This window comes from Nerophis ophidion, linkage group LG02 (assembly GCF_033978795.1).
Source record: "Nerophis ophidion isolate RoL-2023_Sa linkage group LG02, RoL_Noph_v1.0, whole genome shotgun sequence".
NCBI lineage: Eukaryota > Metazoa > Chordata > Actinopteri > Syngnathiformes > Syngnathidae > Nerophis > Nerophis ophidion.
Window position 1 is genome coordinate 56,331,135 of NC_084612.1, and position 72,089 is coordinate 56,403,223.

A 72,089-nucleotide genomic window follows, 5' to 3' on the forward strand; every position below is an offset into this window, starting at 1 on the left:
AGGTGAGATTTATTAAAAACTTTCTAAAAAATAGCAGCAATTCATAAATCTATTGAAATATATTTATTGAGTAATACTTCAATGAAATATGAATGTTAGCTCATAAACTTTGAAAAAAATAATATAACAATCCAACATTCAGTCTTGACAGCTCGACTTTTTATGGACATGTTCCATAAATATTGATGTAAAAGATTTCTTTTTTTTGTGAAAAAATTTTTAGAATAAAGTTGATGAATCCAGATGGATCTCTATTACAATCCCCAAAGAGGGAACTTTAAGTTGATGATTACTTCTATGTGTAGAAACCTTTATTTATAATTGAATCACTTGTTTATTTTTCAACAAGTTTTTTAGTTATTTTTATATCTTTTTTTCCAAATAGTTCAAGAAAGACCACTACAAATGAGCAATATATTGCACTGTTATACAATTGAATAAATCAGAAACTGATGACATAGTGCTGTATTTTACTTCTTTATCTCTTTTTTCCAACCAAAACTGCTTTGCTGTGAATAGGGGGTACTTGAAGTAAAAAAAATTTCACACGGGGTACATCACTGAAAAAAGGTTGAGAACCACTGTTGTAGAGGACGTTAAAGGCCGTGCAGTCACGGCAGCCATTGATAATTTTGACCAGGTGAAAATTGGGAAAAATTCGGGAGAATGGTTGCACCAGTAGATTGTCGGGAGGTGCACTGAAATTCAGGAGTCTCCCGGAAAAATCGGGAGAGTTGGCAAGTATGTTGCTTAGGGCGGGAAAGCCATTCATAGAAGGTGAATTCATTAAAAAGTGCATGTTAGATTTTTTAAGAAATCTTTTCCTGCGGCCCAGCCTCACCCAGGTTCTGCATCCAGTGGCCCCCAGGTAAATTGAGTTTGAGACCCCTGCTCTAAGACATCTTCAAAACCCTCCATCAATGTTTTGTATACACACTGCAAGTATTTATATCATGGACTAACATACACATTCATAACAATATGTTATATATACAAGATACACACTGCATATATATATATATATATATATATATATATATATATATATATATATATATATATATATATATATATATATATATATATACATGTATATATATATATATATATATATATATATATATATACATATATATAAATGTATGTATATAATGTAGTAAGAGACACCTTCATAACAATATGTAATATGTACAATATATATATATATATATATATATATATATATATATATATATATATACATTCCAAGATGGCGGCGCCCGGACGGGCTGCGTCCTCGAGGAGCTCTTGCTAAAGATGGAACATTTGGCAGAAATACCGGACAATTCCACAAACTTTATGGCTGGCTCACATCGTGGTCACTCCGTGATCACGTACAACCGCCAGACACTTCTGGATGTGGACATATCGGGCCGTTTTGGACTGATAGACACGTGCGTGCTAAACATGCTAACTAGCATGGGAATACTTCGGCGGCTACATCCAGCGGCCTGTGAAGCAGGGGAGTCTAGTAGCAGCGGGGGCCGTCTACGGAGCAGACGCCAGCGGTGTGATCGGAAACGCGGATGCCGAGCGGGGCTAAAAACAAAGCAGAAGGCTAATCCCCACAGAACACCACTTCCCTCCATCCTGAAGACGGATTTAAATGGAAAATGCGAGACTACTGGTCTGGGTAAGGAGTCAGTTAAATTAGAACAAGTTTTTTCTGCTTTGAGTGTTTCAGAGTTGGACATGTGTTTTACTGAGGTGGCTAAATATGATGCGTGCAGTTTATCAAAGCAACAAACAAACAATCGGAAAATCCCCGTTACTGAGGTGGCTAACCATGATGCGTGCAGTTTATCAAAGCAAGAAACAAACAATCGGAAAATTCCCGTTACTGAGGTGGCTAACCATGATGCGTGCAGTTTATCAAAGCAACAATCAAACAATCGGAAAATTCCTGTCGTATCAATTCCTAGATATGGTCGTAACTATACTAAATGCACTGGGCATAATAAACACAACATTATTAATATTGCTACTACGGATAATTTGATCAAAAACTCCCTAAAACAGCCCACTACCTATAATATAGGTTTTTTAAACATAATATCATTGTCTCCTAAAACGTTGTTAGTTAATGATATTATCAGAGACAACAATGTTAACGTCATCGGTCTCAGCGAAACCTGGCTTAAACCAAACGACTTTTTTGCGCTAAATGAGGCATGTCCTCCTAACTTTACACATGCGCATATTGCCCGTCCGCTTAAAAGGGGTGGGGGGGTCGCACTAATATACAACGAAAACTTTAACCTTAGTCCTAACATAAATAATAAATATAAATCGTTTGAGGTGCTTACTATGAGGTCTGTCACACCACTGCCTCTACACCTGGCTGTTATCTACCGCCCCCCAGGGCCCTATTCGGACTTTATCAATGAATTCTCAGAGTTCGTTGCTGATCTAGTGACACACGCCGATAATATAATCATAATGGGGGACTCTAATATCCATATGAATACCCCATCGGACCCACCGTGCGTAGCGCTCCAGACTGTAATTGATAGCTGTGGTCTCACACAAATAATAAATGAACCCACGCATCGCAACGGTAATACGATAGACCTAGTGCTTGTCAGGGGTATCACCGTTTCCAAAGTTACGATACTCCCGTATACTAAAGTATTGTCCGATCATTACCTTATAAAATTCGAGGTTCAGACGCATGTTCGTCAAACTAATAATAATAATAACTGCTATAGCAGCCGCAACATTAATACAGCCACAACGACAACTCTTGCTGACCTACTGCCCTCGGTAATGGCACCATTCCCAAAGTATGTGGGCTCTATTGATAACCTCACTAACAACTTTAACGACGCCCTGCGCGAAACCATTGATAACATAGCACCGCTAAAGTTAAAAAAGGCTCCAAAAAAGCGCACCCTGTGGTTTACAGAAGAATCTAGAGCTCAGAAATTATTATGTAGAAAGCTGGAACGCAAATGGCGCACGACTAAACTTGAGGTGCACCATCAAGCATGGAGTGATGGTTTAATAACTTATAAACGCATGCTTACCTTAGCTAAAGCTAAATATTACTCAAATCTCATCCACCGTAATAAAAACGATCCTAAATTTTTGTTTAGTACGGTAGCATCGCTAACCCAACAAGGGACCCCTTCCAGTACCTCAACCCACTCAGCTGATGACTTTATGCAATTCTTTAGTAAGAAAATTGAAGTCATTAGAAAGGAGATTAAAGACAATGCGTCCCAGCTACAACGGGGTTCTATTAACACTGACACGATTGTATATACGGCGGATACTGCCCTCCAAAATAGTTTCTCTCGTTTTGAGGAAATAACATTAGAGGAATTGTTACAACGTGTAAATGGAATAAAACAGACAACATGTTTACTTGACCCTCTTCCTGGGAAACTGATCAAGGAGCTCTTTGTATTATTAGGTCCATCAGTGCTAAATATTATAAACTTATCACTCTCCTCGGGCACTGTTCCCCTAGCATTCAAAAAAGCGGTTATTCATCCTCTTCTTAAAAGACCAAACCTCGATCCTGACCTCATGGTAAACTACCGACCGGTGTCTCACCTTCCCTTTATTTCAAAAATCTTTGAAAAAATTCTTGCGGAGCAGTTAAATGAACACTTAGCGTCTAACAATCTATGTGAAACCTTTCAATCCGGTTTCAGGGCAAATCACTCCGCGGAGACAGGCCTCGCAAAAATGACTAATGATCTATTGCTAACGATGGATTCTGATGCGTCATCTATGTTGCTGCTCCTCGATCTTAGCGCTGCTTTTGATACCGTCGATCATAATATTTTATTAGAACGTATCAAAACACGAATTGGTATGTCAGACTTAGCCCTGTCTTGGTTTAACTCTTATCTTACTGATAGGATGCAGTGTGTCTCCCATAACAATGTGACCTCGGACTACGTTAAGGTAACGTGTGGAGTTCCCCAGGGTTCGGTCCTTGGCCCTGCACTCTTCAGCATCTACATGCTGCCGCTAGGTGACATCATACACAAATACGGTATTAGCTTTCACTGTTATGCTGATGACACCCAACTCTACATGCCCCTAAAGCTGACCAACACGCCGGATTGTAGTCAGCTGGAGGCGTGTCTTAATGAAATTAAACAATGGATGTCCGCTAACTTTTTGCAACTCAACGCCAAAAAAACGGAATTGCTGATTATCGGTCCTGCTAGACACCGAACTCTATTTAATAATACAACTCTAACATTTGACAACCAAACAATTAAACAAGGCGACACGGTAAAGAATCTGGGTATTATCTTCGACCCAACTCTCTCCTTTGAGGCACACATTAAAAGCGTTACTAAAACGGCCTTCTTTCATCTCCGTAATATCGCTAAAATTCGCTCCATTCTGTCCACTAAAGACGCTGAGATCATTATCCATGCGTTTGTTACGTCTCGCCTCGACAACTGTAACGTATTATTTTTGGGTCTCCCCATGTCTAGCATTAAAAGATTACAGTTGGTACAAAATGCGGCTGCTAGACTTTTGACAAGAACAAGAAAGTTTGATCACATTACGCCTGTACTGGCTCACCTGCACTGGCTTCCTGTGCACTTAAGATGTGACTTTAAGGTTTTACTACTTACGTATAAAATACTACACGGTCTAGTTCCATCCTATCTTGCCGATTGTATTGTACCATATGTCCCGGCAAGAAATCTGCGTTCAAAGGACTCCGGCTTATTAGTGATTCCCAAAGCCCAAAAAAAGTCTGCGGGCTATAGAGCGTTTTCCGTTCGGGCTCCAGTACTCTGGAATACCCTCCCGGTAACAGTTCGCGATGCCACCTCAGTAGAAGCATTTAAGTCTCACCTTAAAACTCATTTGTAAACTCTAGCCTTTAAATAGACTCCCTTTTTAGACCAGTTGATCTGCCGTTTCTTTTCTTTTTCTTCTATGTCCCACTCTCCCTTGTGGAGGGGGTCCGGTCCGATCCGGTGGCCATGTACTGCTCGCCTGTGTATCGGCTGGGGACATCTCTGCGCTGCTGATCCGCCTCCGCTTGGGATGGTTTCCTGCTGGCTCCGCTGTGAACGGGACTCTCGCTGCTGTGTTGGATCCGCTTTGGACTGGACTCTCGCGACTGTGTTGGATCCATTGTGGATTGCACTTTCACAGTATCATGTTAGACCCGCTCGACATCCATTGCTTTCCTCCTCTCTAAGGTTCCCATAGTCATCATTGTCACCGACGTCCCACTGGGTCATTATTGTCACCGATGTCCCACTGGGTGTGAGTTTTCCTTTCCTTGCCCTTATGTGGGCCTACCGAGGATGTCGTGGTGGTCTGTGCAGCCCTTTGAGACACTAGTGATTTAGGGCTATATACGTAAACATTGATTGATTGATTGATATATATACATGTATATGTATATATATATATATATATATATATATATATATATATATGTATATATATATATACATATATATAAATGTATATATATAATGTAGTAAGAGACACCTTCATAACAATATGTAATATGTACAATGTACTCACTGCAAGTATATTTATAATGTAGTAACAGAAACTTTTATAACAATGTTTAAAGGCCTACTGAAACCCACTACTACCGACCACGCAGTCTGATAGTTCATATATCAATGATGAAATATTAACATTGTAACACATGCCAATACATCCTTTTTAGTTTACTAAATAGCAATTTTAAATTTCCCGCGGAGTTTCTTGTTGAAAACGTCGCGGAATAATGACGCGTACGCGTGACGTCTCGAGTTGGAGGGGACATATTAGCGCAGCACCACTAGCGTTTAAAAGTCGTCTCTTTTCATCGTGCAATTATACAGTATTCTGGACATCTGTGTTGCTGAATATTTTGCAATTTGTTCAATTAATAATGGAGAAGTCAAAGTAGAAAGATGGAGGTGTGAAGCTTTAGCCTTAAGCTTCACAAACACACGGTGTATCGTTGTTTGAAATTCCCGGAGTCGAAGCTATACTATGGATCAGAGCCATCAAGCGAACATGGATCCTGACCACTTGTCAACCGGCAGGTTTCGGTCAGAAAATTGTGGTAAAAAGTCGCCTCTTACCGTAGATCAGCAGAACTTCTGTCGTGCTGCTGCCGCCATGACTAATTCCCTCAGAGACTGGCGTCAAGACACCCCTGGACACACCCCTCCGACTATCAGGTACTATTTAATCTCAGTAAAACACTAGCAACACAATAGAAAGATAAGGGATTTCCCAGAATTATCCTAGTAAATGTGTCTAAAAACATCTGAAACACTCACAATGCAATCGCCTTTTTTTTTTTTAACTTAATTTTTTCATTTTATTTTTTTCTAGTCCTTCGCTATCAATATCCTCAAACACAAATCTTTCATCCTCGCTCAAATGAATGGGGAAATTGTCTTTTTCTCTGTCCGAATGGCTCTTTTTGTTGGAGGCTCCCATTATAAACAAAGTGAGGATGTAAGGAGCCCTCACACGGGTGACGTCATCGTCTGCGACTTCCGGTACAGGCAAGGCTTTTTTATTAGCTACAAAAACTTTATCGTCGATGTTATCTACTAAATCCTTTCAGCAAAAATATGGCAATATCGCGAAATGATCGAGTATGACACATGAAATGGACCTGCTATCCCTGTTAAAATAAGAAAATCTCATTTCAGTAGGCCTTTAATATGTACAATATAAACACTGCTAGTATATAAGCGGTAGAAATGGATGGATTATGGAAGTGTATATATAATATAGTAACAGACACCTTCATTACAATAGTCAATATGTACAATATTCATTTGATCATTTTAATCAATGCAATTCTTCCGTGCATTGATTACCGTTTCCATAGCAGCACATGTCCGACTTCTGGCAACAAATGTGTGTTCCTTCTTCCGGAAAATAAACGCTTAGGTGTGTTCTAATCATGTCAAACAAAGACGACTATTTTCGGACAAAATAGAATTCACAATAGGGTAGCCAATCGTCCCTTGAAAAACGTGATCGTCACGCATTTAATAACAAAACTATGCGTCCCTTATTAATCTGTAAAATATTAAAGTCTTTGAAATGTCAATTAAGTTATAAGGACACTTTTATATAGAATTTTACGGTAGAGCGGCAGCTCTTACCTGCTGCGGACAAATGAGCTGACAGCAAATTCACTAAAATTGAAGCATGTGTAAGGAAGTTATGACAGTTATACATTTTTACCACAAGGGGGCGATAAAAGCCATGCGGTATTCATCCTGTTAGGTCCCGTCCAACACCCCGACCCACCATAAAAAAAATTCCAGGAAGATCGGAGCATGAAGATGGAAGTTGTGACACTTGTAGTTTTTCACCACTAGAGGGCGACTAAGGTGCCGCTTACTTCTGCCTCCCACTCAACACCCCGACCCACCACTACAAATTTCTGGATGATCGGAGCATGTGTAAGGAAGTTATGCCTGTTATAGTTTTTCACCACAAGGGGGCGATATTTGCGCCCCAGTTGTTATGCAGTCACGTTGCACCCTACACTATAACCCACTGTCAAAAATTTCCGGAAAATCGGAGCACGTTGAAGGACGTTATGGCTGTTTTAACTTTCCACCACAAGGGGGCGATATTGGCAGCACTGCAGTAATCCTGCTGCAACCCACCCATTACTGTGAGCCACCAGCAAAAATGTGTGTAGTGTCTGTAATTTTATCCGCGACTCATTCGGTCAAAGTCCCTAAGAGGAATTCGTTAAAGTACGACCCTTTTTTGTAGCCGAAAAAATGGACGATGGAAACCAAGATGGCTGACTTCCTGTTCCTTTTCAGGTAGGGTTCTTGAGACTTTTATGTGCGACCCCAGCAATTCTCCTTTCAATATGTAAAACTGGTAGGAGGGGCTCTTTTTTTTTTTTTTCCATTTTAAAGGTGGCGCTAGATTGACAATTTTAAAATGTGATAGAAAAATGCTAAAAACTACTGAAATGATTTGATTTGACTTTATAAGACATCCTGAGTTGGGATTGGAAATAATACTTTTATTCTGCAAAAACAAGCATTTTTCAACATGCGGTTCTTAAATTAAGCATCATCCGGATGTTGCAGAATTTTTAAATTAGATATTAGGAAAAAAAATACGAAAAAATATTTTTGCCATAATAAATTAAAAAGGCAGTAGTGCTCTGCAGGTCACCTGCACTGTTTGCTCCGCTGCTTTTCGATGTAGGACCAAACTTCATGGGACAAAGTCAAGGTAACACACCTACAAGTACAAGTAAAACATGTGTTACAGTCAATCTACTCTGTCACGCACAATTTATAAAGAGAGAGAGAGGGAGGACGAGAGAGAAAGAGAGAGAGAGAGAGAGGGAGAAAAAGAGATGTATAAGTGCACGCATGTGTGTGTGTTTGTACGTGTGTGTGCGTATGTTTTTACGAGTGTGTGTGTTTGTACGCGTGTGTTTGTACATGTGTGTGTATGAACATATGTGTTTTTGTATGTGTGTGTGTTTGTACGCATGTTTCTACATGTGTGTGTCTGAACGTACGGTACGTGTTTTTGTATGTGTGTGTGTTTGTACGTGTGCGTTTTTGTACACGTGTGTATTTGTACATGTGTGTGTTTGTACATGTGTGTTTGTACATATGTGTTTGTACGTGTGTGTCTTTGTACGAATGTGTTTGTACATGTGCGTGTTTGTATGTGTGTTTTTACATGTGTGTATGTACATATGTGTTTGTACGTGTGTGTGTGTACGAATGTGTTTGTACATGTGCGTGTTTGTAAATGTGTTTTTGTACGTGTGTGTTTGTACGAATATGTTTGTACGAATGTGTTTGTACATGTGCGTGTTTGTATGTGTGTTTTTACATGTGTGTATGTACATATGTGTTTGTACGTGTGTGTGTGTGTGTGTGTACGAATGTGTTTGTACATGTGCGTGTTTGTACATGTGTGTTTATACGTGTGTGTTTGTATGAATATGTTTGTACATGTGTGTATTTGTACATGTGTGTGTTTGTACATGTGTGTGTTTGTACATGTGTGTGTTTGTATATATATGAGTGTACATGTGTGTGTTTGTACATGTGTGTGTTTGTACATTTGTGTATTTGTACATGTGTGTGTTTGTACATGTGTGTGTTTGTACGTGTGTGTGTTTGTACATGTGTGTTTGTACATATGTGTTTGTACGTGTGTGTGTTTGTACAAATGTGTCTGTACATGTGTGTGTTTGTACATGTGTGTTTTTGTACATGTGTGTATTTGTACATGTGTGTGTTTGTACATGTGTGATTGCAGATGTGTGATTGTACATGTGCGTCTTTGTACATGTGTGTATTTGTACATGTGTGTGTTTGTACATGTGTGTGTTTGTACATTTGTGTTTGTACGTTTGTGTGTTTGTACGAATGTGTTTGTACATGTGCGTGTTTGTACATGTGTGTTTGTACATGTGTGTGTTTGTACATGTGTGTATTTGTACACGTGTGTGTTTGTACATGTGTGATTGTACATGTGCGTCTTTGTACATGTGTGTGTTTGTACATGTGTGTGTTTGTACATGTGTGTGTTTGTACATTTGTGTATTTGTACATGTGTGTGTTTGTACATGTGTGTGTTTGTACGTGTGTGTGTTTGTACAAGTGTGTTTGTACATGTGTGTTTGTACGTTTGTGTGTTTGTACGAATGTGTTTGTACATGTGCGTGTTTGTACATGTGTGTGTTTGTACGTGTGTGTGTTTGTACAAGTGTGTTTGTACATGTGTGATTGTACATGTGTGTCTTTTTACATGTGTGTATTTGTACATGTGTGTGTTTGTACATGTGTGTGTTTGTACATGTGTGTGTTTGTACGAATGTGTGTTTGTACATTTTTTTTAATGTTGATGTTCCAGGCAATCTAATTTTCAGTGAAGGTATAAGATAGGCAAATATAAGCTGTGTTGTTTGTACGTATGTGTTTTTGTATGTGAGTGTGTTTGTACATGTGTGTGTTTGTACATGTGTGTTTGTAAATGTGTGTTGGTACATGTGCGTGTTTGTATGTATGTGTTTTGTACGTGTGTGTATTTGTACATACGTGTGTTTGCACATGTGTTTATTTGTACATGTGTGTGTTTGTACGAGTGTGAGTTTGTACACATGTGTTTGTACATGTGCATGTTTGTACATGTGTGTATTTGTACATATGTATGTTTGTACATGTGTGTGTTTGTACATGTGTGTGTTTGTACACGTGTGTTTGTACATGAGCGTTTGTACATGTGTGATTGTACATGTACATGTTTGTACATGCGTGTATTTGTACATGTGTGTGTTGGTACATCTGTGTGTTTGTACAAATATGTGTTTGTACAAATATGTGTTTGTACATGTGTGTGTTTGCACATGTGTATTTGTACATGTGTGTGTTTGTACGAATGTGTGTTTGTACACATGTGTTTGTACATTTGTGTGTTTGTATATGTGCATGTTTGTACGTGAGTGTGTTTGTACGTGTGTGTTTGTACGCGTTTCTGTTTGTACGTGTGTGTGTTTGTTTGTACATGTGTGTCTTTGTACATGTATGTGTTTGTACGTGTGTCTGTGTGTTTGTACGAGTGTCTGTTTGTACATGTGTGTGTTTGTTTGTACATACGTGTGTTTGTACATGTGTGTGTTTGTACATGTGTGTTTGTACGTGTGTTTGTACTTGTGTATTTGTACATGTGTGTGTTTTTACGAATGTGTGTTTGTACACGTGTGTTTGTACATGTGTGTGTTTGTATATGTGCATGTTTGTAGTGTGTGTGTTTGTACGTATGTGTTTGTATGTGTGTCTGTTTGTACGTGTGTGTGTTTGTTTGTACATGTGTGTCTTTGTACATATATGTGTTTGTACGCGTGTTTGTACTTGTGTATTCGTACATGTGTGTGTTTTTACGAATGTGTGTTTGTACACGTGTGTTTGTACATGTGTGTGTTTGTATATGTGCATGTTTGTACGTGTGTGTGTTTGTACGTATGTGTTTGTACGTGTGTCTCTTTGTACATGTGTGTGTTTGTTTGTACATGTGTCTGTGTCTACTTGTGTGTTTGTACGTGTGTTTGTACATGTGTGTCTTGGTACATTTGTGTATTTGTACGAATGTGTGTTTGTACATGTGTGTGTTTGTATATGTGCGTGTTTGTACGTGAGTGTGTTTGTACATGAGTGTGTTTGTATGTGGGTCTTTGTGTTTGTACGTGTGTCTGTTTGTACATGTGTGTGTTTGTACGTGTGTCTGTGTGTTTGTACGTGTGTCTGTGTGTTTGTACGTGTGTCTGTTTGTACATGTGTGTGCTTGTTTGTACATGTGTGTCTTTGTACATGTATGTGTTGGTACGTGTGTCTGTTTGTACATGTGTGTGTCTGTTTGTACATACGTGTGTTTGTACATGTGTGTGTTTGTACATGTGTGTGTTTGTACGAATATGTGTTTGTACACGTGTGTTTGTACATGTGTGTGTGTCTACATGTGTGTTTGTACGTGTGTTTGTACATGTGTATTTGTACATGTGTGTTTGTACGAATGTCTGTTTGTACATGTGTGTGTTTGTTTGTACATACGTGTGTTTGTACATGTGTGTGTTTGTACATGTGTGTGTTTGTACAAATATGTGTTTGTACATGTGTGTTTGTACGTGTGTGTGTCTTCATGTGTGTTTGTACGTGTGTTTGTACATGTGTATTTGTACATGTGTGTGTTTGTACGAATGTCTGTTTGTACATGTGTGTGTTTGTTTGTACATACGTGTGTTTGTACATGTGTGTCTTGGTACATTTGTGTATTTGTACGAATGTGTGTTTGTACATGTGTGTGTTTGTATATGTGCGTGTTTGTACGTGAGTGTGTTTGTACATGAGTGTGTTTGTATGTGGGTCTTTGTGTTTGTACGTGTGTCTGTTTGTACATGTGTGTGTTTGTAAGTGTGTCTGTGTGTTTGTACGTGTGTCTGTGTGTTTGTACGTGTGTCTTTTTGTACATGTGTGTGCTTGTTTGTACATGTGTGTCTTTGTACATGTATGTGTTGGTACGTGTGTCTGTTTGTACATGTGTGTGTCTGTTTGTACATGTGTGTGTTTGTACATGTGTGTGTTTGTACGAATATGTGTTTGTACACATGTGTTTGTACATGTGTGTGTCTACATGTGTGTTTGTACGTGTGTTTGTACATGTGTATTTGTACATGTGTGTGTTTGTACGAATGTCTGTTTGTACATGTGTGTGTTTGTTTGTACATACGTGTGTTTGTACATGTGTGTGTTTGTACATGTGTGTGTTTGTACGAAAATGTGTTTATACATGTGTGTTTGTACGTGTGTGTGTCTTCATGTGTGTTTGTGCGTGTGTTTGTACATGTGTATTTGTACATGTGTGTGTTTGTATGTGGGTCTTTGTGTTTTTACGTGTGTCTGTTTGTACATGTGTGTGTTTGTACGTGTGTCTGTGTGTTTGTACGTGTGTCTGTTTGTACATGTGTGTGTTTCTATATGTGCATGTTTGTACATGTGTGTCTTTGTACATGTATGTGTTTGTACGTGTGTCTGTGTGTTTGTACATGTGTGTGTCTACATATGTGTTTGAACATGTGTTTGTACATGTGTATTTGTACATGTGTGTTTGTACGAATGTGTGTTTGTACGTGTGTCTGTGTGTTTGTACGTGTGTGTGTTTGTACTTATGTGTTTCCGTGCGTGTGTGTATGCGTGCCTGCGTGCGTGTGTGTGTGTGTGTGTGCGTGCGTGCGTGCGTGCGTGCGTGCGTGCGTGCGTGCGTGCGTGCGTGCGTGCGTGTGTGTGTGTGTGTGTGTGTGTGTGTGTGTGTGTGTGTGTGTGTGTGACGGAGTCAATAAATGATGGAGCTGAGAGGCTCTTTAAAGGACTTGTCTCCGTTTAGTTCTCATGAAAGTTTAATGCTGTGGGACATGACTTCGAGTCTCACTGGGACCGACTGCTTAGAGCAGAACACGCACACACACACACACACAGACACACACAGACATTGACACTACTACTGCCAATACTTACTGTTGATCTTTAAACTTGACCTGGCAGAGCACTGAGTAAAAGCAGCAGGTGCATTCATACAAAGGCAGTAAGACTAACAGTTGCATCATTAATTGCTAATTAATTATCATTTTACTTCAAAAATAACTTACATCTGGTCAAAGCATCTTTGTGCTGGGGAAATGTAAGTGAATTGACGTGTTAGTTTTGTGAAGCATTTCCAATTACCTGCAGATAGCAGCATTGAACATTTATTATTGAAGAAAAAGAAAAAGTATTAGGAGTGATTAAAAACTGAGTAAAAACTCAGAGGCTATCTAATCCCTACAAGCCTCTTTCGCAGGTTTCCCCCTTTATTGTTTATAAAATCCCTAGATTTTAAAACCTAACAATTCGATCCAATTCCGATTCCTAAGGTGACGATTCGATTCAGAAACATTTTCAAAACATGTTTTTTACATACAGAATATATACAATAGGTCAGGAAAAAACTCCGAGGATATATCATCCCTACAAGCCTGTTTTGCAGGTTTCCTTGTTTATTATATATAAAATACTTAGATTTTAAAACCAATTAATTCGATCCAATTCTTAGGGTGACGATTCGATTCAGAAACATTTTCAAAACATGTTATTAATACACATCCCCTGGAGTGCAGGGAAACCTGCGAAAAAGGCTTGTAGGGATGAGACAGCCTCTGAAATCCTGAAGTCCTAAAATCTTTCTACGATCTATTAATGATGCAAAGGTGATACTGTCCCTAAAAGTCTGCAAAATTTTGGGATGGTTTGGTGGAAATTCAAAAATAGCCAATTCTGCACAAGGCGTCAATTTAAAAATTAGTGCATCTGCAAGATGTCAAAAAATATTAATCCAGTAGGCTTCCAAATTCATTCCATTAAACTTTCGACAAAAGGAATATTATTATCACTTGAATTATAACTACAAGAGGCAATTCCTGAAAGAATTGGCTTCAGGTAAGCGCTTGAATGAATCCCGACAAGCCTGTTTCGCAGGGTTCCCCGTTTATTATTTATAAAATCCCCTGATGAGCAGAGAAACCTGTGAAACCTGTGAAACAGGCTTGTAGGGATGATACAGCCTGAGTTTTTTTTTCCTGACTTAACTTATATTCTGTATTGAGCACTGTATAACGGATAAACCACAGAAAAAAAATATATATATATATAAACATACACACACACATACAATCGCGATCAAAAGTTTACATAAACTTGTAAAGAACATCATGTCATTTATGTCTTGAGTTTCCAATCATTTCCGACAACTCCTATATTTTTGTGATAGTGTGATTGGAGCACAAACTTGTTGGTCACAAAAATCATTCATGAAGTTTGCTTCTTTTATGAATTTATTATGGGTCTACTGAAAATGTGAGCAAATCTGCAGGGTCAAAAGTATACATACAGCAATGTTGATACATGTCCCTTGGCAAGTTTCACTACAATAAGGCGCTTTTGGTAGCCATCCACAAGCTTCTGGTTGAATTTTTGACCACTCCTCTTGAAAAAAGTGCTGCAGTTCAGCTAAATAGGTTGGTTTTCTGACATGGACTTGTTTCTTTAGTATTGTCCACACGTTTAAGTCAGGACTTTTTATGATTCCATTCTAAAACCTTCCTTGATTCAGCCATTCCTTTACCACTTTTTACGTGTGCTGGAGTTCATTGTTCTGTTGGAACACCCAACTGCGGCCCAGACCCAACCTCTGGGCTGATGATTTTAGCTTGTCCTGAAGAATTTAGAGGTAATCCTCCTTCTTCATTGTTCCACTTAAAGCACCAATTCCATCGGCAGCAAAACGGGCCCAGAGCATAATTCTACCACCACCATGCTTGACGGTAGGCTTGGTGTTCCTGGGATTAAAGGCCTCACCTTTTCTCCTCCAAACCTATTGTGGCCGAACAGAAATGTTGAAGTAGGAACATGTTGAATTGAGAAATGGTATTACAGAATTCCCGGAATTTCGGGAAAACCGGGAATTTTACCAGTTTAAAAACAAATGTGTTTTTTGTCCTGATTAAAGGAATGTTTTGGCGGTGGAACGGTTAAAATGCGTTGGAAAAACGTGAAAGGAGTAGTCGCCAGAAAAAAGAGTGGTGATAGGGCTTTGAAAACTAGGAATTCTGGAAAATCCTGGGATTTTTTTGAACTTGGAAAAAAGATGGTTTAAATTGCCAGGATGGTGGAATTTGTTGACAGAGGAATGGTTTGAAGCGGTTGAAAAATGTGGAAATGGTGGGTGTTTGAAAAATGGCCAATTCATTCTTAATGGGAAAAATGTGTCGGAAAAGCTGGAATTTTAGTAAATCTGGGAATTTTTTTAAATTTGTCAAGGGAAAGCCCTCGATTCCCAAATAGCCTGAACAGTTTGAAGGTGGAATGGTTTGAATCGGGTGAAAAATGTGGAAATAGGGGACGTTTTAAAAATGGCCAACTCATTTTGAATTGGAAAAATGTCCCGGAAAACCTGGAATTCTTGGAAATTTGAGAATTTTTGTAATTTGTCAAGGAAAAGCCCGCCACTCCCAGATAGGCTGAACAGAAGTTGGAATGGTTTGAATCGGATGAAAAATGTGGGAATTGTGGAAGTTTGAAAAATGGCCTATTCATTTTGAACGGGGACAATGTCCCTAAAAACTACGAATTCTAGGAAATCCGGGATTTTTTTTTAGAATTGCTGAAAGAGAGCACACAATTCCTGAACAGGCTGAATATGTTGAAGTTAAAATGGTTTAAATCAGATGAGAAATCTAGGATTTTTTTTATTTAAATGGTAAAAAAATGTAATGTTCTGAATGAGTTAGTGTTGGAATGTTTCAAAACTGTCGAGAAATGTTGAAGTGGTAACATTTTTTATTGAAAAATAGTATTACGGAATTTTGGGAAAACCGGGAATTTCTGTAGTTCACACAACTTGTTTTTTTTTTTCCTGATTAAGAGGAATGTACTGTACAACGGTTGAAGTGGGTTGAAAAATGTGGAAGGAGTAATCGCTGGGGAAAAAAAGGGTGAAGATAAGGCTTTGGAAAAGCAGGAATTTTGGAAAATCCAGGAACTTTTGGGAACTCTAAAAAAGAGAAAATTGAATTTCCAGGATGGTGGAATGTGTTGAAGCTGGAATGATTCGAATCGGTTGAAAAATGTGGAAATGGTGGAAGTTTGAAAAATAGCCATCTTATTTTGAATCGGGAAAATGTCCTAGAAAAGCAGGAATTCTGGAAAATCCAGGAATTTGGGGGAACTTGAAAAAAGGGAAGTTTGAATTTCCAAAATGGTGGAATGTGTTGAAGGTGGAATGGTTGGAATTGGTTGAAAAATGTGGAAATGATCGAAGTTTGAAAAAAGGCCAACTCATTTTGACTTGGAAAAATATCCCGGAAAACCTGGAATAATGGAACATTTGGGAATTTTTGGAATTTATCAGGAAAAAGCCCATTATTCCTGAATAGGCTGAACAGTTTTAAGTTGGAACGGTTTGAATCGGGGGGAAAATGTGGAAAGAGTAGTCGCCAGATAAAAAGGGTGGAAATAGGGCTTTTAAAAATCAGGTATTCTGGAAAATCCTAGAATTTTGAGTAACTTGAAAAAAGGTAAGTTTAAATTTCCAGGTTGGTGGAACGTGTTGAATGTGTTCTAATTGGTTGAAAAATTTGGAAATGGTGGAAGTTTGAAAAATAGCCAACTTATTTTGAATGGGAAAAAATGTCTCAGAAAATCAGGAATTCTGGAAAATCCAGGAATTTTTGGGAACTTGAAAAAAGGGAAGTTTGAAATCCCAGAATGGTGGAATGTGTTGAAGGTGGAATGGTTAGAATTAGTTGAAAAATGTGGAAATGATAGAAGTTTGAAAAATGGCCAACTCATTTTGAATTGGAAAAATGTCCCGGAAAACCTGGCATCATGGAAAATTTGGGAAATTTTTGGAATTTGTCAAGGGAAAGCCCGCCTTTCCTGAATAGGCTGAACAGTTTGAAGTTGGAACGGTTTGAATCGGGTGAAAAATTTCGAAGGAGTAGTCGCCAGAAGAAAAGAGTGGAAATAGGGATTTGAAAAAGCAGGAATTCTGGAAAATCCTAGAATTTTGGGTAAATTGAAAAAGGGTAAGTTTAAATTTCCAGGATGATGGAATGTGTTGAAGGTGGAATGATTCGAATTGGTTGAAAAATGTGGAAATGGTGGAAGTTTGAAAAATGGCCAACTTATTTTGAATGGGAAAATTGCCCTGTAAAAGCAGGAATTCTGGAAAATCCAGGAATTTTGGGGAACTTCACAAAGGGGAAGTTTGAATTTCCAGAATGGTGGAATGGTTCGAAATGGTTGAAAAATGTGGAAATGATAGAAGTTTGAAAAATGGCCAACTCATTTTGAATTGGAAAAATATCCCGGCAAACCTGGAATTATGGAAAATTTTGGAATTTTTGGAATTTGTCAGGAAAAACACCATTATTCCCGAATAGGCTGAACAGTTTGAAGTTGGAACGGTTTGAATAAGGTGAAAAATGTGGAAGGAGTAGTCACCAGAATAGAAGGGTGGAAATAAGGCTTTGGAAAATCAGGAATTCTGGAAAATCCTGGAATTTTGGGTAACTTAAGAAAAGGGTAAGTATAAATTTCCAGAATGGTGCAATGTGTTGAAGGTGGAATGGTTCGAATTGGTCGAAAAATGTGCAAATGATAGAAGTTTGAAAAATGGCCAACTTATTTTGAATTGGAAAAATGTCCCGGAAAACCTGGAATCATGGAAAATTGGGGAATTTTTGGAACTCGTCAAGGGAAAGCCCGTCTTTCCCAAATAGACTAAACGGTTTGAAGTTGGAACGGTTTAAATCGGAAGAAAAATGTGGAAATGGTTGAAGTATGAAAATGGCCAACTCATTTTGAATGCGAAAAATGGCCCGGAGAACCTAGAATTCTGGGAAATTTGGGAGTTTTTGGAATTTTTCAAAGAAAAGCCCACCATTTCCGAATAGGCTGAACAGTTTGAAGTAGGAACGGTTTGAATCGGGTGAAAAATGTGTAAATGGTTGAAGTTTGAAAAATGGCCAATTCATTTTGAATGCGAAAAATGGCCCGGAGAACCTGGAATTCTGGGAAATTTTGGAGTTTTGGGAATTTTTCAAGAGAAAGCCCATCATTTCCAAATAGGCTGAACAGTTTGAAGTAGGAACAGTTTGAATCGGGTGAAAAATGTGGAAATGGTTGAAGTTTGAAAAATGGCCAACTCATTTTGAATGCGAAAAAGGGCCCGGAGAACCTGGAATTCTGGGAAATTTGGGAGTTTTTGGAATTTTTCAAGGGAAAGCCCACCATTTCCGAATAAGCTGAACAGTTTGAAGTAGGGACGGTTTGAATCGGGTGAAAAATGTGGAGATGGTTGAAGTTTGAAAAATGGCCAACTCATGGATGCGAAAAATGTGGAAGGTAGAGCACGCCAAAATCTGGAGAAGACGAAGAAGAAGTTAAAGTTGAATAATAAGAATAAATAGAGTAATTTTGGTGTAGAAAACCATATAAAAAACATTCACACAATAATAACGTGAACCATTCTGAAATGCATTTTTCATTCGGTTTATTTAGGTCGACTTCAATAAATTCTTAGCTTTTTTGGTTGAAAGACATCACCTGGATGCACCACCTTATGTGCAGCGTCAATTCTGACTTGGTCTGAAGTTCCTAAATACGGTTGAAGCTCACTCAGGATTCAGTGTGTGCCCCCCGCTCCCCCCGCCCCCTCATACAAGAAAACATTGTGTTGAGGGCTTGCATTGGAGGTGAAAAAAAAAAAAAACAGACGGTGTAACCCTCGTGCCCCCCAGCCCTCACACGTCCCAGTGGAGCGGCTGAGTTTATTGTGCTCAAAAAAAGGCAATTACAATGTTAATGTGTCTCAGCAGGAGGGTGAAGAAGGCGTGCGTCAAAGGATTGATGGAGAGAGCGCTCGGAGTCAACGTGGGTTAACAGCCAAATACCGTCTGGGGAACATTTGGCTTGGCAAGTGATGACACGCTGAGGAATAAGTCTGCATATGGATTCTTTAGTTCAGTATAAAGTACTGCACGGATATCATTCACCAAATCATGTTTTCCAATAAAATGATATGCAAGAAGCAAGTAATGCTCAACTAACACAATTAAGACTTGTATGTCTGTATTGATAATTATAATAATATGATATTATTATATCAGCTGCATTTTAGCTAGTAAAAGCTAGGGTTGTACGGTATACCCCGTATTAGTATAGTACCACGATACTAATGAACCATTTTCGGTACTATACCGTCTCTGAAAAGTACCGGTCCTGCACCCCCTACTGAACCTAACCCAACCCTAACCCTTAACCTACCCATAATCGTAGGTTTAGAGCAGGGGTGCCCATTACGTCGATCGCGAGCTACCAGTCAACCGCGGGGGGGGTGTCGGTCGATCCCCAGCCAGGCTTTTAAAAAAAATAGACCTAAAAATTTGTGATCATCAATCTTCACCAAGACGTCACTTAAATGACATTCACGGTACCGGAGGGTCTTGTGAGATGACGCTGGCTGCTGCAAGATCATTATTATGAAAATATGGCCGAGAGGAAGGCGAGAAACACTTTTTATTTCAACAGACTCTCGCGCCGTACCTTCCGTCAAAACTCTAAAGGCCGACTGCACATTTCCTATCTTCACAATAAAAGCCCTACTTCATGCTGCCTGCGCTAACAAAATAAGAGTCTCGGAAAACTGGCGTGCACAAGCGATCCCTCAGAAAGCTGGCGTGCACATCACTTGTGCACGCCAGCTTTCCGAGACTCTTATTTTGTTAGCGCAGGCAGCATGAAGTAGGGCTTTTATTGTGAAGATAGGAAATGTGCAGTCGGCCTTTAGAGTTTTGAGGTAAGGGACGACGCGAAAGTCTGTTGAAATAAAAAGTGTTTCTCGCCTTACTCTCTGTCATTTTTTCATAATAATGAACTGGCAGCAGCCAGCGTCATCTCACAAGACCCTCGGGTGCCGTGAATGTCAATCAAGCAAGCTACGGAATTTGCCGCCAATGTTTTTCTTGTAAAGTGTATGGAAGCTGGATGAATTAGATGCCAAAAACTAACCACTTTCATGTGGTATTGTACAGAAAGGACAACTTTTTTTCTCCTCCATTTGAAAATGTGGGCGTTATCATCATTACTGTCTGATTCCAATCAATGCAAGTCATCAGAATCAGGTAATACAGCAACTTATATTCTTGTCTTTGTGAAAGAAAGACATCTATATGTGTTACACATGCTTGTATTATCATTAAACACATTTAACTTGTTTACAAAAATGTCTCTTTCATAAATAAATAAATATAAGTGATATATATAAATGAGGTAGATCCCCTCGAGTTGGTCAATTGAAAAGTAGCTCGCCTGCAGAAAAAGTGTGGGCACCCCTGGTTTAGAGTATGTCTGATTTATTCTGGTAACATATATTTGGCTGTGAATTATAAACAGAGTAAACATTTGTACGCACGTACAACACTTAAAGGCCTACTGAAACCCACTACTACCGACCACGCAGTCTGATACTTTATATATCAATGATGAAATATTAACATTGCAACACATGCCAATACGGCCGGTTTAGTTTACTAAATTGCAATATGAAATTTCCCACGGAGTTTCTTGTTGAAAACGTCGCGGAATGATGATGCGTGCGCGTGACGTCACGGACAGTCAGGAAATATTAGCCCAGCACTATTTGCTGCTAAAAGTCGTCTCTTTTCATCGCGCAATTAAACAGTATTCTGGACATCTGTTTTGCTGAATATTTTGCAATTTGTTCAATTAATAATGGAGAAGTCAAAGTAGAAAGATGGAGTTGGGAAGCTTTAGCTTTTAGCCACACAAACACACGGTGATTCCTTGTTTAAAATTCCCGGAGGTGAAGATTTACTATGGATCAGAGCGGTCAAGCGAACATGGTTCCTGACCACTTGTCAACTGGCAGGTTTCAGTGAGAAAATTGTGGTAAGACACTGGCCTCAAGACACCCCTCCGACTATCAGGTACTATTTAATCTCACTAAAACACTAGCAACACAATAGAAAGATAAGGGATTTCCCAGAATTATCCTAGTAAATGTGTGTGAAAACATCTGAATCCGTCCCAATGCAATCGCCTTTTTTTTTTTTACTTTTTTTTTTATTATTATTTTTTTCTAGTCCTTCGCTATCAATATCATCATCCACAAATCTTTCATCCTCGCTCAAATTAATGGGGAAATTGTCGTTTTCTCGGCCCAAATAGCTCTTGCTGCTGGAGGCTCCCATTATAAACAATGTGAGGACGTGAGGAGCCCTTCTCATTGTGACGTCATCATCTGCGACTTCCGGTAGAGGCAAGGCTTTTTTGTCAGCACCAAAAGTTGCAAACTTTATCGTGGATGTTGTCTACTAAATCCTTTCAGCAAAAATATGGCAATATCGCGAAATGATCAAGTATGACACATAGAAGGGACCTGCTATCCTCATTTAAATAAGAAAATCTCATTTCAGTCGACTTTTAAGACCTTCAGTATATCAGTATGTGGAATTAAATGATGGAATGGATGAAGCAAAGAAATCAAACATTGTACTAATATGATCCAATTCAAGAAACTCTTCAAAATTAAAGTGTTTACAAAGTACAAAGAAGATAAACATTCTGAACTAATCTCATCCATCCCTTCATTTTCAAGATAATCTTAATCATCTCACCATATGAAATATAACTTATACTTCACCAATTATTGATCTTAAGGTTATTACTTAAGGAGTATATTGTGAGTAAATTGAGAACAGGAAGTGAGCAAAAGTTTTAGCAACTGCTATGTAAAAGAAAAGGGGTCGGATTAAATAAACTCTGCTTCTTCCTACTCCTTTTCCAACATGTTAAATAGAGACACTGGAAATTGTGATGCATCATGTTGTATTGTATACAAAGTATATGTTGTATTCAATGTGTTGCCCATACTAAAGTGTTACCAAAATGTTTGCTTAATAAGTTGATTAATATAATTCCTGTCGTCTTTCGAGGGAAACGGCACTTTTAAAAAAAAATGTTTGCCTATCGTTCACAACCATTACGAGAGACATGAAAATGGATGTTTTTTTTGTTTTTTTTTATGTATTCTAAATAGTAATGCGATCAAGTTTGCTTACAATGGAGCCTGTAAAGATCTTAAAAACACCCAAACACCTCCATTGAGGTTTTACATACATGATGTAAGTATATATTTAACAGGCACATTTATAATAACTTTTAATATGTACGTATTTAATTGTGTTCAATTCAAAAAAGCATCCCCACGGTTGTTGTTGTTTTTTCTTTATTTATCACTGTTTTACTCACTGCAGACTTAATGATAGCCAACAAACCTAATAAACCACCACTTACTGTACTGTATCTGCTGTCATTACGACGCCGGCTGCTAGGATGTTCGTATATTCTCATTTAGATGAAACATGTATATATTTAGACTTGGACTTCCTTTTATTCTCACGATCCACTCTTCCCCCACTCGTGAACAAGACTCCTAGGTACTTAAACTCCTCCACTTGGGGCAGGGTCTCCTCCCCAACCCGGAGATGGCACTCCACCCTTTTCCGGGAGAGAACCATGGACTCGGATTTGGAGGTGCTGATTCTCATTCCGGCCGCTTCACACTTGGCTGCGAACCGATCCAGTGAGAGCTGAAGATCCCGGCCAGATGATGCCAACAGGACCACATCGTCTGCAAAAAGTAGAGACCTAATCCCGACAGGCGGATCGGTGCGGCGTCTTCAGTAATGCGGACGTTGTACCGATCCGTTGTGGTGAAGAAGGAGCTGAGCCGGAAGGCAAAGCTCTCAATTTACCGGTCGATCTGCGTTCCCATCCTCACCTATGGTCATGAGCTTTGGGTCATGACCGAAAGGATAAGATCACAGGTACAAGCGGCCGAAATGAGTTTCCTCCGCCGTGTGGCGGGGCTCTCCCTTAGAGATAGGGTGAGAAGCTCTGCCATCCGGGAGGAACTCAAAGTAAAGCCGCTGCTCCTCCACATCGAGAGGAGCCAGATGAGGTGGTTCAGGCATCTGGTCAGGATGCCACCCGAACGCCTCCTGAGGGAGGTGTTTAGGGCACGTCCAACCGGTAGGAGGCCACGGGGAAGACCCAGGACACGTTGGGAAGACTATGTCTCCCGGCTGGCCTGGGAACGCCTCGCGATCCCCCGGGAAGAGCTAGACGAAGTGGCTGGGGAGAGGGAAGTCTGGGCTTCCCTGCTTAGGCTGCTGCCCCCGTGACCCGGCCTCGGATAAGCGGAAGAAGATGGATGGATGGATGGATGGATGGACTTCCTTTTATTGTCATTCAAATTTGAACTTTACAGTACAGATAATAACAAAATTTAGTTGCATTAGCTGGTTGTAGTGCAGGATGAAAAAGCAATAAGGTGCAGATATAAATAAATACATTACTGTACAGATAAATATATTGTACTTTTGCATATGCATCCACGTTTATGGATGTATTTTATATTGTCTTTATATTCCAGCCAGTTAATCCGTTTTTGGGGGGGAATTGAGGGGATTATTATGATGCGTTCAATATATAATAATATGATATATATATTATAATAATATTTGCGATGAAGTGGCGACTTGTCCAGGGTGTACACCGCCTTCCGCCCGACTGTAGCTGAGATAGGCACCAGCGCCGCCCGCGACCCCAAAGGGAATAAGCGGTAGAAATAGATGGATTGATATTATAATAATATGATATATTACATCAGTATGTATTATATACTGTATATCCATCCATCCATTTTTTACCCTTGTCCCCCTCAGGGTCACGGGGGTTATATAGTATGTAGATATTACATATATATTATATTTTATATTGTTACTATGGTACATTTTTAGTTTACTTCCTACCTATTGTTTTCACCCTCTTTTTTTGCCCTTGTGTGCATTGTCCTTTCCATCTTTATCCTTTCCATCCTTTGTAACTGAGCTACTGTGTGGAACAAATTCCCTTGTGGATCAACAAAGTCGGTCTAAGTCCAAGTCCAGATGGAAAGTCTCTCATTTTAGTTGAGCTTTGATTAGCTGGCGCCACTTGACTTATTTCATTGTATCATATTTTATTTTATCTTAATCAACTTCATTTTGTTATCTTAGCATAGTTTAGCCTATACTACTGTTAACCCGATACCAATATTGTGGTACCGGTACCGGTACTAAAATTATTTCGATACTTTTTGATAATTTTTGATACGTTTCAGTACTTTTCTAAATAAAGGGCACAACAAAAAATTGCATTATTGGCTTTATTTTAACAAAAAATCTTAGAGTAGATTAAAAATGTTTATTATTGCAAGTTTGTCCTTAAATAAAATACTGCACATACTAGACAACTTGTCTTTTATTAGTAAGTAAACAAACAAAAACTCCTAATTAGTCTGCTGACATATGCAGTAACATATTGTGTCATTTATCCATATATTATTTTGTCAACATCATTAAGGACAAGTGGTAGAAAATGTATTATTAATCTATTTATTCATTTAATGTTTATATCTGCTTACTTTCTGTCTTAACATGTTCTATGTACACTTCTGTTAAAATGTAATAATCACTTATTCTTCTCTTCTTTGATTACTTTACATTAGTTTTTGATGATACCACACATTTGGGTATCAATCCCATACCAAGTAGTAACAGGATCATACATTGGTCATATTCAAAGTCCTCATGTGTCCAGGGACATATTTCCTGAGTTCATAAACATAATATAATTTATTTTAAAAACGAGAGAAGATGTTGTGATTCCCAAAAATATCCACATAATCATAGTAGTATCAACAAGATATGCTACTGTACTTGTTATCATTACAGTGGATGTAAGGTATAGATCCGCCCATGGCATTTATTTACATTTTGATGCCAGTGAGCTACGGTGTGTAGTGAAGCATGTTTAGCTATTCCTCGTCCCCCAGTGATAATGATACGTGTAAGAAACTTACTTTGGTAACACTTTAGCATGGGGAACATATGAACCATAAATTAATTGCTTATTAAGATAGGGTTAGGGATAGGGTTAGGGTCAGGCTCAGTGATCATCCACAATGAATGCTGGATGCCTGGATATGTCAACAGAAGATTGCCAGGGATGGATCAGAAAATTATTTCCTAGGTGTTTTGCCCTAGATGACATAAGATGTGATGTGGATGACAACCTGTTACTGAGTAGATTACCATTACTATTGTATCAATAGATGTCCGCTAAATTTTTGCAACTCAACGCCAAGAAAACAGAAATGCTGATTATCGGTCCTGCTTGACACCGACCTCTATTTAATAATACCACCTCAACATTTGACAACCAAACAATTACACAAGGCGACTCGGTAAAGAATCTGGGTATTATCTTCGACCCAACTCTCTCATTTGAGTCACACATTAAGAATGTTACTAAAACGGTCTTCTTCCATCTCCGTAATATCGTTAAAATTCATTCCATTTTGTCCACTAGAGACGGTGAGATCATTATTCATGCGTTCGTTGCGTCTCGTCTCGATTACTATAATGTATTATTTTTGGGTCTCCCCATGTCCAGCATTAAAAGATTACAGTTGGTACAAAATGCGGCTGCTAGACTTTTGACAAGAACAAGAAAGTTTGCTCATATTACGCCCACACTGTATATATCTTTATATACATGTATACCTATATATATATATACTGTACCTATACTGGCTCACCTGCAGTGGCTTCCTGTGCACTTAAGATGTGACTTTAAGGTTTTACTACTCATGTATAAAATACTACACGGTCTAGCTCCATCCTATCTTGCCGATTGTATTGTAACATATGTCCCCGCAAGAAATCTGCGTTCAAACAACTCCGGCTTATTAGTGTTTCCCAGAGCCCAAAAAAAGTCTGTGGGCTATAGAGCATTTTCTATTGGGGCTCCAGAACTCAGGAATGCCCTCCCGGTGACAATTACAGATGCTCCCTCAGTAGAAGCATTTAAGTCCCATCTTAAAACTCATTTGTATACTCTCGCCTTTAAACAGACCCTTTTTTTAGACCAGTTGATCTGCTGTTTTTTTTTTTCCTCCTCTGCTTCCCTCTCCCTTGTGGACGGTGGGAGGGGGGGCGGTGTCACAGGTCCGGTGGCCATGGATGAAATATTGTCTGTCCAGAGTCGGGACCCGTGGTGGACCGCTCGCCTGTGCATCGGTTGGGGACATCTCTGCGCTGCTGACCCGTCTCCTCTTGGGATGACCTCCTGCTGGCCCCACTATGGACTGGACTCTCACTATTATGTTAGACCCACTATGGACTGGACTCTGACTATTATGTTAGACCCACTATGGACTGGACTCTCACTATTATGTTAGATCCACTATGGACTGGACTCTCACACTATAATGTTAGATCCACTATAGACTAAACTCTCACTATTATGTTAGATCTACTATGGACTGGACTCTCACTATTGTGTTAGACCCACTATGGACTGGACTCTCACTATTATGTTGGATCCACCATGGACTGGACTTTCACCATATTATGTCAGATGTACTATGGACTGGACTCTCACTATTATGTTAGATCCACTATGGACTGGACTCTCACTATTATGTTAGATCCACTATGGACTGGACTCTCACTATTATGTTAGATCCACTATGGACTTGACTCTCACTATTATGTTAGATCCACTATGGACTGGACTCTCACTATTATGTTAGACCCACTATGGACTGGACACTCACTATTAGGGACGGCGTGGTGCAGTGGGAGAGTGGCCGTGCGCAAACCGAGGGTCACTGGTTCAAATCCCACCTAGAACCAACCTCGTCACGTCCGTTGTGTCCTGAGCAAGACACTTCACCCTTGCTCCTGATGGGTGCTGGTTGGCGCCTTGCATGGCAGCTCCCTCCATCAGTGTGTGAATGTGTGTGTGAATGGGTAAATGTGGAAGTAATGTCAAAGCGCTTTGAGTACCTTGAAGGTAGAAAAGCGCTATACAAGTACAACCCATTTATCATTTATTATGTTAGATCCACTATGGACTGGGCGTTCACAATATTATGTTAGACCCACTCGACGTTCATTGCTTTCGGTCTCCCCGAGAGGGGGTGGGAGAGTTGGGGGGCGGGGGGGGGGGGGGGTTTGCCCACATATCCGGTCCTCTCCTAGGTTTGTCCTAGTCATTCACATTGACGTCCCACTATGGTGAGTTTTTCCTTGCCCTTGTGTGGGTTCTGTACCCCGGATGTTGTTGTGGCGTGTGCAGCCCTTTGAGACACTTGTGATTTAGGGCTATAGAAATAAACATTGATTGATTGAATCATTTTTTATTATTTACCTTCCAATCCCAACCTTTGATGCTGAATGCCAAGCAGGGAGGTAATGGGTCCCAAAATACTATGATTTGTGAAGTGGTGAATGGTAAAAAAAATAAATAAATAAATAAAAAGGAAAATAATTGGATGTGTTACACTAGGCACCGTCAAGAATACTGAGACATTGAAGTTAAAGTACCAATGATTGTCACACACACACTAGGTGTGGTGAAATTTGTCCTCTGCATTTGACCCATCCCTTTGATCACCCCTGGGAGGTGAGGGGAGCAGTGGGGAGTAGCGGTGCCGCGCCCGGGAAACATTTATGGTGATTTAACCCCCAATTCCAACCCTTGATGCTGAGTGCCAAGCAGGAAGGTAATGGGTCCCATTTTATAGTCTTTGGTATGACCCAGCCAGGGTTTGAACTCACAACCTACCGATCTCAGTGCGTACATTCTAACCCAGTGGTTCTTAACCATGTTGAAGGTACCGAACCCCAGCAGTTTCATTTGCGCATTCACCGAACCCTTCCTTAGTGAAAAATAAAAGGGTTGTTTTTTTTTTTTTTAATTCAAGACAAAGTTATATGTTGTTGTTTTTTACTGGTGCACAAAATGAACCACAACAAATTACACACCTGCAAATCAGATGGAAAATTAGAGGTAAAATTGTTTAGGGGTATCCATAAAGTTTTTATTAACGCGATGAGTTGGGTGTGTCTTGACCTCCGCCGAACCCCTGAGGCCGACTCACCGAACCTCTAGGGTTCGATGGAACTCAGGTTAAGAACCACTGCTCTAACCACTAGAGCAGGGGTAGGGAACCCATGGCTCTCGAGCAAGATGTGGCTCTTTTGATGACTGCATCTGGCTCTCAGATAAATCTTAGCTGACATCGCTTAAAACGATAAATAATGAATAATTCCCCCTGGTAATCCCAGTGTTAAAAATAACGTTCAAAATACAAAACATTCTCATGCGTTTTAATCCATGCATCCGTTTTCTACCGCACCTGTTCGCAAAGTCGCATTAATGGTAAGAAGTATTTGATTTAATATTGGTTAGCTTCAGAATAACAATGTTATTAAAACAAATAAGTGACTTATTATACTCAAAAAATGTTGGTCTTACTTAGAAATGTTAAAGTTCCAATGATTGTCACACACACACTGGGTGTGGTGAAATTTGTCCTCTGCATTTGACCCATCCCCTTGATCATCCCCTGGGAAGTGAGGGGAGCACTGGGCAGCAGCAGTGCCACGCCCGGGGAGCATTTATGGTGATTTAACCCCCAATTCCAACCCTTGATGCTGAGTGCCAAGCAGGGAGGTAATGCGGCCCTTTTTTTTTTTTATAGTCTTTGGTATGACTCGACCGGGGTTTGAACTCGTATTCAGTGTTAAAAAATATTACATGGTTCCCAGGGAAATACATTTTTTAAATATTTGGCTTTCATGGCTCTCTCAGCCAAAAAGGTTCCCGACCCCTGCACTAGAGTGTATTTACAGGTGTAAATAAAACGGTTTGCATCTGGACTTACAGTGGCTATAGCCAAGTAAATAGAATTGAATAAAGCAAAAAGAGAGAGAAGAAAAAGAAAAAGTCAAATTCAAGGCAGTGCTGAGGTTGCTAAAAAAGTAAAAAATAATATCACAAAGCCAACAATAACAATAAGGTGACAATAAATGGGGGTAGAGGTCCCCTCACCAGGATGCTTTCAGGGAACCCAGAAATCCGGAGCAATGGCTGCATCCATCTGTCCATCCGTCAAGATAAAATAAGCTAAGGTAAGCTAATGCAGCAATTGGTCAAACCCCGCAGAGACCCAGTCTCTCGGGAAGCCATAATAAGCAATTAAACAGACGCATTAGCAGTAATGAAAAGGCTCTCAGTGGTTTTCCACTGTCAACCCCCTGGATGTGTCTCTCCTCTCCCTTCTTACATGCCATTAAACCTTGTCTGAGTTGGCTGTTTGTCATGAGGAAAGAAAATATTACAAACCAGTAAGCCAGCACAACAATCAGCACGTCGCCATGAACGCAGGAGCATGGTTATGTGGAAACAGGCTCTGTCCATGGTGCTGAAAGACAACCCGGTGTGTTATACCTGCTGGCGTTGTCATGTAAATTCTAATAATGGACTGCATAGTGAGCTTCTGTGATTAGCCTGAAGTGGACTCAATTCCCTCCTCCTCCTCCTCCGCACTCCCCAGAGATACACGAGTACCTTTTCCCTGTCCTCCATCCCTCAATCTTTACACCGTTTTTGGACACACAACCCTATATACACCCCGAAATGCAGTTGTTTAAGACAAAAAGGCTTCATTTGGGTGGTACAAAACTCATATTTTTCATCCTCTCATCACTAGCTCTTTCTTAGACACACACACGCACACAAACAGACACACACACACACTCTCTCTCTCTCTCTCTCTCGCTCTCTCTCTCACTCTCTCTCTCTCTCTCTCTCTCTCTTGTATTTGCTACCTTCTTGAGACCTCAGAAAAAAAGCCTACCTCTTTAGGATCACCCTTTCTGTATATATAAAGATTTTTCTTTAAAACATTAATAATATATGCACACAGTGCAAACATAAAAAAAAAGATGTTGTGAACAATGAGTTGGGATTTCACAAGAAAAGGGTCACAATTTCACAAGAAAAATGTAGAATTTAGGATCACCCTTTCTGTATATAAAAATATTTCTATTTAAGACATTAATAATATATGCATACAGTGCAAACAAAAAAAAGGTTCTTGTGAAAACGAGTTGGAATTTCACAAGGAAACTTATAATTTAGGATGACCCTATCTGTATGTATAAATATTTGTATTTAAAACATTAATAATATATGCATGCAATGCGGACATAAAAAAAATAGCTTGTTGTGAAATATTTGTTGGAATTTCACAAGAAAAAGGTGACAATTTTACAAGAAAAACGTTGAATTTATGATCACCCTTTCTGTGTGTGTATAAAGATTTGTATCTAAAACTTTAATAATATATGCATACAGTGCGGACATGAACAAAAGGGTTGTTGTTAAAAACTTGTTGGAATTCCACAAGAAAAAGGTGACAATTTTACAAGAAAAACGTTGAATTTATGATTACCCTTTATGTGTGTGTATAAAGATTTGTATTTAAAACATTAATAATATATGCATACAGTGCAAACATTTAAAAAAAAGCTTGTGAAAAATAAGTTGGAATTTCACAAGAAAAGGGTCACAATTTCACAAGAAAAACTTGTAATTTAGATCACCCTTTCTGTATTGTAAATATTTGTATTTAAAACATTAATAATATATGCATACATTGCAGACATAAAAAAAACTTGTTGTGAAAAATTTGTTGGAATTTCACAACAAAAAGGTGACTATTTTACAAGAAAAACTTTGAATTTAGGATCACCTTTTCTGTGTATATAAAGATCTGTATTTAGAATAGTAATAATATATGCATGCAGTGCAAACATTAAAAAAAAAGCTTCCATCCATACATTTTCTACCGCTTGTCCCTTCTGGGGTCTCGGGGGGTGCTGGAGGCTATCTCAGCTGCATTCGGGCGGAAGACGGTGTACACCCTGGACATGTCGCCACCTCATCGCAGGGCCAACACAGATAGACAAAATTCACACTCTCATTCACACACTAGAAACCATTTAGTGTTGCCAATCAACATATCCCCAGTTGCATGTCTTTGGAGGTGGGAGGGGCCTATCCCCCAGTTGCATGTCTTTGGAGGTGGTAGGGGCCTATTCACCAGGTGCATGTCTTTGGAGGTGGGAGGAGGGAACCCACGCAGCCACGGGGACAACATGCAAACTCCACACAGAAAGAAATTTGTTGGAATTTCACAAGCAAAATTTCACAATTTCACAAGAAAAATGTCACAATTTTACAAGAAAAACGTAGAGTTTTGACAGTGTTATAATAAAAGTTGTCATTTTACTCAACGCAAGTCAAAATTGTATAAAAAAAACCTGAACATTTGTGCAATATTGTGATAAAAGTTGGAATTTCACACAATAGCTGTCGCCATTTTACAAGAAAAGCTTAAAATTTGGGCATTGTACTCGACAAAAGTACAAGTTAAATTTGGGCAATATCATAATAACAATAAGAAATCTACTTGGCAAAATTATGACAAAAGTCATAATTTTACTCAAAAAATATCTGTTTTACAAGACCAACAAAAAAAATGGATATATCGTGATAAAAGTCAGAATTTTATACGACAAACGTCACCATTTGGCATTAAAAAGTAATAATTTTATGAGAAAATATTGCAATATTACAGAAACAGAAAGAATATGAGAAATTGTTCCCAATTTCATAAGAAAAAAAGACGACACATTGGGAGAAAAAGACTGCTTTTAGGTTAAAAAAAAATTTCGTAATAGGCTTTTAATCTTCATTAGTTACTTCAAGTTATTACAGTATGTCTCTACATACATATTTATTTATTTGTTTATTTTTTTTTTTCCAAAGGGGGCGAATTTCAATTTCTTACACACTTGTCATTACATATGTTGGCCAAAGGGGGAGCATTTCAATTTTTTTATACACACTTGTTATTTCATATGTTGGCCAGAGGGGGAGCACTTCTAAAAGCGACACACAGTCAATTTGAAAATTCCCTCCTTTTTGGGACCACCCTCATTCTGATAGATGTCACCAGCAGGGGTGCAAATGTGACATTCATTATTAGATGCAATGTTGTTGGGACCATGATTTATGTCATCACTTGTTCACACCTCCTCATATAGAAGATACTTTTCCTTCTTCATTTCTCAAGAACGGTAGAAATCCGAGAACACACACACACATTATTGTATTTATTACCTTCTTGAGACCTCTAAAAAAATCCTACCTCTTTAGGACCACCCTATCTAGATATATAAAGATGCGTATTTACAACATTAATAATATATACATACTATGCAAACATTAAAAAAAGCTTGTTGTGAAAAATGAGTTGGAATTTCCCAAGAAAAAGGTCACAATTTCACAAGAAAAACTTATAATTTTGGCAGTGTTATTTAGAGTTGTTATTTAACTCAACGCAAGTCAAAATTTTACAAGAAAAACTGAACATTTCTGCAATATTATGATAAAAGTTGAAATTTTACTCAATAACAGTCACAATTTTACAAGAAAAGCTTAACATGTTGGCAATTTTATGAAAGGAGTCGTAATTTTACTCAGCAAAAGTTACAATTTTATAAGAAAACTTAAAATTTCTGGCAATATTAAAACAAAAATTTGAATTTTCCTTGGCAAAATTATGACAAAAGTCATCGTTTTACTCCAAAGATCCCAGTTTTACAAAAACAAAAACAATTGTTAATATTGTGATAACAGTCAGACATTTATGTGACAAATGTCACCATTTTGTGTTAAAAAGTAATAATTTTACATAAGAAAATCATAATTTTGCGAGAAAATATTGCAGTATTACCGAAACAGAAAGAATATGAGAAATTGTTCCCAATTTTATAAGAAAAAAGTCGACACATTGTGAGAAAAAGACTGCTTTTAGTTTATTTATTTTTGAGGGGGTTTTAATTGGTTTTTAATCTTCATTATTTACTTCAAGTTAACACAGCATGTCTCTATAAACATATTTGTTTTATTTTTGTTTTTCAATTAATTTTGGCCAAAGGGGGCACATTTCAATTTCTTACACACACTTGTTATTTCATATGTTGACCTGAGGGGGAGCACTTCTAAAAACGACACAGTCAATGTAAAAAAGGCCTTCTTTTTGGGACCACACTCATTTTGATGGATGTCAGCAGCAGGGGTGCAAATATGACATTCACTATTTGATGCAATGAAATTGGGACCATGATTTACGTCATCACTTGTTTACACCTCCTCACATGGAAGATACTTTTCCTTCTTCGTGTCTCAAGAAGAGTAGAAATACTAGCATGCGCACACACACACACACGCCAGAAAATATTAGGTAGTAAGGAACACTCATTTTATACGTATTTTGTGTTGTTGTTATATGGATTTAGTCCAAAACAAAATGCCCACAGGCAGAAAGAAAACATGTCAGCATGAAGAAGACAACACACACTTGGCGCAGACACACACACGTTGTGTGTATGGATCATCATCATAACATGTTTCGCAACGTGAACCAGACAAATAAATAAAAAACCACACTTGTATTGTAAGAAAATCAAATAGTGTGTGTGTTATATGAATCAAAAATATCCCCGCATGATGTGCCTCTCAAATATTTTCTTTTACGTCCCCCCGAGGAAGAAGGAAAGATGTGCTCCCCCTCCCCTCACTGCATTTATAAATATAATCATTCGTCTATTAAATTGTGATAAGTAAACCTCTGCATAACAACATATTAAAGACACAAACAAGAAAGAAATATAGATGAAGTCAATTAATACCTTCTTTATCATTGTATTTAGTCTGTAAGAGAAAAGATTTTTATAAAAAACCTAACAAAATACTTACTGACAAATAAAATGTGATAAACTCAATAAATAATAATAAACCTTGACAATATTTGTGATTGACACATGCTTTCTGATAATTTTACAAGGTCTATCCTGCTGGTTAGATATAATTATTGAGCATGATTCAAAGGCCTACTGAAATGAGATTTTCCTATTTAAACGGGGATAGCAGGTCCATTCTATGTGTCAGACTTGATCATTTCGCGATATTTCCATATTTTTGCTGAAAGGATTTAGTAGAGAACATCCACGATAAAGTTCGCAACTTTCGGTGCTAAGAGAAAAGCCCTGCCTCTACCGGATGTTGCAGACGATGATGTCACCCGTGTGAGGGCTCTTCACATCCTCACATTGTTTTTAATGGGAGCCTCCAACAAAAAGTGCTATTCGGATCGAGAAAACGACAATTTCCCATTTAATTTGAGCGAGGATGAAAGATTCGTGTTTGAGGATATTGATATCGAAGGACTAGAAAAAAAAATTATAAAAAAAAACCAAGTTAAAAAAAACAAACCCGATTGCATTGGGACAGATTCCGATGTTTTTAGAGACATTTACTAGGGTAATTCTGGGAAATCCCTTATCTTTCTATTGTGTTGCTAGTGTTTTAGTGAGTTTTATAGTACCTGATAGTCGGAGGTGTGTGTCCACGTGTGTCTTGACGCCAATGTCTCAGAGGAGTCAACAGCAGCTTTATGGACGGCACAAGCTCAGCTTTTCTCTGGTAAGAAGCGACTTTTTAACCACAATTTTCTCACCGAAAACTGCTGGTTGACATTCCGTCGTGATTCATGTTTGCTTGACCGCGCGCTGATCCATAGTAAATTTTCACCTCCAGGAATTTTAAACAAGGAATCACTGTGTGTTTGTGTGGCTAAAGGCTAAAGCTTCCCAACTCCATCTTTTTACTGTGACTTCTCCAATATTAATTGAACAAATTGCAAAAGATTCAGCAACACAGATGTCCAAAATACTGTGTAATTATGTGGTTAAAGCAGACGACTTTAAGCTGTGTGTGTGCGCAGCGCTCATATTTCCTTAAACCCCGTGACGTCTTGCGTACACGTCATCATTACACGACTTTTGGAAGACGAAACTCCTGGGAAATTTAAAATTGTAATTTAGTAAACTAAAAAGGTCGTATTGGCATGTGTTGCAAAGTTAATATTTCATCATTGATATATAAACTATCAGACTGCGTGGTGGGTAGTAGTGGGTTTCAGTAGGCCTTTAAATCAAGATATAATTATTGAGCATGATTTAAATCAAGACTAACATTTTTTTTAATTCGCTGTTTATATTTGAGAGGGCCCCTCTCCCAGTGAAAAGTTGGGGCCTGAGGTGTAAAAAAAAAAAAAAAAAAAAAAGGTAAATAAACCTCATTTAATGTCGTGGTAAACCCTCTTTGGGACTTTGTTGCACACAAAAGAAATGTTCCAACAATGAAACGAGAGGGATACACGCGCATGCGCACACGCACTGACCCTTGCGCGCATTTACAGTATATGTGGCCCTCCTTTCTTTAGGATTGGGGGCTAGAGAGAGAGAGAGAGGAAGGATGGATGTTCACCCTGCAGTGTGCGTGGGTGCGTGGGATGACGATGAGGATGATGAAGGGCCAGATACACGCAGCCATGTGTGTAATGTGAAAAAGGAGGACGGGGTCGTGGATGGGGGTGTGTGGGGGGGGGGGGGTTCTAAAAAGTGGAAAAAGCCAATTGAACGCTATAAGGATGGGGTGGGGGCTTCCGTCTTCTTGCCTAAATTGGCCCTGAAGCGGATAAAGAGCTTTGATTGGTCGGATGTGCATCGACTGCGACGTGAATCCCCGTGGGGATTTGCCCCCCCCCCCCCCCCTCCCTGCACCATCACCCTCATCATCATCCTCCTCATCACCGTCGTCACCCGTGATCGTGACTCTTGTGAGAAAAACGCTCGCTGATCACACAATGGGACATTTTTAAACGCCTTCAACGGTGACGTTTACAAAGAATAAAAAAAAAAAAAAAACGAGTCCATTGATGACGATTATCGCGGTCACGTGGTGTGGCGTGACCTCCATCCTGCGTCGCGCCTGTTCGCGGCTGATAAGCGCGTCCGTCCTTAACTCCTTCATGCAGGCGGCTTTTCACCTTCCCGCGGCTTTATAAAAAAAATAAAATTACCACCAAAAATAAGTGTTTTTCTCTATGGGGGGTAAATAAGATGAGAATGGCTTGATTATTGCATGTAAATAGTTTAAGCGATTGAAAAATACATAGAAATATCATTTTGTATTTCAGTGAATATATTCATGCATTTTTGTGTTTTTGCAAGTGATTTTAGTAGCGCGTCGATTCTCTGCAATATAAAGCGTTTTTTTTTAAGTCGGCTAATTTATTTGAGTAATCATGTATTTCTGCAGAATTGCATATATATATATATATATATATATATATATATATAATGCCAAGCACCCACGTGGGATTGATGGCAAATTTCAATCTTTATAATAATTTTGAAAAATAACTCTTGTTGTAGTTAATTCTGTGGAGAGTTTGGTCCGTTTTACAAAATAATAAAGCCACAAATCATATAGGATATTCATTTCGCTGAGCGTCTTTTTTTTTTTCTAATACACACACACCGAGCACCCACCGGCAGAGATGTGGATCGGTGTATATATATACAGTATATATATATATATATACATATATATATATATATATATATATATATACATATATATATATATATATATATATATATATATATATATATATATATATATATATATATGTATATATATATATATATATATATATATATATATATATATATATATATATATATGCGATATACATTTCTGCCGGTGGGTTTAGTATATATATATATATATATATATATATATATATATATATATATATATATATATATATATATATATATATATATATATATATATATATATATATATATATATATATACGCACACACACACACACACACATATATGTATGTATGATGAAGTGGCGACTTGTTCAGGGTGCATCCCGCCTTTTGCCCGAATGCAGCTGTGAGATATATATATATATATATATATATATATATATATATATATATATATATATATATATATATATATATATATATATATATATATATATATATATATATATATATATATATATATATAATGTATGTATATATACACATGTATATATATATTATATACAAGTATAATATATGTATACATATATACATACATACATATAAATACATACATATATATATATATATATATATATATATATATATATATATATATATATATATATATATATATATATATATATATATATATATATATATATATATATATATATATATATATTATTTAGTAGTCGAGTCGACAAGGCCGCTTCGCGCAGCCTGGCAACGAGTTGTGTTAAAAATAAAAAATATAATTGGTGTTCATTCTAACAAATTAGCCCTGCAAACGAAACAACTAAAGCAAAAATATATATACATATATATATGTATGTAACATATTTTTAAAATAAGAGAATAAGACAACGAAATCGCATTTTTCTCACTCCAAAAAATGATGCGGCCCGGCATTCTTTTTTCTTTTTCAATTTTTTTTTTCATGTAACGGACACCTAATGGAAGAAAAAATAATCCGCTGAAAACATATAGATTAAAAAAAAAAAAGAGTCCAAAATGTGTTTTTTTCCACGTGCGTAAATGACGCGGCGTGTATCCCAGAGAGAAGCTTCATGCGCGTCTTAAAAAAATATATATGTATTCAGTCGGAAAAAAAAACATACATGCTGTCTTTTGAAAAAAAAAAAAAAAAAAGAGAAAAAGATCCAGCGAGCTGGTCCCCAGCCTCCTTTTATACGCGTAAAGTTCGGCGCCATTTGAGGCCGCCGGAATGCCATTGGACGTGGGCGGAGGTAAAATAGATTATAGGTCCGGGATGGAGGTGGGTGGGGGGCCCACAAGCACCTCCCCTAGAAATGCACCAAATCTCTCCCGTTTTTTCTCCCCCCGTGGTTGGGTTTGCTGGAGACGCGCACGTCTGCATTGGCTGACGTCCACCCCAACCCCAACCCCACCCCTCGGGCTCCACGGTACCGCATTGGCATCAGTGAAGGCACCTGAGCACCAGCTTCCATCTCGCCTGGAAAAGGATCTCACAAGGCCCCCCCTAAAGCGCATCCGGAGTGAGGGGATTTTTATTTTTTGGGTTGTGTGTGTGTGTGTGCGTGTGTGTCCAGCATCAGAGCTCAGCGGGGGGGAAGAGAAGAAAAGAGGAGAGAAGAGGAGAGGAGCGCGCGAAGATGCAGACGCGGAGCAGCGAAGTCTGAAGGTGAAATGAACCTGAGGAGACGCGCACTGAGAAAGAAGTGGAGATAGCAACAAAAACCGACAGTGTCTTATTCCTTCAAAGCTTTTTTTTTTCTAATTATTATTTCTACAAAAAGCGCGCACCCAAAGTCGCCTCTTTTTTTTTTTTTTCTTTTTTTTTTAGTAAGTTGCGCAAACATGGCGACCCTAATCAGGAGCAAGCTGTCCAACAAGCTGTCCAACGCAGCCACCACCGTCACCAACAAATCGCAGGCCAAAGTCAGCGGCATGTTCGCCAGGATGGGCTTCCAGGCCGCCACGGACGAGGAGGCGCTGGGCTTCGCCGCCTGCGACGACCTCGACTACGACCACCGGCAGGGCATGCAGATGGACGTGCTGGCCGCCGATGACAAGCCCGGGGAGGGCGAGGGCGACGGGCTGGAGGGCGACAGCCACTACCAGAGGCAGGGCACCGGGCCGGCGCGCTCCGTCTCCAAGGACGGGGATCCGGCGAGCGAACTGGCGGAGGTCAGACCCAAAATCACCGCATGGGAAGCGGGGTGGAACGTCACCAACGCCATCCAGGTACGCACCTCGAATATGGTCACGCACCTGATTTTAAAGTTAAAGTTATAGTACCAATGATTGTCACACACACTCTTGGTGTGGCGAAATTATTCTCTGCATTTGACCCATCACCCTTGATCACCCCTGGGAGGTGACGGGAGCAGTGGGCAGCAGCAGTGCCGCGCCCGGGAATCATTTCTGGTGATTTAACCCCCAATTCCAACCCTTGATGCTGAGTGCCAAGCAGGAAAGGAATGAGTCCCATTGTTATAGTCAGGGCGGACACTCTAACCACTTAATAGGTTTTTAATACGGACGCACGCATTATGTCTTCATTTGATCCCGTAAAATATAAATTATATTTTTTGTATTCATATTACATCAAACATTTGCAAATGTGCTCGAAGCCCCCACCAAATAAATCCACGATGTGTTCCGTGCGTAATTACGCACGATATTTGCGCGCCTGGAGGAGAGGATGCGGGGCGGGGAGGCCGGAACTTCCTATAGTCAGAGTGCAGCTCCACTCTGCGACAAAAAAAATACATTGTCACAAGCCGAGGGGAACGGGGGGCGGGCTCAAAGCAAAATGGAAAACCCACACACGACTTCGCGTGGACGTGGTCACGTTCGTAAGACAGGGACAAGGATTGCAGTAAAACAATGCAGCTGAGATAGGCTCTAGCACACCCCCCACTGCTGGCAACCCCGAAAGGGACAAGCGGTACGAAATGGATGGAAGGATGGACTTGGAAAGCAAAGGGGGCGTGGACGAGGTCACATTCATAGGGCAGGGATCACAGTAAAACAATGCAGCTGAGATTGGCCCCCCCTCCCCCCACGCGACCCCGAAAGGGACAAGCGGTAGGAAACGGATAGAAGGATGGACTAGGAAAGCAGAGGGGGCGTGGACGAGGTCACGTTCGTAAGACAGGGAGAAGGATTACAGTAAAACAATGCAGCTGAGATATAGGCTCCAGCACCCCCTCCCCCCCCTCCCCCCGCGCGACCCCGAAAGGGACAAGCGGTAGGGAAATGGATGGGTGGATGGAGGTGGAAAGCAGCGGGGGTCGTGGGGGGAGGGTCCGTGGACGAAGTCACGTTCGTACGACAGGGAGATGAGTTACAATAAAACAATGCATATGAGGAGTTGTGAACAAGTGACGACATAAATCATGGGCCCAATACGGAAAACCATTGCATCTCATAGAGAGCCAAAAACTACAGTCTGTGAACATTGCTCCAAAGTCAAGATTTTTTTTTTTCTATTTCATGTGCAGCTGTGTTGCCCAAAGTGCGGCATAGGGGCAATCTGTGGTCCGTGACTCGTTTATCATTGACCTTAAGCACGTTACAAAAAACAAAAAAAAAGATCTCATTCGCACCCTTGGTGGTGAAATCTATCAAAATGAGGGTGGTCCCAAAAAGGAGTGATTTTTCAAATTGACTTTGTGTCGCCTTTAAAAGTGCTCCCCCTCTGCTCAACTTATGAAAAAACAATTGTGCATTAAAATTTGAAGCGCTCTCCTCAGGTCAACATATGAAATGTTTGTGAAAATTTGAAATGCTCCTCCTCTGGTCAACAAATGAAATAACAGGTGTGTGTAAGAAATTAAAATGCGCCCCTTTGGCCAAAATATATTTAAAAAAATACTGTATACTGTAATCGCCCAAAAAAATTACAAACAAAAACATTTAATTAAAAAAATAACTAAAAGCAGTATTTTTGTTACAATGTGTCGACTTTTTTCTTAATAAAATGGGAAGAATGTCTCATATTCTTTATGTTTTTGTAATATTGCAATATTTTTCCCTACAATTATTACTTTTTAATGCAAAATGGTGACATTTGTCATATAAAATTCTGACATTTATCACAGTATTGCCATTTGTTTGTTGTTCTTGTAAAATAGTGAATTTTTTTTGTAAAGTTATGACTTTTGTTATAATAAGTAGAATTCCGATTATTATTATAATATTGCTAAAATTTCAAAGTTTTCTTGTAAAATTGTGACTTTTGTCTGGAAAAATGACAACTCTTATCATGAAAATGCCAAAATTGTTAGCTTGTCTTGTAAAATTGCGACTGTTGTTGAGTAAAATTCCAAATTTTATCATAATATTGCAGAAATATTTAGTTTTGCTTCAAAAATGTTGACTTAGGTGAGAAAAATTACGACTTTGATTATTACAGGTTTTATTGTAAAATTCCAACAAATGTTTGACAACAAGCTTTTTTATGTTTGCATATTACAGTATGTATATATATATATATATATATATATATATATATATATGTATATATATATATATATATATATATATATATATATATTATTAATGTTGTAAATACACATCTTTGTGTGTGTGTGCATAAGTTATATACACATTTATACACACATATATATACACACACACACACATATATATATATATATATATATATATATGTGTGTGTGTGTGTGTGTGTGTATATATATGTGTGTATAAATGTGTATATAACTTATGCACACACACACAAAGATGTGTATTTACAACATTAATAATATATATATATATATATATATATATATATATATATATATATAAATATATATATATATATATATATATATATATATATGTATGTATGTATGTATGTATGTATGTACAAAACCCGTTTCCATATGATTTGGGAAATTGTGTTAGATGTAAATATAAACGGAATACATTGATTTGCAAATCATTTTCAACCCATATTGAGTTGAATATGCTACAAAGACAACATATTTGATGCTCAAACTGATAAACGTTGTTTTTTTTTTAAATAGTCATTAACTTTAGAATTTGATGCCAGCAACAGAACACGTAACAAAGAAGTTGGGAAAAGTGGCAATACATACTGATAAAGTTGAGGAATGCTCATCAAACACTTATTTGGAACATCCCACAAGTGTGCATGCTATTTGGGAACAGGGGGGTGCCATGATTGGCTATAAGAACAGCTTCCCAAAAAATGCTCAGTCTTTCACAAGAAACAATGGGGCGAGGTACACCCCTTTGTCCACAACTGCGTGAGCAAATAGTCAATTTAAGAACGTTTCTCAAAGTGCAATTGCAAGAAATTTAGGGATTTCAACATCTACGGTCCATTATATCATCAAAAGGGTCAGAGAATCTGGAGAAATCACTCCATGTAAGCAGCACGGCTGGAAACTAACATTGAATGACCGTGACCTTCGATCCCTCAGACGGCACTGTATCAAAAACCGACATCATTCTCTAAAGGATATCAACACATGGTTTCAGAGACACTTCAGAAAACCACTGTCTCTAAATACAGCTTGTCGCTACATCTGTAAATGCAAGTTAAAGCTCTACTATGCAAAGCGAAAGCCATTCATCAACAACATCCAGAAACGCTGCCGGCTTCTCTGGGCCCGACATCATCAAAGATGGACTGATGCAGAGTGGAAAAGTGTTATCTGGTCTGACGAGTCCACATTTCAAATTTTGGGGGGAAATATTCGACATCGTGTCATCCAGACCAAAGGATAAGCGAAACATCCAGACTGTTATCGACGCAAAGTTCAAAAGCCAGCATCCGTGATGGTATGGGGGTGCATTAGTGCCCACTGCATGGGTAACTTACACATCTGTGATGGCACCATTAATGCTGAAAGGTATATACAGGTTTTGGAACAATATATGCTGCCATCTAAGCGCCGTCTTTTTCATGGACGCCCCTGCTTATTTCAGCAAGACAATGCCAAGTCATATTCAGCACGTGTTATAACAGTGTGGCTTCGTAAAAAAAAGAGTGCGGATACTTTCCTAGTCCACCTGCAGTCCAGACCTGTCTCCAATCGAAAATGTGTGGCGCATTATGAAGCGTAAAAATACGACAGCGGAGACCCTGGACTCTTGAACGACTGAAGCTTTACATAAAACAAGAATGGGAAAGAATTCCACTTTCAAAGCTTCAACAATTATTTTCCTCAGTTCCCAAACGTTTATTGAATGTTGTTAAAAGAAAAGGTGATGTAAAATAGTGGTGAACATGCCCTTTCCCAACTACTTTGGCACGTGTTGCAGCCATGAAATTTTAAGTTAATTAATATTTGCAAAAAAAAACTAAAGTTTTTGAGTTTGAACATCAAATATCTTGTCTTTGTAGTGCATTCAACTGAATATGGGTTGAAAAGGAATTGCAAATCATTGTATTCCGTTTATATTTACATCTAACACAATTTCCCAACACATATAGAAACAGGGTTTGTATACGTATATATAAATATATATATATATATATATACATATATATATATATCCATCCATTTTCTACCGCTTACTCCCTTTTGGGGTCGCGGGGGGCGCTGGCGCCTATCTCAGCTACAATCGGGCGGAAGGCGGGGTACACCCTGGAAAAGTCGCAACCTCATCGCAGGGCCAACACAGATAGACAGACAACATTCACACTCACATTCTCACCCTAGGGCCAATTTAGTGTTGCCAATCAACCTATCCCCAGGTGCATGTCTTTGGAAGTGGGAGGAAGCCGGAGTACCCGGAGGGAACCCACGCATTCACGGGGAGGACATGCAAACTCCACACATATATATATATATATATATATATATATTATATATATATATATATATATATAATATAATATATATATATATATATATATATATAATATATATATATATATATATATATATATATTTATATATATATGCACATACATACATATATATACATACATACATATATATACATATATACATACACACATATATACATACACACATATATATATATATATATATATATATATATATATATATATATGTATATATATATATATATATATATATATATATATATATATATTAGGAATTGGGGGTTAAATCACCAAAAATGATTCCGGAGCACGGCCACCGCTGCTGCTCACTGCTCCCCTCACCTCCCAGGGGGTGAACAAGAGCATGGGTCAAATGCAGAGGTTAATTTCACCACACCTAGTGTGTGTGTGACAATCTTTGGTACTTAAACTTTAACTTAACCCAAATATTCACACCCCTGGCAAATAAAGACAAGGGAGATGTTGATATGAGGTGATGAAATTGATGAGATATGGTTGTGCTCCTTGTAGGGGATGTTCGTCCTGGGGCTGCCCTACGCCATTCTCCACGGGGGCTACCTCGGACTCTTTCTCATCATTTTTGCTGCCGTGGTGTGCTGCTACACGGGGAAAATCCTCATCTCCTGCCTGTACGAGGAGGACGAGGACGGGCGGCTGGTGCGAGTGCGGGACTCCTACGTGGACATTGCCAACGCCTGTTGTGCGCCCCGGTTCCCCACGCTGGGGGGCCACATCGTGAATGTAGCCCAGATCATCGAGCTGGTGATGACGTGCATCCTGTACGTGGTCGTCAGCGGCAACCTGATGTACAACAGCTTCCCCAACATGCCCATCTCGCAGAAGTCCTGGGCCATCATCGCCACCGCCGCTCTGCTGCCCTGCGCGTTCCTCAAGAACCTCAAGGCCGTGTCCAAGTTCAGCCTCCTCTGCACCTTGGCCCACTTCGTCATCAACGTGCTGGTCATCGCCTACTGCCTGTCTAGGGCGCGGGTGTGGGCCTGGGACAAGGTCAAGTTCTACATTGACGTTAAGAAGTTCCCCATCTCCATCGGCATCATCGTGTTCAGCTACACGTCGCAGATCTTCCTTCCGTCGCTGGAGGGCAACATGCAGAAGCCCAGTGAGTTCCACTGCATGATGAACTGGACGCACATCGCGGCCTGCATCCTCAAGGGCCTGTTCGCCCTGGTGGCCTACCTGACCTGGGCCGACGCCACCAAGGAGGTCATTACGGACAACCTGCCGCCAGGCATCCGCGCCGTGGTCAACCTCTTCCTGGTGTCCAAAGCCTTGCTTTCCTACCCGCTGCCCTTTTTTGCCGCCGTGGAGGTCCTGGAAAAGAGCTTCTTCCAAGAAGGGGGTCGCACCTTCTTCCCGGACTGCTACGGCGGCGACGGCCGCTTGAAATCCTGGGGACTGACGCTGCGCTGCAGCCTGGTGGTCTTCACGCTGCTCATGGCCGTTTTCGTGCCACACTTTGCCCTGCTCATGGGTCTCACAGGCAGCCTGACGGGGGCGGGCCTGTGCTTCCTGCTGCCCAGCCTCTTCCACCTCAAGCTGCTGTGGAGGAAGCTCCAGTGGCACCAGGTCTTCTTCGACGTGGCCATCTTCGTCATCGGCGGTATATGCAGCATTTCCGGCTTCATCCACTCCACGGAGGGGCTCATCGAGGCTTTCAGAGACAACATAGAGGAATAGGGAACGCTCCTCCCAATCCCGACATCGGCTGGCCCTCTTCAGTTCATGCGTCAAAAGTGTGTGCGTGCTTGCAACCATACCGCTTTAGGGAATTCGCACGCAGCCGCAAAGTCACGATGAGGTGCAACCGCGCACGCTAAACGTTTAGGGTCGTCTTTCACTTGTTGGTGGGTGTGTACGTCGGAGAGAGAGGCCTTGCATTAACATGTCAAAGTATTCAAACACAGGATGTGATATTCACCAAGCCAAATGGACATTTTGTGCAAAGGTATGGCTTTACCTTAATCTGGTCAAACATAGACAATATTCCGCTGGCCACCCATCCGAATGATCAGAATCAGGTGTCCTAATCACTTGGCCCGGCCACAGGTGTATAAAATCAAGTACTTACACTGCAAAAAGTCAGTGTTCAAAAAATACAAAAGTGATGGGTATTTTATTCGAACTAAGTAAAATGATCGCCAATAGAACAGTGGTTCTTAACCTGGGTTTGATCGAACCCTAAGGGTTCAGTGAGTCGGCCTCAGGGGTTCGGCGGAGGTCAAAACACACCCGACTTATTGTGTAAATACAAACTTCTCCCTATTGGCGTATTACGAATACGGCAACAGCTGACTGAAGTGCAGGTGTGTAATTTGTTTTGAGGTTACGCACCGTGTTGGTTTTGTTGTTTGAACAAGGTGATGTTCATGCACGGTTCATTTTGTGCACCGGTAATAAAAAAAACCTGGTAACACTTTAGTATGGGGAACATATTCACCATTAGTTAGTTCCTTATTAACATGCAAATTAGTAACATTTTGGCTCTAGTCATTATTAAGTACTTTTTAATGCCTTATTCGGCATGTCCTTATTATAACCCTGACCCTAACCCTAACCAAATAACTCTTAATTAAGTCTTCATTACTTAGAAATATGTTCCTCTAGTGTCCAAATAAATCTAAATTAAGTCTGTGTTACTTAAAATATGTTCCCCTAACGAAATTGTTACCAAAAACATATAACTTTGTCTTGAATTCAAAAAAAGTTTATTTTTTTATTTTTCACTAAAGAAGGGTTCGGTGAATGCGCATATAAAACTGGTGGGGTTCGGTACCTCCAACAAGGTTAAGAACCACTGCAATAGAACAAGAATATTCGGCTTGTCAAGACTTTCCAAAACAAGTATGTGGAGGTTGCCCTCCAGGGGGTTCTTCGGACCACCAATCAACATCATGAGAGCCCAGATCAGGATTACAATACAGTTTCTATTTTTCTCTGTGCAGCGGGTTGCTTTCCAGCAATTGTCTTTTTTGTCCGTCACGCTCTCGCTCTCACTCCAGCTCCCACACCGTCTCTCTTCCAGGTTAAAGTTGAAGTACCAATGATTGTCACACACATACTGGATGTGGCGAAATTATTCTCTGCATTTGACCCATCACCCTTGATCACCCTTGAGCAGTGGGCAGCAGTGCCGCGCCTGGGAATCATTTATGGTGATATAACCCCCAATTCCAACCCTTAATGCTGAGTGCCAAGTCCCATTTTCATAGTCTTTGATCTGACTCGGCCGGGATTTGAACTCACAACCTACCGATCTCAGGGCGGACACTCTAACCACTAGGCCACTGAGTAGGTTGCTGCTTATACAGAGCGACAGGTGATTAGATAACAAGGCACAGGTGGGCCATCTACGCACCCGTCGCTGACTTCGAGGCCGGTCCTGGTACACCCCGCTTTGCTGCGGGCCCGCAGGCCACGCCCCCCTCAACAAAGTAAAAGTAGCTAACCTCAATGAACCCCAAAATACCTTAAAATAAGTATATTCTCACTAATAACAAGTGTACTTTTCTTGGTAGAAAAAAATAACACCTTTCTGCTCAATATGTTGAAAAATATTCCTAAATTAAATAAATGCTAGTGCCATTATTTTGACATAATGATATGCGCTTGGCATCATGATTTTTTTTTTTAAATGCTTGAAGTAACAAATTACATTAAAAAAGTAGTTTTATACTTGTGAATGTTGATGACACAGGTTTGCAACAATTGATATTCTAGTTTCAAGCATGTTTTACTCAATATAGGTCATAAAATCGCAGTTACAAGCTGTAATATCTTACTGAGATCATTTAGGACCAAAACCCTTAAAACAAGTAAAACCCTGTAACAAAACATCTGCTTAGTGAGAAAAATTATCTTATCAGACAGAAAATAAGCAAATATCACCCTTATTTGAGATTTTTAATCTTACCTAGATTTAATGTTTTTGCAGTGTAGGCTGAAAAACATCCCCACACCATAATTGCTCCAGCACCAAATTTCACACTCGGCACAATGCAGTCCGAAATGTAGCGTTCTCCTGGCAACCTCCAAACCCAGACTGGTCCATCTGATTGCCAGATGGAAAAGCGTGATTCATCACTCCACAGAAGGCGTTTCCACTTCTCTAGAGTCCAGTGGCAACGTGCTTCACACCACTGCATCCCACGCTTTGCATTGGACTTGGTGATGAATGGCTTAGATGCAGCTGATCGGCCATGGAAACCCATTCCGTGGAGCTCTCTGCGTACTATACGTGGGCTAATTGGAAGGTCACATGAAGTTTGGAGCTCTGTAGCAACTGACTGTGCAGAAACTCTTTAAACTATGCGTTTCAGCATCCGTTGACCACTCTCTGTCAGTTTACGTGGCCTACCACTTGGTGGCTGACTTGCTGTTGTTCCCAAACTCTTCACTTTTATTATAATAAAGTTGACTTTGGAATATTTATGAGCGAGGAAATTTCACAACTGGATTTGTTGCACAGGTGCATCTTAAGACAGTTCCACGCTCGAAATCACTGAGAGCGGCCCATTCTTTCACAAATGTTTATAGAAACTGTCTCCATTCCTAAGTGCTTGATTGTATACACCTGTGGCCGGGGCAAGTGATTAGGACACCTGATTCTGATCATTCGGATGGGTGGCCAAATACTTTTGGCAATATAGTGTAGCTATTATGAAAGAATATACTTAATTTCTTAAAGAAAACATGCAATGATTCACAAAATGTCAGCTAAAATTAGATGAATAAATGAATAAAAACAGCAGTAGAAACACATGTCGATGTATTTGAATGGAAAAAATAACAATAATTAATTCAAACATATGAACGATATTTTCCTTGGAGATTGGACCTTAGCATCTATTCAAACTATGCATTGAATGTATGATATTTCTCCAGCTCACAAAAAATTTTGTTGGCGAATCATTACAAATAATTCATCAAATTTGATTAAGCGTATTCTTCGTGGTAGGTTGAAATCATTTTTAACTTGTTTTTTTGTTTGTTTTTTTAGCTTTGATTGGCAAATGGAATTCAAGTTCAAAGGCAACATTTGACATGACATACAAAACATGTGGGCCGTCTGACCATGAATTCGATTTTTGGAAACTGTCTTGAAACTTGGTGTGTGAAAATCTATCTAAGATAAAAAAAAGACTAAATCCAAAAAAAAAAAAAAAAAAGGGAGAGGGGGATAATTGTGCATACGGGCAGTTTTCATTCTGATGTGCAATCAAAATGGGTGAAGTGGAAATGTCACTTGGAAAAAAAAACAATACGTGTAGTGTGTTTATTGTGGTTTCAAAACAGATGGAATGTATATCTCAAAGTCGTCATAACGTGGAAAACTAATATTAAATAATAAAAATGAAGTAAAATTATATTGTAAAAATCAAATGTGTGTGGTCTTATGTAACACTAAAATGTTCAAAACATGTATTTTCCCTCCAACTCCTCGGTAATAAAGGACAGAAAATGTTGCAAAAACAAGCTTCTTTTCTTGTTGTCCCTTTAAACGCACGTGCCGGACTAACAATAGCCAGATGTAGAAAATGTGCAATGTTCTTCACGCTTTGTGCTCACATTAGAAGCAGAGTTTGTGCTCCAAGCATGCAGAAAAAGACCTTCTGCTCGTACCTGTTCATCCACACTGTTGTTTCGAACGCAACATCTGGACCAGTGTTTTTCAACCTTTTCTGAGCCAAAGCACGTTTTTTTCATTGAAAAAGTCCCGAGGCACACCACCACCACAAAACATTTAAAACATTAAAACTCAGTAGTCGGTATTGATGGTAAAAAGTCGTTCTCGAAATTGTTGGGTATGAATTCAAACCATAACCAACCATGCATCCCTATAGTTAATTGTCATGTCATGTATGGATGTACTTTGTGGACGCCCTCTGCTGCTCCACACGTTGTAAGTTAAGTTCAAGTTAAAGTTAAAGTACCAATGATGGTCACGCAGACACTAGGTGTGTTGAAATTTGTCCTTTGCATTTGACCCATCCCCTTGTTCAACCCCTGGGAGTTGATGGGAGCAGTAAGCAGCTGCAGTGGCCGCGCCCGGGAATCATTTTTTGGTGATTTAACCCCCAATTCCAACCCTTGATGCTGAGTGCCAAGCAGGGAGGTAATGGCTCCCATTTTTATAGTCTTTGGTATGACTCACGACCTACCGATCTCAGGGGGGACACTCTAATAACTAGGCCACTGAGTAAGTCTTTGCTGTCGTCCAGCATTCTGTTTTTGTTTACTTTGCAGCCAGTCCAGTTTTAGTTTCGTTCTAAATAGCCATCCCTAAGCTTCAATTGCTTTTCTTAGCGTCACTTGTCTTTTGTTTATTTTTGGCTTAAGCATTCAATACATTTTTACCTGTACGTTGCCTCCCGCTGTCATCTGCATATTGGGATCACGACAAACCATGTTCCCAACATCTACAAAGAAATTACCTACCTGCTGCCACCTACTGATATGGAAGTGTATTCCATGGTTACTCTGCCGAGCTCTAGACAATACAGACACTAAACAACGGCACATTTGCGGATTATAATTACTGGTTTGCAAAAAATATTTTTAGCCCAATTAGGTGAAATTACATAATCTCCCATGGCACACCAGAGACAATCTCACAGTACATTAGTGTGCCACGGCACAGTGGTAGAAAAACACTGATCTGGACAGACTGCAAGCACAGTTCTGCAGGAATTGTTAGATTTCTAAAATAAAACGCTAAATATTGTTTTACACGATACAATGCAAATAAAATATCACCATTATGTCTTATTGATAAGAGACTAAAATATTTACAGCCACAAATTGAATAGAAACACAGAATCAAGTACATTTGTTTTCATCCTTGCATGCTCACTAATCAAGGTTTGAATCGTTCTACTGCACTCTAGTGGACAAATGAGGAACTGCTTTTAGGCAGTTTTTGTCAACTCATTTTCATTGAGGGCCACATTGCCGCTCGGACCTCTTGTTACAGTGAATATGAATAATAATGTCCTTTTTTACTTATAATATTGTACACCGTCTGCATACCATTGTATTCGTATTAACATTAAATAAATATTTCTTCGTCTCCCACCGTAGTGGCAGTGAAGCCAAGCGCTACATGTGTTTCATCATATTTGAATAGGGCAAAGAAAAAGAAAAGCATGTTTGCCAAAAAATAAAAAAATAATTCCAATCATATCTACAAATTGATATGATGGGAATATTTAGATGAATTGCTTGGTGCTGTGATAGATTGAATGCGGCACAATTTGTCACCTCTGGCGCAGTCACTACAAAAAAAAAACATTACGTGAGTTGTGTATTATTCTAGGAGAAATGCTATGTGTGAAGGGATTTTCCAGGCTGATGCTGGTTAGTTCTAGTTTAACTGACTCCTCACTTAGACTTAGACAAACTTTAATGATCCACAAGGGAAATTGTCACCCGGACTAACAGACACTGCAATTGCCTGTGTGCGAGCTTGCTCTAGTCTTGTTAGTCAAGTGTGACTCAAATAGTAATCTATGTTTCTAGATGGAGTGGCGGCGTCCTTTTCGCCGTCACCGGGGTCAAACGGAGCTGACATCATCGCACACATTTGAAAGCATCAATGTGGGGTGCATTTCAGTGACGTCACCGTCACTAAGAACTTTTTTTTTTATTTAAAGAAAATCTTATTTCACACTGGACACTGTACATTGCATTTTATTTTTTTTTGCTACATTTTAAAGAGTTTACATAATTTCTGAAAAGAACCAGAACAATAGTTTATTCAGCCTATATTTTACTAAATTGATGATATTGTGAGGGGGTTTTATGCTCCAGAGGAGGGACCTAGAATATAAGAAAATAAAAGACACATACGTGCGGATGTTGTTTCTGGACTTCAGCTCGGCGTTCAACACCATCATCCCGCAGCATTTGGTGAGCAAAATGGCTTCCCTTGGATTCAGTGCCCCCCTATGCAACTGGCAGCTTGACTTCCTCACAGACAGACCCCAGTCTGGGAGAGTGGGCGACAACACCTCCCATGCCATCTCCCAGAGCACCAGCTTCCCCCAGGGCTGCGTCCTTAGTCCGCTGCTGTTCACAGTGATGACCCCTGACTGCTGCCATAGGTCCACTACCAACCACATTGTGAAGTATGTGGACAACACAACAGTAGTGGGCCTCATCCGTGACAAGAACGACATGAACTACAGGAAGGAGGTGAAACATCTGGTTGATTGGTGCAGAACCAACATCCTGGAGATCATCGTTGACTTCAGGAAGCACCAAAAGACATCGTCAACTTCAGGAGGCACCAGTCCAGCCACGCTCCTCTTTACATCAACGGCATAGCAGTGGAGATGGTAGCAGCACCAAGTTCCTGGGAGTGCAGATAACTGACAATATGACCTGGTCCCTACACACTGCAGTTCTTGTAAAAAGAGCTCAGCAGCACATGCACTTTTTGCGTCGGATGAAAAGAGCATAGCTCCCTCCCCCTAGTTTCACCCCATTCCACAGAGGCACTATAGAGAGCCTACTGACCAACTGCGTCTCTGTTTGGACTGGAACCTGCAGTGTCTCAGACTGGAAGTTTCTGCATGGAGTGGTGAGGACGGCGGAAAAGATTATCAGGACTTCTCTTCCTCCTTTCCAGGAAATGGCAAAAAACCGCTGCCTGACCAGGGCTCAGAAAATCTGCAGAGACTCCTCCCCCCCCCCCCCCCCCCCCACCAAGGACAGTTTTCAATGCTGGACACTAGAAAGAGGTTCCGCAGCCTCCGTAGCAGAGCCTCCAGGTTCTGTAACAGCTTCCTCCCTCACGACAAAAGATACTTGAACGCGTCATAATAATTCCCTCAATTCCCCCAAAAAGGGATTAACTGGCTGGAATATAAAGACAATATAACATCCATAAACGTGGATATATATGCAAAAGTGCAATATGTTTATCTGTACAGTAATCTTTTAATTTATATCTGCACCTTATTGCTCTCTTATCCTGCACTACAACAAGCTGATGCAACATTTAGTTATTGTCTGTACTGTAAAGTTCAAATTTGAATGACAATAAAACAAAGTCTATGTCTCTAAAACGAGGCCATTCCCTGGCTTTGAGGTGTGTTGGGGTGGAGCTAGTGGTTGTCAGCAAAGGTAGAGAATTGTTTGGGACTTTGTCTACTTTTACAAAGAAGGTCGTAGACTTTAAGCGTCACACAGTAATTGAAGTGCTGTTTATGTTTGTAAATATTTCTGCAATATTCTACTGGGATTCTTTCTGTACACTTCCACTATTTTTGTATTTTCCCACTATTGGAGAGAAAAAATAAACAATGTTAAAGTTATTTCTTTTGACTTGCCATTTTTCTACCGTAATTGTGGGGATTGATTGAAGAAGAACTGCGAGGCAAATATATATACACATACATAAATATGTATATATACACATCTATATACTGTGTGTATATATATATATATATATATATATATATATATATATATATACGATTTGCAAATCCTTTTCAACCCATATTCAGTAGAATATGCTACAAAAAAAACATATTTGATGTTTAAACTGATAAACATTTTTTGGGGGCAAATAATCCTTAACTTTAGAATTTGATGCCAGAAACACGTTACAGAGAAGTTGGGAAAGGTGGCAATAAATACTGATAAAGTTGTGGAATGCTTATCAAACACTTATTTGGAACATCCCACAGGTGTGCAGGCTAATTGGGAACAGATGGGTACCATAATTGGGTATAAAAACAGCTTCCCAAAAAATGCTCTTTCACATGAAACAATGAGGCGAGGTAGACCCCTTTGTCCACAACTGCGTGAGCAAATAGTCAAACAGTTTAAGAACGTTTCTCAAAGTGCAATTGCAAGACATTTAGGGATTTCAACATCTATGGTCCATAAAATCAAAAGGTTCAGAGAATCTGGAGAAATCACTCCATGTAAGCGGCGTGGCCGGAAACCAACATTGAATGACTATGACCTTCAATCCCTCAGACGGCACTGTATCAAATACCGACATCAATCTCTCAAGGATATCACCACATTGGCTCAGGAACACATCAGAAAACCACAGTCACTAAATAGTTTGTCGCTACATCTGTAAGTGCAAGTTAAAGCTCTATTATGCAAAGCAAAAGCCAATTATCAACAACAGCCAGAAATGCCGCCGGCTTCTCTGGGCCTGAGATCATCTAAGATGGACTGATGCAAAGTGGAAAAGTGTTATGTGGTCTGAAGAGTCCACATTTCAATTTGTTTTTTGGAAATATTCAACATCGTGTCATCTGGACCAACGGGTAAGTGAACCATTCAGACTGTTAACGACGCAAAGTTCAAAAGCCAGCAGCTGTGATGGTATAGGGGTGCATCAGTGCCCAAGGCATGGGTAACTTACACATCTGTGAAGGCACCATTAATGCTGAAAGGTACATACAGGTTTTGGAACAACATATGCTGCCATCTAAGCGCCGTCTTTTTCATGGACGACCCTCCTTATTTCAGCAAGACAATGCCAAGCCACATTCAACATGTGTTACAACAGCATGGATTCGTAAAAAAAGAGTGCGGGTACTTTCCTGGCCCGCCTGCAGTCCAGACCTGTCTCCAATCGAAAATGTGGTGCATTATGAAGCGTAAACTACGACAGTGGAGACTCTGGACTGTTGAACGACTGAAGCTCTACATAAAACAGGAATGGGGAAAAAATTCCACTTTCAAAGATTCAACAATTAGTTTCCTCTTTTCCCAAACGTTTGAGTGTTATTAAAAGAAAAGGTTATGTAACACAGTGATGAACATGCCCTTTCCCAACTACTTTAGCATGTGTTGCAGCCATGAAATTCTAAGTTAATAATTAGCAAAAAATAATAGTGTATGAGTTTGAACATCATATATCTCGTCGTTGTAGTGCATTCAGTTGAATAGGATTTGCAAATCATTTTATTCCGTTTATATTTACATCTAATACAATTTCCCAACACATGGAAACAGTGTTATATATACATACATTTAAATATGTATGTATGTACATTCCAAATAAATAGCTTCTTTCAAAGATTTATTTTTTATTCAAGTAATGGCATTCCAATAAAAACCATTAACATTTGATTGAATGAGACCAAAAAATATTAAAATATTTACAGACAAGTGAAGGGAAAAAAAGATAATTTAAGCGCAGAGTGACACTTAGCATTTATGTATTTGTTTTTGAATAGGTAAGGAAAAAGGTAGATTCATCAAAGGTCATTTGTCTTCCGGGTTGAGGGTGGTGGGCTTCTTGACTGATTTTTGGACCACCCACGGATGAGTGAGAACTCCTTGGATTGGCAGTCTGTGTCCAGGGTTGTGCTTTAGCAGTCGAGAGATCAAATCCTTGGCTCCGGCACTGATATTTAAATGAGCAGGGTAGGTAAACTCCACCTAACGAGAAAAGACAGCAATAAGAGTCAATAAAAGGACTGTTTCATGATATGTTGAAGCTGGTTCAAGTGTTCAAACTTGCCAACTTCACAGACGCACATTCTACAGGCTGTGGATCATATGGGGACACACGGATGGTAGTTCAGACTTTGCCAACAATGTGAAAAGATTGAGGTAAGAACAAACAATTCACTTTTTCGCCAATGAAATTCATGCTTCATATTTGCGAGGACGTTCATTTATAAAGGGGACCATTTTGACATATTGCTGTCAATGTGTTCCTGTGACTGCAGCACGTGCGTGGCCAGTCGGGCGGACAGCTGCAGCTAGGGAGGAATGTCCCCATTTTGTGTCATGTACCGCGAGTAGCTATCCTGTGTTCTAATAATAAATTGAGTAATGAAACAAGTGTCTAAGTCAGGGGTGTCAAAACTCATTTTAGATGGGGGGCCACATGGAGGAAAGTCTTCTCCCAAGTGGGCCGAACAGGTAAAATCACAGCAAGATAACTTAAAAATAAAGACAAAAACAGATTGTTTTCTTTGTTTAAAAATAGAACAAGCACATTCTGAAAATGTAGAAATCATAATGTCGGGTTTATTTTGCACTCACATGTTGCGGCTAATAGTATCTCTTTATTTGTTGTGTGTGGAAAACACACAACAAAGCATGTCTGTGATTGGATCACCAATCACAGACATGCCAGGCTCTTCCAGTTTTACGAGAATGTTCTATTTTGCAATAAATTTTCTTTGTGCTTTTTAGCAATTGTCTTTTCACCAGTCTCACTTTCGCTCGTGCTCCACAATCAACCACCCCTCTCTCCTTCCCGGCTGCTGCCTTTAACAGAGCGACAGGTGATTAGATAAGCACGCCCAGGTGGGCCATCTCACACACCTGTCGCCGATCTTGAATTAATTCCTGGCACACCCTGCTTTGTTGCAGGACTGCAGGCCACGCCCCCCCTCCACATCGTTATTTATACTTTCTGAATAAATTATGTGATAATGTTCATCAGTCAACTAATTTTCAATCCATCATGATAAAAAAAAATAATCAAATGACAGGATGTTATTTATGTAGTTTGCTCATTTACCTCGACTGGTGCACTAACATGTTTTTTTTTTTCTTACACATGTAGCATAATCTAGATTAGAAAGATACAAATAATTGCTATTGCGACATCTAGAACAGCAGGTTTTTTCATTCAAAAATTTCAGCTCATTTTTATACTTTGCAAACTCTTCCCGCGGGCCGTACGATTGACACCCCTGGTCTAAGTCTTTAATATTTAATTTTTTCCTCAGCAAGCATGTTAACGTTTAAAAGACTGCAAACTGAATATTTCATCATATTCACATGAAACTAATCTGGCTGTGAGCAGGCTACTGTATGAAAATATTTTGTTGTAAATTACACAAATTATATTTATATCGGTGCTTCAGTTATACCGGCACTAATAAAGTACAGCGGTACTAATTAAAATAGGTACTATATTGCCTCTGAAATATATCAGTTTTGTTTTTTAAGGACATGGTTGAGGTTGCGACTTGTCCAGGGTGTACTCCTCCTTCCGCCCAAATGCAGCTAGGATAGGCTCCAACACCCCCGTGACGCCAAAAGGGACAAGCGGTAAAAAATGGATGGATGGTTTGCCGTCATTACATTATTTGTAATACAAGCAAAGGCACATGCTAGTCTGTCCAAGCACACGCACGGAGCACTTACAAGCAGAAAGTGTTGAGAGAAGGGGGGAGAAAAGAATATATTTAAAAAATAAAAAATAAAGCTAGAAAGAACACATTTTGACTCACAAAACTAACAATAGTGTTAGCGATAGAAACCGAAGTGCCTTTCTGCAAGCGCCGCTTTTAAACATAACTTGCGTCTAATGAGAGTCTGTAGTCGGCAGTGTTTTAGCTACTTCTAAATCACTAATCCTTGCCTCCATGGCGGCGAAAAAACTTCATTCTTGCTTTACGACGCACCGTAGGAGGATACAATAGCTCACCACTAACACCAAGCTGGCTCTTCTGAATGTTCACAAATGCCAGAAGCGGATCTACACAGACATTGATTGCAATTGTGTATTTGCAAACAGCTAAAATGATGTACAAAGCAAATTACAATCTGTTACCCAAAAATGAACAACAATTCTTCAACAAAAGAGGAGAAATATAACCTTAGAGGAAAATCTAATTTAAAAGATGTGTATGCACGCACAACACTTAAAACCCTTAGCATATCAGTATGTGGAATTAAATTGTGGAATAGATTAGGCAAGGAAATCTAACAAAGCACTAATGAGTTATTTTAAGAGACTGTTCAAACTACAAGTGTTCACAAAGTACAAATAAGAAGAATTATATTTATTCACTGTTCTGTTACAGAAAAAAAAGAAATTAGATAAAACTGGTATGATATAAAAAGGGGTAAGATTGAATAAGCTCTGCTTCTCCCTACTCGAACATGCTGTAATTTAAAAACTGGAAATGTGTTTTAAGCATTTTCAAAATAAACCGGGCTACACTGAGGTGTGAGCAGACATGAGCGGGAACCAGCTAAACAGGAACTAGACACTTGTTCCGGCATGCACAACCCTCCAGAAGAGTAACATTTTTTGTGGATTTCCCACTAAACATAGATATACATTCAAATTCCAGAGAAAAACGGTGTATGAGAGTAAAAACTCAGATGTATAAAAGTGTTCGCACACACAAATCCAAGCACATTTCTTTGTTACATTCAATAGGGAATTGTTCCAAAATGTCTGTGTGGCTTGGCCATGCCCACGCCCCGTTATAAATACGCAAATTATACTTAAAGTAGTTGAGACCGGCACCTGCCGCACAATCAGGACTTAGGAGGTGCTTGTTTCCCCTGCTTGGAGCGAACAAAGAGGGTTGAAATGTGTGTGCTACAGAAATACAGGCTAGAAGAAGAAAAAAAAAAAAAGAAAAAAAAGAAAAAAAAAAAAAAAGGTCAGGCATCAGGAAAGAAAGGTGAGTAAGATGGATGTCTAAACCAGGGGTCACCAACCTTTTTGAAACCAAGAGCTACTTCTTGGGTACTGATTAATGCGAAGGGCTACCAGTTTGATACACACTTATAAAAAATTGCCAAAAATAGCCAATTTGCTCAATTTACCTTTAATAAATATATATATTAAAAAGTGGGTATTTCTGTCTGTCATGCCGTTGTACATTTTTTTTCCCTTTTACGGAAGGTTATTTGTAGAGAATAAATGATGAAAAAAAACACTTAATTGAAGGGTTTAAAAGAGAGAAAGGGAAAAAAATTTAAATTAAATTTTCAAACAGTTTATCATCTTCAATTTTGACTCCTTAAAATTCAAAATTGAACTGAAAAAAAGAACTAATTTCAATCTTTTTGAAAAAATAAAGAATTTATGGAACATCATTAGTAATTTTACCTGATTAAGATTCATTTTAGAATTTTGATGACATGTTTTAAATAGGTTAAAATCCAATCTGCATTTTGTTAGGATACATAACAAATTGGACAAGGCTATATTTCTAACAAAAACAAATTATTATTTATTCCAGATTTTCCAGAACCAAAATTTTAAAATAGTTTCAAAAGATATTGAAATAAGATTTAAATTTGATTTTAAAGATTTTCCAGAATACTTTTTTTGAATTTTTATCATAAGATTGAAGAAATGTTTCACAAATATTCGTCGAAAAAACAGAAGCTAAAATGAAGAATTCAATTAAAATGTATTAATTATTCTTTGCAATAAAAAAAATATATATTTACTTGAACAATGATTTAAATTGTCAGGAAAGAAGAAGAAGGAATTTAAAAGGTAAAAAAGTATATCAGTTAAAATCCTAAATTCATTTTTAAGGTTGTATTTTTTTCTCTAAAATTGTCTTTCTGAAAGTTTTAAGAAGCAAAGTAAAAAAATATATGAATTTATTTAAACAAGTGAAGACCAAGTCTTTAAAATATTTTCTTGGATTTTCAAATTCTATTTGAGTTTTGTCTCTCTTAGAATTAAAAATGTCGAGCAAAGCGAGACCAGCTTGCTAGTAAATTAAAAAAAATTAAAAAATAGAGGCAGCTCACTGGTAAGCGCTGCTATTTGAGGTATTTTTTAGAACAGGCCAGCGGGTTACTCATATGGTCCTTACGGGCTACCTGGTGCCCGTGGGCACCGCGTTGGTGACCCCTGCTCTAAACAGACAAAGTGTTCAAGAAGAGTTGCTGCAACTGTCTTCTCCCTCCCTCACTGGAGTGTGCGTGTCTCTCCCGAGTCCACTGAGTGACTGAGTGAGGCAGAGTGGAACACGGAGGACAAGACCCCAGCCTAGGCCGTTTCATGGAAGGGCGGTACGTACAGCTGTACCTACTCAATCAGCCTGAAGTGCCACCAGCTGTGCGGCCCAGCTACAAACCTTTCTTCACTCTGTCTCATTCAGATCTGGCTCTCCTCTGTGTCAAGGCAGGTGCATCAGGCTGTAAGATGAGACATCCACTATTTGCCCCATTAATTACATTACTGGCAAATTTTTTATTGGGATTATGGTTCTCTTCATTTATAGGCAAATCGCTAGGACATTCAAGGAAGTGTAAATTGGGAAAAATGGAGAACCATGGATGGGAGAGATGTATTGAGACTAGATTTGATGCTTGCACATCCTGCCCTTCCTAAAAAGATTTGTTCAATAAATGCCCCTTTTTGGCTTTCTGCAAACTATATCCCGTGTCCTGGTGTGAATCAGGTGCCACAATAGTACAGTGGACACCATTTGAGGAACTATAATATGTAGTGCAGCCCAAAAACTTCATACAGTCGAGGTTATAAGTTTACATACACTTTTAAAGAACATGTCATGGCTGTTTTGAGTTTCCATTAATTTCTACAACTTGTTTTTTTCATCTGGCCACAGAATTTTCCTCCAGAAAGTCTTATCTTTGTCCATCCGATGTCAGATGAAAAAATTTAAGCTGTTCGGCCACAATACCAAGCAATATGTTTGGAGGAGAAAAGGTGAGGCCTTTAATCCCAGGAACACCAATCCTACCGTTATGCGTGGTGGTGGTAGTATTATGCTTTGGGCCTGTTTTGCTGACAGTGGAACTGGTGTTTTACAGAGAGTAAATGGTACAATTAAAAGAGGATTACCTCCAAATTCTTTAGGACAACCTAAAATCATCCGCCCGGAGGTTGGGTCTTGGGCGCAGTTGGGTGTTCCCCAATGACCCCAAACACACGTCAAAAGTGGTAAAGGAATGGCTAAATCAGGCTAGAATGAAGGTTTTAGAATGGCCTTCCCAAAGTCCTGACCTAAACGTGTGGACAATGCTGAAGAAACAAGTCGATGTCAGAAAACCAACAAATTTAACTGCACCAATTTTGTCAAGAGGAGTGGTCAAAAATCAACCAGAAGCTCATGGATGGTTGCCAAAAGCACCTTATTGCAGTGAAACATGCCAAGGGACATGTAAGCAAATATTAACATTGCTGTATGTATACTTTTGACCCAGTTGGTCACATTTTCAGTAGACCAATAATAAATTCATAAAAGAAGCAAACTTCATTAATGTTTTTTGTGACCTACAAGTATGTGCTCCAATCACTATTACAAAAAAAAAAAAAAGTTGTAGAAATTATTGGAAATTCAAGACAGCCATGACATTGTTCTTTACAAGTGTATGTAAACGTTTGACCACAACTGTAAGTCATTATTCTACAATGAAAAAAAATTACAATATGTTGGTTAATAGGTCCATACACAAGCAATGTTGATGTGTACAGCAAATATACATATTATATTCTTAGTCTGGAGCCCAGACTACAGTAAGATTTAATGCTTTGATTTATCAGTGTTTCCCCTTATTTTCAACTTTTAAAACCAAACTTCATGATAACAAACGGCACAATTCCAACAGCTTTTCCCTCATGTGCAAACACTTTAGTCTCAATGACTATGCGCTTCCCCAGACACACAACACTTCCTCATTCTCCACCAATCACATTTCCGGCATGACAACAAAACTGACATAAAATACAAACCACATGAACATAAAACAAACACCAGCTCGTCGTTACAGTATGATTTGTTATATATTATTACTTAGGCACTACTGACGAGTGACGTACCGAAAACTTGACCACCAAAAAAAAAAAAAAAAAAAAAAAAGAGATTAATAACGGAAAATCGCGTTACCGAAGCCGGATGTAAGCAAAATTCACGCCATTGTCTGGAATGTTGTCAGCATGTCTGCAATGTTGACAATTTTAATAAATCCCAGAAATACAAATATTAAGACAGTGGTGGCTTCTCACGAGAGAAAGTTACTGGAGCAACAGCGGAAAGCAAGTTGGATGTCATGATCACTGCAGTTTGCCACTTTCATCAGGGACAGAAGTAGTCTCTAAACATGAGTACATTTTATAACATCAGAAAAAAATGCTAGATTTGTTGCTATTCTTATTTTTTAACCAATTAAAAGTCTCGAGACTCTTGAATTTTTAAAGTACATTGTGCATTAAGCAGCAAGAATTGAAAGTATGGAAAAAGATCAAATATATGTTAATACTAAACAGATTTGTTTATAAATGTATACCTTTGAGAGTTTCCAAACAAAAAAAAATAGCGAATTACTCGACCACGGTGACCACACCCATAACCACGCCCCCACCGCCACAGGTAACTTGGTAATCTAGGGAAAATCTGTTTATAGCTGTGGATTTAAAAAATAAATTATTGCATTAATAATTTACTTTGCCAAAAAAGGTCATTTTCATTTGTCACTGCTAATAATGCATTACCTTGGATATCCTGCGATAAGTTTCTTCATGAGATTTGGTTTCAAATGGTGGTTTCCCAAACAGGAACTCGTAGCAAAGCACACCGAGACTCCACAGGTCAACCTTCTCGTCATGAGTTCTTCCTTCAATCATTTCTGGGGGCAAATAGTCCAGTGTTCCACATAAAGTTGACCTCCTGCACAAAGAGGGACACAGGTGTGTTTCCATAAGAATGAAAGACTGAGTAAAATAAATATACAAGTAAATACCTTGAAGAAGGCGTGTGAACAGACCAGCCAAAGTCAGCAATCTTTAGCTCTCCGTTGGCCCCTAGTAGGAGGTTCTCAGGTTTGATGTCCCTGTGGATCACCTTCTTGGAGTGACAGTAGTTGAGGGCATCAGCCAGCTCCATGATGTACTAAATCATGCAGCACATGGAACACCGTAAAGGACATGGATGCTTTTCCCCCCCCATGGTTGGGAGTTATAGGGACAACGCCCCATCATAATTGCTTGAATTGTTGAACGGGGAAAGTAAACTTACCGTTGCACTTTGCACTTCAGGAAAATTTCCACAGCGCTGCAGCTCACTGAAGAGTTCGCCTTTGGGAGCGTACTCCAGTATAAGATACACACGGGATTCGTCATGGAAGTAACCATACAGTCGCAGGATATTAGTGTGCCTGCAGTGGAGTATCCAGAAAAAGCATGTTGAACTAAAACAAAACAACATTGTGATTAACTACACAGTGAAAATAATACTTTAATGCAGAAATATGAAAGACAATTGGTGCCATCATGTCTTGCAGGAAGATATGATAGAATATGCTGTATGTACTACAAAATTCAAAAGCAGTTAAGTTGGCACGTTGTGTAAATAAAAACAGAATACAATGATTAGCAAATCCTTTTCAAGTTATATTCAATCGAATAGCAAAGACGAGACATTTCATTTTCCAAATGAGAAACTTTTTTTTCCCCTGCAAATAATCATAAACTTAAAATTTAATGGCAGCAACACATTACAAACAAGTTGTCACAGAGGTATTTTTACCACTGTGTTACAAGGCCTTTTCTTTTAACCACACTGTAAACGTTTGGAAACTGAGGAGAAACATTTTTGAAGTGGAATTATTTTCCATTTTTGCTTGATGTACAGCTTAAGTTGTTCAACATTCTCCCTTGTGCTATTTTAGGCTTCATAATGTGCCACACATTTTCCAATGGGACACAGGTCTGGACTACAGGCAGGCCAATCTATTTTACTATGAAGCCACGCTGTTGTAACACGAGCCTTGGCATTGTCTTGCAGAAATAAGCAGGGGCGGCCATAATAACGTTGCTTGGATGGCAACATGTGTTACTCCAAAACCTGTATGTACTATCCATCCATTTTCTACCGCTTGTCACTATTGGGTTCGCTGGAGCCTATCCCAGCTGCATTCCGGCGGAAGGCATTTACACCCTGGACAAGTCGCCACCTCATCACAGGGGCAACATAGACAGACAACATTCACACTCACATTCACACACTATGGCCAATTTGGTGTTGCCAATCAACTTATCCCTGGGTGCATGTTTTTGGTGGTGGGAGGAAGCCGGAGTACCCGGAGGGAACCATTCAGCATTATTGGTGTAAGTTACCCATGCCTTGAGCACTAATACACCCCCATACCATCACAGATGCTGGCTTTTCACCTGCTCCCAATTAGGTTGTTCACCTGTGGGATGTTCCAAATACGTGTTTGATGAGCATTCCTCAACTTTCTCAGTCCTTTTTGCCACTTGTGCCAGCTTTTTTAAAACATGTTGCAGGCATTTAATTTAAAATGAGGTAATATTTGGAAAAAATTAAGTTTTCCAGTTCGAACGTTAAATAATTTGTCTTTGCAGTCTATTCAATTGAACATAAGTTGAAAAGGATTAGCAAATTTTTTTATTATGTTTTTATTTACCATTTACACAAGGTACCAACTTCACTCGTTCTGGATTTTGTACACATCTTAAAAGTAAGGCTGGACAATTAATCAAATTTTTATCTTGATTTTGAAATTGGCTTCTCACAATCAACAAAATAAAAACGAAAAAATGGGCCGCACACAGTGCATGTAAATACCTGAGCGCATGAGTGGGAGGAAAAAAAAAAAAAAAGTCCATAGTTCCTGCTTTCCATTCGACACAGCCCTCATATGTCTTCCCAATAATCACTACACAACCAAAAAAAGGCCATATTGTTTATGAGTTAACGTGACCGCAGACGGAATCACAAAATTGACCAATAAAATGAAATCTGCTGATGAACACAGAATATCACGGAAATGTACATAAATGTAACTGAAATGCTGTCATTCTGAGAAGGAACATTTGTTTAGAAAATGTCTTGGACCACTGATTCCTCCCCCGAAACACTCAGGGGCCTTGTCCCGAACTTATTTTCGAGACGGCCACTTGAAAAACGTATTATTCTACGAAGCTAAAGCTAACAAGAACAATCAATACAACTATAGAATATCTCATCTGCTTGTGCTGTAAACAACTGTCAAAGTACAAACAAGACAACAGTTGAAACTTGAGAAGCTCTCTTCTTTTTTTTTCTTTTTTTTTTTTAAACAGCCTCTATTAGTCTTCACACAAGCTCAGAACAGCACATTTCCATCCATCAAAATAATAGAGCTATGCACTATTTGATGTGACTGCGCCAACAAAATAATGGTTAAAAAATAATAATAATAAATAACATTTAAAAAAATAATTAAAAAAAAAAAAAAAAAGAGTACCTCAGAACCATTATGTACTTAAAGCATTTAATGAAATTTACAAAAAATAATGCTTTTACTTAAAATAGTGGTCAAAATAATGTCTTGTACCAATGAATGCGAGGATATTTGCATTTAACAAATGTTTAAGGTATCTTATTTGTGACACAAAAAGCACGAACTATGATGGTTAAACAGGTGTAAAACAAAACATTAAATGTTAACAGAAAAACTAAATTGTCAATCCATTTTCTACTGCTTGTCCCTTTTGGGGTCGCTGGAGCCTATTTCTGCTGCATTTGGGCGGAAGGCAGGGTAGAGCCTGGACAAGTCGCCACCTCATCGCAGGGCCAACACTGATAGACAACATTCACGCTTAAATTCACACACTAGGGTCAATTTAGTGTTGCCAGACAACCTATCCCCATGTTCATGTTTTTGGAGGTGTTTTTTCAAAATTCTACAAAACCCAAAACCAGTGAAGTTGTCACGTCGTGTAAATGGTACATAAAATCCGAACGACACAGCCAATAACATTCTAAGTGACAGTGACATCATCAAGGGTGACCTGAACAACCATGTAGTCTCTAACCCTGTTAAATACATCATAGGCAAGATCGGGGTTAGAGATAGGAATGAGGAACAATAAAGGCTCATGGACTGTCTTAGAAAAACTCCGTCATGAACACATACTGCATACACTATGAAAGCCATTAGTACACCTGGCAAGAAGACAACAGTCTCGGGCAATGCAACCCTAAATCGCAAAGTGATTTCTTACTTTGAGAAGAAGTCAATCATAAAGGATGTACAAGCTGTACCACTCACCTCATTGAACTCAGACCACAGACTAGTTAAAGGCAAGATCAAATATATTTACCAGAAAGACTAAATAAATTAGTCAGAAAAGACTAAAAACCTAAAACTTGGAAAACACAATGACACCTTACTGCAGATTTAAGGACTTTGGCTATGTTTACCTATGTGTGTGGTTCGCAAAACGCAGCCCTTCATCTCTCATTCACTCGTCAAAACATGTGCTTTAATAGTGATGCAACTCTGTCGCTCGGAGGATCCACCCATCAGTGGTAATGCCGATGCACTGTGTAAGGCTCAACATAAAGTTATTTTGTCTCACGGTAAAGAGCGGGGAACACAGTTTGACTAAAATGATCCGGCAATGGCGTTCAATACTACGCCTCAAGCTTAGCCATGAACCTGTTTAATTCTTTGCCACCGGCTGAAGAAAAGGGATGTAAATAACAAGCTACGCATTCTACGATGTACCTTGTGATTACTTGAGCTCTTGCGCTGTTGTGTAGTATAGTTGTTGAAAATGCCTCTGAACTTTTGTATTTTCTTTGCGAGAGAATTTGTAAACCTTTCGGTATACTTGGTCATCAGATGACTTCGCATGTTGCTTGTGTTTCCCATGTTGTATCGCAGCTTAGTGTGGGAGTGCTTGCAGATAGTCCATTGTCTGTCCACCACTTTTTCTCCTCTAGAGTTTTTCCCGACACCTGATTTAAAATCTGCAGGGGGCTGGCACATTCTTAACCTTTGGGTTGTTTTCATCATTACTAGCAGGAATGGGAATGAAGATTTATAAAATCAGCTGAAATTGTTTTAAATTCTAAAACACCGCTTTGCGGAAGGCAGCATAGCGGCCGCACCCGAGTGCAAATGCCTGCTAGGGGGGTCTGGGGGCATGCACCCCAGAAAAATTTTGAAATCAATGTTAGCTTAGGATGCATTTCCTGCTATTTTGAATCAATATCTGTCGTTAATCTTCACTTTCAGTTTGAGAGATATATCGAGCCATGCCCAGTTCCACTTGTTTCTCACACCCTTATCGATATCTTTCGCTAATGAAGCATTCCTATCTTGAATAAGCTTAACCATGTCTGAAACTGTTTTGTCAATAAAGAAACGTGTTAATTGAGAGCCACTGTGCGTACCTCGGTTTAGAAGTCATGGTTCGGTACATTAAGAAAACAACAAAATATACATTTTTTTGGTTATTTACCAAATTTGTAAACAATGGCTTGATCCTTTTAACATTGGGAACACTATAATAATTATGCCCACGTTAATCCACATTAAACTGCCTCAAGTTGTTGCTTAGATGAAATGACAACTTTTCTTCTACATATAAAAAGTGCAACATTAAACAGTTTTAAGTCAACTCATCATGCTTAATTTATTACAGCATTTGGGAAGCCTGTAGTTGATTTTTACTATGTAAATGTTATATTTCTATCATTTGATAGCAGGGACCCTGCCATTCAAACCCCGGCTGCTACATTACTAATGATTAATGTAACTATAGCTGAAAAAAAAAAAAAAATAGTACAGTAGCAATAGGAGAGACTATTCATACCTAAACACCATGGAGTTCATGTAGGCTTAATGATGCACTTACATTATTATATACACTATCTGAGACAAAAACTCTTCATTTAATATGTCCTTTTTTGCTGCTTCAACACACCTCAATCAACACTGTCCGTAACACACACACCGCAAAATGAGCTAACGTTACGCCAAAAGCTAACTAGCCTTCACCTCAAACAGGACTGCGAGTAAGCAGCTCATAGTGATGTTTAGAAAGTAGTTGACTTGGAAGTGTTCAGCGTAATTTGGAGAGTCCGCTGCTCACCTGCTAAACGCCTATCTGCTCGACGCTAAAGCGCTGACTAGATGCGCTCTGAATACGCACTGCTGATTGGCTTGTTATCGCTACTGTTGTAACCAATCAGATGGTTGTGTGGGAGGGACAATGCTGGGTGCTTTGCAGGAGACAGAGGTAGAACGGAGTGGAGCAGCTTGTTTAAGACTTTAGCATAGGCGGCTACTTCATATGTTCGTGTGGAACTCGTTCGGTACTCCTCCGCACCGAACCGGAACCCCCTTACCGAAACGGTTCAATACAAATACACGTACTGTTACACCCCTACCTTGGCGGCGCCAAAATCGGCGGAATTCCGTGGATCCGCGGAAAATTCCCATCCATGTACAAGTCTATTTGTGTCGAAGTTGGTTCATGGCTCTCGCTGACGTGAGCTTGTGTGGACAGCGTGCCGTCCTATTGGCTTAACAGCCGTTGTGACAACGCAGCGCAAAAGGATCACGATCTGTGTAGTTGATGATTTGTTCTGTGGGAGTGTCTGCTTTTTGGCAGACACTTGCCATTTTAATATCGTAACCCAACTACGATAAAAGACATGTTTACCACCGCGATATCATTATACTCCTACTTAAGAATAGGGACCAGTTTGCAGCCTGTAGACCATTTCTTCAGAAGAGCTGGGAACATGACAAACAGCATATTTGCTTTCCTGACCTTGAAAAAGCATTTGACAGGGTGCCTAGAAACAAAATGTGGAGGGTAATTGAGGAATCTGGGTCCAGTACTTACACCAACCAAAACAGCACTATTTTGAGAGGCACAATGCACTTAATACTGGTGTCCGACAGGGTAGTGTACTCTCTCCCCCCTTCTGTTCATCTTTTACCTGAGCCTAAGCATACTCAAAGTAGACAGACTAAAAAGCCAAACCATCTTATTTTTCAACAAGTTTAGTTTTTTTTTCCCCTAATAGTTCAATAAAAACCACTACAAACGAGAAATATTTTGCACTGTTATACAATTTAATAAATCAGAAACTGATGACATAGTGCTGTATTTTACTTCTTTATCTCTTTTTTTCAACCAAAAATGCTTTGCTCCGATTAGGGAGTACTTGAATTAAAAAAATGTTCACGGGGGTACATCACTGAAAAAATGTTGAGAACCACTGCCCAAGATTGAAGGCTCAAGTATTGTTGAAGAATGAAAGCAAGCTAGAGTAATGTTCTCCCTTCCTCTCATGCCTCCTACCCACCCACATAGGTACTGACCTAAGGTGAGACTGGATTTCCACCTCTCTCCTTAACTGGTGCTCCACACCCGCCTTTTCCAGCTGCTTCTTGAAGAGCACCTTCAGGGCCAGGATGAACTTAGTGTCTCGCTCTCTGGCCAGGTAGACGTTGCCAAATTTACCCTTGCCTAGCGGGCGACCGATTTCAAAGTTTTCCAGGCTCCACGGCTTCCTACTTGGTGTAAGGGAAAGAACTAAACAATGATAGCCTCGGTAAATAGAATGTGCAAGATTTGAAAAAACTTACTTTGATGAAGTTAGGCCTGCAGATTCTTTCTTGGCAGGTTTGTCTTAATAAAAACACATTTTAGCACCACATACATACATGCACACAACAATGATAAATTTAGAAGAAACATACTCTGTTGCGGCTGAGGTTTGGCCGATCCGATTGCTGATTTAGACAACCCCGTGGCAGGTTTTGTCACTGCTGGGTTCACTATGGGCTCATTTTTCTTATGTTGGGTGGACTGAAAAACAGGTTTGGGCTGGTCTGCAGAATTTGTGGTTGCAGGGTTGACATTCTGATCAGCAGAAGAAGCCTGCTTGTAGGCAAATGAGACATGGGATGCTGATTTTTGGCGAGTCATCTGCTGCACAACGCGCTGAGGTCCATTCGATACACCCAGGACCCGTGTTTGTTCAGATTGAGGTACCAAAACCTTCGGCGCCAACTGGGATCGGTGGGACACAGGGATTCGCTTTGGTCCAGCATCGCCTAGCTGTAATTACAGGAAACTACAATTTTCATCAATACATACTAAGAAGTCTTACATTGCCTATCATGACCTTGATGCCCAAATTGTGGAACCAACCAGATGTAACGAATTGATGGGACTGCGTTTTCATACCTTTGTACTTCTATGCAGCGTGTAAAGAAATGTGAGCAGACATATTTAAAAACAACCCAATGGTTCACTGTTGACTTTGGCACTGCGTATAAAGCCCAGATTTTAAATTTGATAGTAATTTTGAGATGTCAAATTGGCACAGCGGGGAAGTCCAGATTTTTCCACTGACAAAGGCTGAAGTGAATGAGATGAAATGGGGAAATGCTCGCCATTTCCAGTTGAATAAGCCGACGAGGAGGGTTACCACTGGCTTATGCGGCGTTGAATAGGTCCTGAAAATTGTGAGTTCAAATATATAAATTTTCCCACTTTTACAATATTTTTGCAATTTTTATTTAGACAGTATCACGTAAGATATGTTTTGGGTTTTTTTGTTTTTGTTTTATTAAATCAACATAAAACAAAAGATACACTTAGTGCACCAACCCAAAAACCCTCCTCTTCCATTTGGTTGTTTCCTTCTGTTATTAATATTCCGGTTCCTACAATACAAAACAATGCAGTCTGCAAGGGATACAGTCCGTGAAGCACACAGGATTGTGTTTGCTGCTGGTCCACTAACAGTGCTAACCTTTAACGGTTAATTTTACTCATTTTCATTAATCACACATTTTTGTAACTGTTTTATTTGAGTTTATTTTTATTTTTTTATTTTAATAAATAAAAGGGACATTATCTTCACCAGACCAGGTTGCCAATGAAATTGGATTGTTTAAAGGATTTTGAAAAAACAGGTCCAGTCCAGATTACGTCCAGGTCAGGCTCAGCAACACACCTTCATTTATGTACATTCAAATTAGGGAACACACTAACAGATTGCATATCTATAAACAAAATTACATTTTCAGAATAAGCATGAGAAATTCCCATCTATTTGTATGTCTGTTGGCATCATTATCGGTTTCAACCGTATAACTTTCTAAAGTCAAAAAATGCGGAAAAGAAAGTAATACTAAGTGAATATCTATTTTTTGCCTTGAAAATAAACCTTTTACAGAGTACTATAATTAAATGGAATAAATCATGACTGTCAATGAACGCTCCTAAAATAACTGAAACCACATCCAGCTTCATAAACAAACCAATTATTAAACACATTTTTTCAACTTCCACCCAAAACAAGGACACAATGACAATACCAAAACAAATGCAAGGTATTATAGAGTTTTACATTTTTTCCCGTGGGAAAAAAACATTATAAATTATTTTAAAATTGAAAATAACGATTTTGCACATCTATAGTTTTGTAGATTTAAATATTGTATCCCACGGCAACGGGCAGTCAAAAATGTCCTCCCATTTTCCATATATATTATACAGAGCAGCCTTCAGAGATTTCTTTAATAAATACACTATGTATTTTTCTATTTTAGTTACTTTTTGACAGCTAGAATGTCTTATTGGAGGTTTGCACACTAATAATTTAGTAGTTCCATAATTATTTGTTTCCATGTTTTCCCAATTACTCCAGTTAGTGGATTAAATGAAAAGCTTGAACAAGCATAGCTTTATATAAGATGTTTTAATTGCTAATGCGGGTTTATTGATTGTTGAATACGCCAGAAAATAACCCGTTTTGTACACTGATTATGTGCGTAAATGCCCAGTAGGGCATAAATGTGTATTTCTCCAGCAATGGTCATGTGGTGACATCAATGACGGTGTTTTGAGATGTAATTATTGAAGTCTGACATTACTAAAGGCCTAGGTGGGAAACGCACAGCCCGCCACTGCTTATGTCACTGGAAGAGTCTTTACAAGAACTGTCTGAAGGCCATGTCCACACAAACACTGATACTAAACAAACGCATACTTATCTCTGCGTTTAGGCCCCTTGTCCACACGCAGACGCATACTTTTGTCTTTAAAACTGCAGACTTCCACAAACGCTGGCCAAAGCGCAGAGTTCTAAAACTCTCCGCATAGCGTATGCGGAGTTTCCAAGATCAACAACACTGCCTTGCTTGCTGTAAAAACACACTATAAGAGGACAGTAAGTTTGAACATAAAAATGCTTCTATTTTCACTTAACATTAATAATACAAAAAAAAAAAAAAAAGACGTTAAAATGGGCTTTGCGACACTCCCGCCGGCGCTAATGACAGTCAGCTGTTATGGATATGATCGCTGTGGAACCTCCACATGATGGAACAACTTTGACAAGCAAGACTTTTTGCTCTGTGTCATAAAAAAGGTGCAACATTGTCTTATGTTTTTAGTCCTCGTTTAACGTCAAATCATGAAGTTAACTTGCGTGTCTTTCTTCCATTTGTGTAGATGAATCAGGGCGCTCGCGCGGTGAACGGTGCTCGCGTGTGGGGAAAAAAAAAACCCCAGCAATTAAAAATAAAAAATGTAGCAGCCTTTTAGCGTGTAGTGATGTTTAAGACAATATACAATTCATTACACTTGTACTATGTCACTATGTCTCCCTGTAATGTTTGATCTTGAATCGGATTGTGCTGAATATTTTAATTTCCCCTCAGGGATTAATAAAGTATTTCTGATTCTTATTCATCCATGATTAAATGCTTTAGAATTCTCTTAAACATCGCAACACACATTTCCTTGGCTCGTTCGTGTGTGCCGATTTTAGAAATAATGTACACTTCACAGCACATGTCAAGTTACAGTTAAAGTACCAATGATTGAAACATACACACACCTTGGGAGGTGAATGGAACAGTAAGCAGCAGCGGTGGCGGTGCCCAGGAATCATTTTGTGATTTAACTAAGTAATGGGTACCATTTTTATAGTCTTTGGTATGACTCGACCTACCGATCTCAGGGCGGACCCTCTAACCACTAGGCCAGTGGTTCTCAAATGGGGGTACGCGTACCCCTGGGGGTACTTGAAGGTATGCCAAGGGTACGTGATAGCAACAATTCAAAAATCCTTTATAAATATATTTATTGAATAATACTTCAACAAAATATGA

At 39.2% G+C, this 72,089-nt stretch overlaps 2 protein-coding genes across 4 annotated transcripts in view; one reads left to right on the forward strand and one right to left on the reverse strand.

Moving 5' to 3' along the window:
- The first annotated feature begins 37,980 nt into the window (after positions 1-37,980).
- slc32a1 (solute carrier family 32 member 1) lies at positions 37,981-49,089 on the forward strand. The gene is made up of 2 exons (XM_061886915.1): positions 37,981-38,803; positions 43,923-49,089. Exons 1-2 carry the CDS (start codon positions 38,417-38,419, stop codon positions 45,108-45,110), a joined length of 1,575 nt encoding a protein of 524 aa, XP_061742899.1. The 5' UTR covers positions 37,981-38,416; the 3' UTR covers positions 45,111-49,089.
- Positions 49,090-54,344: 5,255 nt separating this feature from the next.
- The window catches only part of aurka (aurora kinase A), a 24,159-nt gene continuing 6,414 nt past the window's right edge, over positions 54,345-72,089 (reverse strand). Inside the window, exons 3-9 of one of the 3 annotated variants that reach the window (XM_061886917.1) lie at positions 68,661-69,021; positions 68,547-68,589; positions 68,280-68,471; positions 62,168-62,306; positions 61,893-62,041; positions 61,645-61,819; positions 54,345-54,842 (exon numbers count right to left, since the gene is read on the reverse strand). In XM_061886917.1, the coding sequence (XP_061742901.1) occupies positions 54,666-54,842; positions 61,645-61,819; positions 61,893-62,041; positions 62,168-62,306; positions 68,280-68,471; positions 68,547-68,589; positions 68,661-69,021 (1,236 nt within the window). In that variant the 3' untranslated portion in view covers positions 54,345-54,665. Of the gene's footprint in view, positions 54,843-61,644; positions 61,820-61,892; positions 62,042-62,167; positions 62,307-68,279; positions 68,475-68,546; positions 68,590-68,660; positions 69,038-72,089 lie in introns of all 3 variants that reach the window. The other 2 variants (XM_061886916.1, XM_061886918.1) reach the window with 2 other exon arrangements.

Bases quoted from the DNA above. Each gene is read 5' to 3' on its own strand.
- slc32a1 (XM_061886915.1), top strand. From the start codon at position 38,417: ATGGCGACCCTAATCAGGAGCAAGCTGTCCAACAAGCTGTCCAACGCA. The intron at 38,804-43,922 runs GTACGCACCTCG...TGCTCCTTGTAG, and splicing joins ACGTCACCAACGCCATCCAG to GGGATGTTCGTCCTGGGGCT.